Source organism: Molothrus ater, chromosome 12 (genome assembly GCF_012460135.2).
Source record: "Molothrus ater isolate BHLD 08-10-18 breed brown headed cowbird chromosome 12, BPBGC_Mater_1.1, whole genome shotgun sequence".
Taxonomy (NCBI): Eukaryota; Metazoa; Chordata; class Aves; order Passeriformes; family Icteridae; genus Molothrus; species Molothrus ater.
In genome coordinates, this window is record NC_050489.2 from 18,113,467 (window position 1) to 18,174,414 (window position 60,948).

At 45.6% G+C, this 60,948-nt stretch overlaps 1 protein-coding gene across 1 annotated transcript; it reads left to right on the top strand.

Annotated features, from left to right (window-relative positions):
- The first annotated feature begins 34,551 nt into the window (after positions 1 to 34,551).
- Positions 34,552 to 60,147, top strand: LOC118691211 (hepatocyte nuclear factor 4-beta-like). Its single transcript, XM_036390323.1, has 10 exons — positions 34,552 to 34,765; positions 41,333 to 41,537; positions 43,419 to 43,513; positions 51,639 to 51,745; positions 52,738 to 52,893; positions 53,532 to 53,619; positions 54,516 to 54,668; positions 56,434 to 56,670; positions 58,769 to 58,882; positions 59,959 to 60,147. Exons 1-10 carry the CDS (start codon positions 34,651 to 34,653, stop codon positions 60,090 to 60,092), a joined length of 1,404 nt encoding a protein of 467 aa, XP_036246216.1. The 5' UTR covers positions 34,552 to 34,650; the 3' UTR covers positions 60,093 to 60,147.
- The last annotated feature ends 801 nt before the right edge of the window (positions 60,148 to 60,948 follow it).

Genomic DNA, 60,948 nt, shown 5'->3' on the forward strand with positions numbered 1-60,948 from the left:
TTTATTTCTATTTATTTCTGAATAAGCACAAGTGTGTTTATATTTATTTCCAAAACCCTCAGGAGCTGAAAGGCCTGACCAAGGCTGCTAGGACAGGGTTGCCTTGGGTTTCTCCTGGGCATGGGGCAGCAGGAATCTGCAGGAGCAGGAGGAATCTGCCCAGGATGTCACATCTCAGCAGGATGGAACCACAAGGCTGTTGTACCTGACTCACACAGGATGTGGCTTTTTTTTTGCCAGCTTGCCCTGAAATGTGGAAATCCAGGCTGTTAATCCCTAAAGGGGAATAAGATGTGTGGGATAAGGTGTTGCAAGGCTGAGAGCCGTGCCCACGACAGCAGGAAAGGAGAGGCTGAATCACAGGAGGAAGGGATGGTGCTGGGATCACCCAGGCAGGGTGGCCTGGTGGCACAGTGACCCATCTCCTGTCCCTCAGGCAAGGGCAGGCACAGCATTCTGCTGAGATAATGAATCCCTGCTGGCTCCAGCAGCCCTGCAGATGGTGCTTGGAGGGCACTGCATGGATTCCTGCCAGATTTTGCCTCATCAGCGAGACAGGAAGCATTCCAGGCATGGAGAAACACCTGGTTTGTCCTGGGAGCTGTGCTTGTGTTCCAAACTCAGAGGCAGCAGCAGAGGGACACTGGAGATGGGCTGGCAGATGCACCCAGTGCCCAACACACCTGGAGCCAGCATCCCTGGGATGCTCCTGCTCCCACAGGGCAGGGCCAGGAGCAGCTGCTGCTTCAGGAGCAGAGATTTATGTGTTTATGTGCCTGTTTTGAGGCCTCAGGTTTTGGCTTTTCTATTTCTCAGATTCTGTGCTGCTTCAGTGTGTGGGTCTGGGTTCACATCAGGGGATGCTGAGCTCTGTGCACAGAGCAGGGAGACAAAACAATTCCTGCTCCAGCTGGGCACCAAGGACAAATGATCCAAATCTCAGCCCAGGAGCACAAACACCGTGGGCTGAGAGAGAAAAACAAGGATGGGAGTGCAGGGGCTAAAGCTGGAATGGGACAATGAACTGCAAGATGCAAATGGAGCAGAACTGATCCAAGGGAGAGACCCCGGGAGCGCTCGGGCATTTTGGGACCATTTTGGTTCATCTTGGCTTCATTTTGGGACCATTTTGGGTTGTGCTGCCCAAGGTGGATCCATTGGGGCCTCTTAATAAATCCCTCCTGTATTCTTTAGCTCTGTTCTGGCTCAGCCTTCCCCAGGCACCATTTCCAGCAGCTCCTGCTGGCTCTGGGGGTTGCAGGGAGGTGGTTTCTGTGTCTCAGCTGCTTTTCCAGTCCCCCACGTTTGGCTCTGGGGATCAAGGGCTCCACAGCACAGGGAAGAGGCCTCTGCTCAAGGACAGAACATCTTGTTAAAATATTTTCTCTCTATAAAAATGACAGTGACTTCTTTCAGGCCTCTGCCTGAGCAGAAGAAAAGCTAAGAACGAATTCCTCATGTGCAGCGTATTTCTCTTTATGACCTGGAAAGCAGTTTATGGATTTTCTTTAGGCAGAACTGATTTATCTCACACCTCCCTCCACTCCCAGAAGAATTCTGTCTTCTCTTTTTTATTTCTTTAAACCTGGCCTTTCCACATTGCTCCTTCTAGCAGCCCAAACACTGCCTGGGCATCCTCTCCCTGCTTTGCACCCAGTCCCTGCAATTAGGAGCAGTTTTGCTGTCTCCTCTGGTCCTTGTGTTGCTTTGATGGTGACGTTTAAGCAGCAAAGAAAGGCAAAGAAAAGATACCCCCAAACTGGATTTTAGATCTTTTTTCTCCATGTCACAAAGAACCAAGTGCTGGATCAGTCCCTTCCTGCTTTTTACTTTCCTGTGGGATGTTGCCTCTTTCCATGTGTGAGTTCAGCCTGTTGTGGAGCCGCTGGAAAAGTTGCTGTGGGGACACCTCACATATTAGAATTCAAAAAGAGAGGAATTTAGACAATTTCTATACTCCAAAGATAAAAAAAGCTGGGGGGAAAACCCCTAGACTGTGGGTCACAAATATCACTGAGCTCACTCCTCCTGGTGCCACCTGCAGCTCCTCCCTGCTGTCCCCAGCAATGGCTTTGGACCCCAGCACCTCTGCTCTCCTTTGTCCTTTCACCTCTCCTCACGTGGGATTTACCAAAACCTCTTCCACAAAACATTGGCAAAAGCTGGCAAAGTTCTTTGGACACAGCTTGAAAACAAACGTTTCTTTGTTTTAATTTCTGTTTTCCAGCAAAGGTCCAACGTCCTTTTCCACAGCAGGAAGAAATGTTTTCAGTTCATTTCCCTGACAGCTGTTCTACCTTGTGTATTCTCCTTTCCTTCAAATCCTCTCTTAACACCATTAACAAATCTTCCCAATCCAGTTCTCCCCAGGAAGTGTTTGTATTTGTTTGTACATTGATCATTTTCTTGTACTTTTTCCCTCATCTAGTTAAAGCTGTAAATTCCTCAGGGTGAAAGGAAAGAGCTACACTTTGAGTTTCTCTTTGAAATCATTGACTTTATCTGGGTTAGATGACCAAGGAAAAGGGCAGCAGAGGTGCTGTCTGCTCCATGCAAGTCCGCATTTAGAGAAATTCTGTGTTTGAATATTTTGCGTTTTAAAGCAGGGGATGGTTTAAGGACTGGGTTATCTCTGCCACTCAGCTGTCCATCACTCCAGATGTTTTCTTGGCATTATTCCTTTGCAGCAAACAGTGCTGAGACTCCTGTGGTTTGTCCCTCATCCAAGAAGCCTTTCCAAGGCACCTGAGTGAGCTGAAAATTTAATGTTGAGTTGGCAGCAGGCTGCCCTGGGCAGGGATGAGATCTCCATAACAGACTCACCTCTTTTCCTGCTGGTCTCCCTGCGTCTGTCACAGCTTGTTACCCAAAAGTGATGCTCCAGAGAGCTGTTATGGCTGCAGCCTCTGAGATGGGCAGGGAAAATGGTCAAATGTGTCTGCAAAATGTGCGTGAGTGGAAGCCAGCCAAGAGCTATGGAAACAGGCAGGTATTTATAAAATAATGGTCTCTGCAGTGTCTCCTTCCCTGCAGAGATGGGGTTTGGCCATGGCACTGGTGGTTCTGTGCTTGTTTGTCAGGGTCCAGGAGCTCACATCATCCTAAACTTTGGAATTTGTGAAAATATTTTTTACATTTTCACTGTTTTCTGTTAGCTACACTGGCAGAAAATACAGTAAAAAAAAAAAAACAATACAGAAGTCCAGCAGCAATGAAAGCAAAGGTGGTGTTGGTATCTAGTTCAGCTAAGATAAATTTATTTCCTTCCAGTGGTGTTCCAGGACAAGTGGCAGCAATGACAGATATAAAGATAATTTTGCCTATAATTATGTGATGACAATTCTCTTCCTTTCCTAACATATCACTAATATTTCAAGCCTCCTTTTCTACACAGCTCTAGCAAGGTTTGATTATTTCCAACTGGAAGAATAAATAAAATAACAGAGAGCTGCTACACTCAATAGTGCCTCATGGCTGGTGGTCTGGCAGATGATCCGTAGGAATACTTAGAGGAAAAGCATCTTGGAGAGCTTTGAAAGCCTTTCTTAGAAATGGATATATGTGTGATTCCATTCTCTCCTCTGCCCCAGCCATGACAAATAAACGCCACCAGTGGCAGGAAGAGCTTTCCTGGTAAAGGGCAGCAGCAACTCGTTCAAAAAAGGGATTACAGCTGAAATCTGGGTTTAAAACTCTGCCTGCCCTGCCCAGGGAACAGGGCAAATGTTCTCATGGAGAGGGATGGCACAGAAAAAGAAAACCCAAAGTGTCTCCTGCCCTCATGCCAAGTTTTTCTTTCTCTCCTGGGGAAAGGTTGACCCTTTTTCCTTGGGGGATGATGTGCAAGCCCATAAAGAAGCAATAGACCCTGATGCCTCAGCCACGTCAGACCAGACAAAGCCTTTGCTTTGTCTGTGCAGGTTTTGTCCGGGAGCAGAGGAATTAACGAGCACTATAATTAATTTCATGTTTGAATTTTTCGAACCCGCCAACCAAGACTGTAAGTAATAACTGCATGAGTAACTGCAGAAGAAAAGAGATACATTGTGGTGTCTGCTGCAAGCTGTATTTTTCTGGAAACAATGACTAATCCTGCTTTTCCAGCAGAGGATTTGATGTACATCCAGGCTGAGTGCATGAATCAGTGCTGACAACCAACAAAGTGCAGCTCTTGCTCCTGGAACTCTCTGATTTTGCTGCTGGACCGGAAGGGAGTGATTTGCTTCCTCTTGTATTCACTGAATTTCTGCTCCTGCTGGGGAAGGTGACAGCAGAGGGCTTGGCAGGGTGTTCCCCTCGTGTCACCACCCAAAGGTGTGGCAGGTGTCACCTGCCCTCGGTCTGACCTGCTGGGGTGGGGCTGTGGCACATCCTGGGCACCAAACCCAGGGCGGGCACCGTGCTGGGGAGGGTTTTGTTCTTTTCACCGTGCTGGGGAGGGTTTTGTTCTTTTCACCGTGCTGGGGAGGGTTTTTTACTTTTCACCGTGCTGGGGAGGGTTTTGTTCTTTTCACCGTGTTGGGGAGGGTTTTTTACTTTTCACCGTGTTGGGGAGGGTTTTGTTCTTTTCACCGTGTTGGGAAAGGTTTTATTCTTTTCACTGTGTTGGGGAGGTTTTTGCTCTTTTCACCATGTTGGGGAGGGTTTTGTTCTTTTCACCGTGTTGGGGAAGTTTCTTTACTTTTCACCATGTTGGGGAGGTTTTTGTTCTTTTCACCGTGTTGGGAAGGGTTTTTTACTTTTCACCATGTTGGGGAGGGTTTTGTTCTTTTCACCAACAGGACAGGACTGCTGGGAAATGTTCCTTGAGCTTTAATTGCAGAATCAGCCTCAATGCATGGCTGAGACAATGGAAAGGTGGAAACAGCTCACTACAGCCAGCAGTGATTGTTCCAGCTGGTTACTGGGATTGCTCCAGCTGGTTACTGGGATTGCTCCAGCTGGTTACTGGGATTGTTCTGGCTGGTTACTGGGATTGTTCCAGCTGGTTACTGGGATTGTTCTAGCCAGTTACCAGATTGTTCTAGCCGGTTACCAGGATTGTTCTAGCTGGTTACCAGGATTGTTCTAGCTGGTTATGGGATTGTTCTAGCCAGTTGCCAGGATTGTTCTAGCTGGTTACCAGGATTGTTCTAGCCGGTTACCAGAATTGTTCTAGCCGGTTACCAGGATTGTTCTAGCTGGTTACCAGGATTGTTCTAGCTGGTTGCTAGGATTGTTCTAGCTGGTTTCTAGGATTGTTCTAGCTGGTTGCTAGGATTGTTCTAGCCAGTTACCAGGATTGTTCTAGCTGGTTACCAGGATTGTTCTAGCCAGTTACCAGGATTGTTCTAGCTGGTTACTGGGATTGTTCTAGCCAGTTACCAGGATTGTTCTAGCCGGTTGCTAGGATTGTTCTAGCTGGTTGCTAGGATTGTTCTAGCTGGTTACTGGAAGCACACATACACCTGCTTCACACAATGCTTGCTTGTCTTCTTTCTATTAACAATACACAATACTTCATTATCAAGTTTAAAACCTTCTACTGTCTTGCTAAGCATATTTTTCTTCAGTTTTAAGGCCTATCTTAGCCAAGTCTAAAACTCAAGCTGTTGTTTCATGTCCTTGCTTGCTGTACTATTGTAACTTTTTCTACTTTCAAACTTTGCAGCTGCAGCTAGCTCCAATTTCTCTGCTCTTTCTGTTTCTAAAACCTACTTTTCCAACCTTCTAAAAATTTTACCTTTACTATTTCCCAAAAGTGCTGCCCCCATGATGTGCTGCTAGTGCTGATCACACCCCAAAAATCCTCACAGGAATTATGGAATTGCAATTCCAGGGAAATCATCACCCTTTATGCCTGTAATCAGTGGGTTTAGAAGGAAGGTTAAGGCTGTACTTGGAAGCCTGAAGAGTTGCTCATGCAACAGCAATCCCATCCTCTAAACAACCCCAGGAGCAGCTGTGTTTAATAGAATTAACCTTGCTCCAACAGCCTCCCCAGCTGGAAGAGTCTGAGATTACCCAGAAAAACCAGAAATGAGCAGGGAGGAGGTGGGTCAGATCCCATCTCTGCCCTTTCAGCACCACATTTCCACAGGGAGCAAATGGGGGAGACTGCAGGAGCTGCAGGAGGGTGGGCACAACCAGGAGCTGCTTTGGAAAGACACTTGCCCAAAAAAACCCCAGAGATTTTCACCATTATTAATGGCAATTCATGCGCCTTTATGTTTTCCTCAATTCTATTTTTTTCAGCGTGGTGCAAAAAAATCTATCAAGGACTTTATTTTCCAGTGGTTTGTCAGTATAAAAAGTGCCATTCCCACCCAGCCTGTTGTTCCCAGTGTAAATATGTTTTTAGGCACAGAACAGAGCAATAGAATCCTACAGATTCGCAGAGGAGCTGCAAACCCTCCTGGCAGTGCCTGAGGCAGCATAAAGGCTCTGTTTCCATCACCCCTATTTATGGAAAACCAAAGGCCATTTATCTCCTTGATTCCCCTGAGATTTCTCTATAGCTTGGTCAATAACCATGAATTACTGCTTGGTTGAGTTATTTTAGGGAAAATAGGGTAGGATGGGAAGAGGATGTGCCTCAGCAAACAAGCAGTGTCTCTGGCCTGGCTTCCCAGTGGAGCCACAGTGAGGCCCTCTCCCCTTCGCTAGGAACCGATATTTCAGTGCAAAATTCAGACTTTCATCCAAAACTTCTCTGATTGGAAGTGAGTTTGGAGTTTGCCCTGCTGCTCTGTGGCTCCTGAAAGGATTCCATCCCCACAGCCCTAAGCCTGTGGCCCTGGGCAATGCTGCCCCAGGGAGTTTCAGCCAGAGGTGGAGGAATTACCTGGTGAAGGAATTGCACACGGGGATGAGGGCAGGGAGAAGATGCAGGGACCTCCCTCCCAGCCGTGGTGGCTGCTCAGTGTCCCTCGGCCCGGCCAGGGACAGGCAGAACCTTTTTTTTTTTTCCTCCCCATAGACATGCTGTGATTGCAAAGGTTTTATTGAGCAATTCCAGCCATAAAGAAAACAAAGGAACGAACAAAAACCCAACAAAGGAACAAAAACCAAATACAAAACAAAAAAACAAAAAAAACCCAAAAAACCCCAAAACACAAAAAAAAAAAAAAAAAAAAAAACCCAAAACAAGACAAAATTAAAAAAAAAAAAAGGGAATATTTAAATCTTCCTGATTGGACCAAGAGAAATTCCTGGTGGTTTAACTGGTTTACTGGTGGTTTAACTCCAGCTATGTGCTGGCAGAGCACTGGGGCATGCACCCATGGCACTGAGACCTTTTGGGGTGTCCTGGGTGTCCCTCCAAGTGCTCCAGGATCCTCCAGGGAACACCTCGTGGTTGTATCCCTCAGCTGCTGCCGTTGTCACCAGATTTGCCCCTCACCAGAGACGCTTTGGCACCCCCAGAGCTGTTATTTGATGGATGTTTACGCTGCAATTTACACCCTCCTATTTATTTCTTCCCTCAGCACCTCACCTCGGTTTGGAGGGAGCTTTATGTTTCTGAAGTGCTTTGGCAAAAGTGGAGTTATTTCTGGTCTTGTTTTAAAAAGAAACACCCCTGAAAGGCAGATTATTTATTTATTTTATTTTATTTCTAGGAGAAGATGCTGAGGGACATGTAAACCACTGTGCAAGATCATCCCAGGAAAGGAACTAAAGGAGCAAGAAATTAGGTGCAATTCTTCCCTTATTATTTTTTGGTAATAATTTTTTGTAGAAAATCAAGCTTCTAGATAAAATACTCTCGCTTTGGAGAAGATACAATATTTTAAAATTAAAGAAAAAAAAAGAAATTTCCTTAATTGGAAAGGTTCTAAGAATCAGGGAATCAAAAGAAGTTCCTGATCTATTTCTCATGGAATTTTTCCCCCTACTCCATATCTGAGGGGATGTTTTAAATTACATGATGCTTTGGAAGTGCTTTAAATTACATTTAAGTGCTTTAAATTACATTTCTGCTGGGAGTTTGGTAGTTCCTGGGTTTGCTGTCAAGAAGAGCTGTCTACTCTCCCTGCAGCTTCTCTAATTAGGCTGTAAGTTTGCAAGAAAGGACATCAGTCTCAGATTTTTGTGCTCCATTGGATGATTTCCCATTTTATCAGGGCACTGGTGAGCTCTTGGGAGGTTTTTTCCTATTTTTGCTGTCCCCACTGCAAGTTTGGCATCTTAATGAAATCATACTGCCAGATTTATCTTTTTTTTCCATTTGATCTTTTCTCACTCAGCAGCTCAGTGAGTTGTTTCAGCTTTAGGATATGTGAAATCTTTATGGCAATTGTTTTGTTAAACACAGCCTGAGTTAAAAAGAGTGACATGATTTGGGACAATTCTTTGTTTCCACAGCACCAAATTGGATTTGTAGGGGATTCACCAAGAGGAGTTGTGTGCTGGTCAGAGGTGAGGTGATATTTGGTTGGACAGATACTCTTTAATTGCTTTTTTGAAGGTACAAATGTGGATCATTCTCTAGGGAAATCATCTGTAAATAGGATATCTATTGTGCCTTGAAGGTTTTGTCATTTTAGAGATGTTTGTAATTGAAAGCAGATAAACTGAAATCTACCTTTTGTATCTGACACAAAAGAAGTAGAAATCATCTCCCTGAGTACAATTACTGATGTAATTATAATAAATATTAATGTCATTATAATGCCCCTTGCTCAAGCTCTTACACTGGCTCAGAGCCTTTGCCCTCCAGCTCTCCCTTCCACAGAATTTCTCAGATTTATTAAACTATTCCCATGTGTTCCAGGGCAATAACTGAGGCTTTGGAACTTATTTTGGGCAGCTGCTTTCTGCATGGATCTTCCTGGGTGACTCTGTGGCTGCTGGATGTCACTGCTGTCCTTGTGAAGAGCAGAGGGCCAGGGTAATCAGCCCTAACTCTAATGGAAACTAAAACCAGTTTGTTCCTTTTAAAAAGGGGTTTAAATTGCTGGTCTGGTCAGGGAGGAACTGGAAGAGAGTCGTTTGTGCCAATGCTGGCTCCTGGAAGATGCAGCAGACAGAAGGAGATTCATGTTTGTGCCAGGACAGAAACCCAAGACGTGTGTGCAGTGATAAAACCCCACGCAGGTCATAAATGTGCACCAACCCATTTTAACACAGCCTAAAGAGCTCTGAGGGGTTGGTTTTTTTGGTTTTTTTTTTTTTCTGCTGCTCTGAGCAGTGTTAACAATCTGCTGTGGTGCCTCAGCCCCAGAGACAGAAGAAATCCTGGCAATAAAAAACCTTCCTCCAGTAACACCTTCCCTGCTGGCGCTGCTCACGGGGCTGGGAGCTCACATGAAAGCAGCTGCTTCTCACCATTGCAGAGCACACATCTCCCAGGCACTTTTAGCACATGGAAACCGCAAAATAAGAAAAGAAAAAGCAAAAAAAAAAAAGGCACAAATCAGGGCTGAAGCATGACATTTCCACCTCCACATACAGGAAGTCAGAATGGTTCAGTAGTGCTGGCACGAAAGGGGCTGAGCTCAGCTTTATCTTCTTGGGAAGGCAATAAACCCATCTTTGAGCAGAGCTGGAGGTCACCCCCTCCTTCCTGCACACCCACTGGGCTTCTCCTGATCCTGCCTCCTGCCATCCCACGGAGGAGCTGGGATAACAAGGATGTCCTGCAGAGGATGGGAGATTGCTGAGGCACAGGACTGGTTTGGTCCACAGCCCAGCAAAAAGAGCCACTCTGTGCTCCAAGAACCTCCATGAACTTCCAAAAATTCCCGAATAAAGGAATGGAGGTGTTCTGCTAGATGGGCAGACCTCCTTCCTGCACACCCACTGGGCTTCTCCTGATCCTGCCATCCCACGGAGGAGCTGGGATAACAAGGATGTCCTGCAGAGGATGGGAGATTGCTGAGGCACTGGGCTGGTTTGGTCCACAGCCCAGCAAAAAGAGCCACTCTGTGCTCCAAAAAGCCCCTTGAACTTCCAAGGAAAATTCCAGAATAAAGGAATAGAGGTGGTCTGCTAGGTGGGCTCCAAGCACAGTTAGGGCAATGGAAGGGGAAGGTTTTCATGGAGAATTGTGTTTTCCTGCAGCTGGAAGGGGGCAGGCTGCCTGAAGAGCATGCGCAGAATTTTGCTTGCAACTTCGAATTTTCGTAATTCGTAAATCATAGAGTGATTTGGGTTGTAAGGGACATTAAAGGTCATCTAGCTTCAACCTTCATATTGCCCAGATATTTCATGTTTCATATTTCATATATGAATATAAAAAAGAGCAGGTCTAGAGCTGAGTTTTTGTTGTGGCATTCAAGTTACCAGGGTCCCAAGAGCTCAGATTTCAGCCTTAAATTTCATTGCTAAAAGGGAAATATTCAGTGCAAGCAGTGGTAATACTGGCATGGGTTATGTGGACCTTTCAGAAGGGACCTCACATACTAGAAATGCTCCTGCCTTTGCAACTCTCCTTCCTTTGCCACCTCTGGAAGAAACTTGTGAGTAAATCTGGTCTTATGTTTTCATTCCTGGAAGACAGAAATCTTGGAGAAATGTCTTCCCTTGCTCCTCAAAGGGCTGTGGTAGAGAGCATGAATTGTGGTGTGTCCTGTGGCTGGGAATGGCAGAAGGGGGCACCTCTCTGGAGACAGAAATCCCAGAATCCCACGTTTCCTTCTGCTGAATCCAGGGACACTGTGTGGGATGGGATCGTGGGTTTGCTGTTCAACAAGGCTGGTTAACAGCAGTTCAGATTTCAGGAAAGGCAAGGCAAGAAATTCCTTCTCCTTATTGTTTGTTCTCCAGGATGGAATTGAGAGGCTGAGTGTCCTGCCCAACTTCATGGGTAGCTTGTTTCCTGGATGTCTTGAAACAGTTGACCTGGAACAGACAGAACTTGGCTTTTTCCTCCTGCAGCTGTGAGGGACAGGAATACTGATATCCATTGTTATTTACTGGAATTCACACCCTGCCTGAATTAGCTCCTCTAGGCTGATTCCTAATTGTGAACAGGTTTAGCTTGATGCTGCCACTCCCAAGTGCTGCTCAAAACAATCTCTTCCAGAGGTGGAATAGCTTCAGGGGTGCCATTCCATGAGCTATCAAAACCTCTCCATGCACCAGAGACCTGATGGGATCTGTGGAGTATCTTGCCTGATGCTCCTTCAAGAAGAAGAGCCATGGGACTGCCACTCATCTGGTGGTGTCATCTGAGTGTAGTTTAACTCCCTGAGCTTCTGAGCAACACAAATTCCTCATTCAGGTCTTACCCTCAGCATCTCCCTGCCCAGTCCTGTGATGGTGTTCACAGGGGTCTCAGATGAGGGAAGAGACGAGGACTGACTCCATGTTTCAGAAGGTTTGATTTATTATTTTATTATATATATTATATTAAAACTATACTAACGAATAGAAGAAAAGGTTTCCTCAGAAGGCTGGCTAAAAATAGAATCAGAAAGAATGATAACAAAGGTTTGTGTCTTGGACTCTGTCCGAGCCAGCTGGGCTGTGATTGGCCATTAATTAGAAACAACCACATGAGCCCAATCCCAGATGCACCTGTTGCATTCCACAGCAGCAGATAACCATTGTTTGCATTTTGTTCCTGAGGCCTCTCAGCTTCTCAGGAGGAAAATCCTAAGGAAAGGATTTTCCATAAAAGATGTCTGCGACACAGTCCAGCTCCTGATCTTGCTGGAACACCAGTTTGTTCTGCAGGTGTGTGAGGACAGGTTTTACAGCAGGATGCTTCTGTCAGTAGTGACCTTTCAGGAATGCTGCTGGAGGAAAATCCTGACAAACTCCACTGAGTGGAGAGGTGTGGGTGTTAACAACCCTCAGCAGTCACTGGAATGGACTGGAGGAACTGGGAGTGGGTTTTGGCTAAATGATTTATCCTCCCTTTCACCACTTCCTCCATATCTGCCTCTCTTGGACCATACCTGGTGGCAGGCATGTCAGACACAGTCAGTTTGATGTGGGATTATTTTTTGTCTGCCCATCTGAAAACAATTGTCATGAAACATCAAAACCTTAGGATTTCCTGGTGTTTATTTAATATTTTCCTCTTGGCTTCTTGTCCTAATGCAGCAACTGAAAGCAAAAGAAATATCTTGCACTTAGCTTGCACTTTCTCCTCCTGCTGACTCTTCTGTTTTAATTCAAATTTGGAGGCTTTCTCTAGGAAAACAAGTATGAATAAAGTGCTTAATGAAAGCTCACATGGTAGTTTAACTTTTCAGGGTCCTGCACTGCTGTAGTTTATTTACTTGCCAAGTAATTACCAGTTTGAAATTGCAGTTCTACTCCCAAGTTTTAGGGCAGTCAAATTAAACAGGAAAGATCATCCTCAAGGTCAGACAGGTCTGAGAGACTTTAATGTCCTTGTTCCTGATGTGGAGAGGGCACAGACTCATCCAGGTCAGTGGGGAGTTTGTCTTTCCTTGCACCAAAGTCTCCAGCCAAGTGTGGGAGATGCGTGGAGCTCCCTGGTTTTCTGTTTGCTGCCCAGGTGATGTCAGCCAAGCTACTTTTAGCTGGGGCACAACAATTGGTCCTATTTTATCCCTCCTTTAGTGGTTCAATTAAATTTTACAGCTTCAAACCTCACACTCAGCTGACAGGGAAATTTAAATTCCCATCAGTAAATGTTCTTAAACAGCAAAAAAAAAAAAAAACAAAAACAAACCTGTGCCCTTAAATTTACTTAAAATGTGGCAGGTGCTGAGGAGATGGAGGTTTTAAAGACAGTAATAGAATAATAAGAGAAGGCTGTATCACCTGTAGACCATCAGACACCTGAAGAGTGGCCTGGAGGAGGTGGGAATGCAGAGCTGAGGTAATCTGGGAGCAGACCCTACCTGAGTCTTTACTCATGTTTGAAGCCTTTGCTTTGTGTGAAGCATTTATTGAGACAGTCACCAATTCCACACCTCTGCCCTTCCCATGGTGGGTCCAGCATTCCATGATGCTGTGAAACCTGGCTGCTGGGAGACACAGGCTTGTGCAGGCTGCCTTAATTTCCTGAGGTTGTAGAGAAATACCCTTAGTGCTCAGATATGAGAATATCATGGAATCACAGAATGATTTGGGTTGGAAGGGACCTTAAACCTCATCTTGTTCTACCCCCTGCCATGGCCAGGGACCCCTTCCTTGTTGTTTTTTTTTAATTTTTATAGATTTGGGGTAACTGAGAGGTGTTTTAAAAGATTTTATTCCATTATCAGTCTTGATGAATAGTGAGACACACTATTACTCCTAACACCAATCACCTCTATTTTTTCCCCAGGTTCTCCTACTGCAATGCATCTTTCCCACTTCTAATTCTCTAAAATACCTCATCTTTTTGAAAGACCATATTTTGAAACTTATTAAAACTTGTTTCTAGTTCAATCTCTCTCTCAACAATATCATCTCTATTCCATGGCCTGGCTAAATCAGCGCCCCTTATCTCAGTGTTTGCACACAGATGTACAAAACTGTGTGAGCTTTCTGTCAGGTCTGGAGAATTTCTTTACAAATCCATTTTTCTCACTTCCTCTATCCCAGGTAGCTCCAACCCCCATCCAGCCTGGCCTTGGACACTTCCAGGTCTGAGGAAATTTGCAGATAAAGTCATAAAAGGTGTCACGGATCAGGCACGTGAGAGTATCGCAGATTGTTTATGGCTACTGGTGTGACCAGATATGAAATATTGGTTTACAGCTCTTTTATGGCTGCCTGATATCTCTTAGTGGTGCAAATGCACACTCCTCAATCCGTGGATTTCCATTCACCTTTTCTGTGGTGATCTGCCCAAAAAGGCCCAGACTAGGAGGTACTTTTTGAACCAAAAATGTTAAGGACGTACCAAACCTTCACAATAGCCTGGATGTGCTCCCTGTTTCAACCAATCCAGCAAAATCATGGCCTGTTACCTGGTAGATGTGGTGTTTTCTTTCCTCTGTTTTCTTCTCCCTTTTAGGGGCTCCATGCTGTGTTTCCACAGCCTTAGAGGCAGGGAATATTTATGGGGAGAGGATCCTACTTTCCAGGATAAATCCTCCCTGATATAAACCTGTTCCACTGGCATTGCATTTTGTCAGATCAGTGAGGCAGGCAAAGAACAAGAAGTGACAACAAAGCAGGTGAGAGATCCCCACTGGTTGTGTGCCCAAATATTAAAATCAAAATGTTTACGTCAGCCATGTGTTCTTTGTCAGCGAGGAAGAGGACATCAGGAAGCCTCCTAATCCTTGCTGTGTTGCCAAATGATGGAAATGTAAAAGCTGCCAGAAAGAAGAGGGATCAGAAGTGTAAGTATTCAATTTTTTTTTGGGGGGGGGGATAATACTAACTATTCCATGGGGAAAAAAGAAAAAAGCCCTGCAGTTCAGTGTTGTACTGTCTCTGAAAGTCATTTGAGTTGACTTGTTAAAATACTTCTTAAAATACTCTCTCAGTCAGTTTATGGTGGTGGTTTCTGAGTTCTTTCAAGTGTCTCCTTTGAAGTTGTTTTAGGATGTGTGACACAATTCACACCACAGGAGCCCAGGCTGAGAAGCCAGAGAACATGACTCAGGTGGGGCTTTCCTGACCACTCTGAAGATCTTATTTTTTAAAAATAGTTCCATTTCTAATCAATGTGGGAAATGATACAAAAAGTTCACAACAACACATGCTTACAGGTATGTACTTAAAAGAACACCTCGTGCTGAAGTGCTTTATTTTCACTGCAAGCTGCTTTGAAATAGAGCTCTCCTGCAGGGTTATTTGTGCCTGCTGTGAGCTTCAGGAGCTCTGCAGAGGGTCTCAGGTGTCCCTCCTGCCTCACAGGGGCTTGGGCTGATGAGCTGGGTGTCCCAAGCAGGGTTGGATGAGCTGGGTGTCCCGAGCAGAGTTTGGTGAGCTGGGTGTCCCAAGCAGGGTTGGGCGAGCTGGGTGTCCCAAGCAAAGTTGGGCGAGCTGGGTGTCCCAAGCAGAGTTGGGTGAGCTGGGTGTCCCAAGCAGAGTTGGGTGAGCTGGGTGTCCCAAGCAGAGTTTGGAGAGCTGGGTGTCCCAAGCAGAGTTGGGCGAGCTGGGTGTCCCAAGCAGAGTTGGGTGAGCTGGGTGTCCCACGCAGAGTTGGGCGAGCTGGGTGTCCCAAGCAGAGTTGGATGAGCTGGGTATCCCAAGCAGGGTTTGGTGAGCTGGGTGTCCCACGCAGAGTTTAAGCACTTAGGGCTGAAGTTACCAATGGAAAATGTTGCTTGATTGTGGTTTAGCTCAGAGTGTGTCAGTCCAAAATACAGGTCCTTACTCTTCCCCTCTTTGGCTTGCTGCCCAGTTAGAAAGCCCCTCAAAATCCACCTTCATTTCCACCAGGAGGTTCCTGGGGCAGCAGAATGTCCCTTCTGCTGATGGTTCTGGGCAAGCTGACCATCATTGCCCTCAGGAAGGCAGGGCAGGGACACAGGACATCTCTTCATTCCCATCCTGGGACCATCAGTGTTCCTCCATTTGTCTGTCTTCTCCAGAGGCCTCTGGCTTCAAGGAGAGGGTGTTCCCAGAGCATTTCTAGTCCTGTCTTCTCCAGAGGCCTCTGGGTACAAGGGAAGGGTGTTCCCAGAGCTTTTCTAGTCCTGTCTTCTCCAGAGGCCTCTGGGTACAAGGGGAGGGTGTTCCCAGAGCATTTCTAGTCCTGTCTTCTCCAGAGGCCTCTGGGTACAAGGGGAGGGTGTTCCCAGAGCTTTTCTAGTCCTGTCTTCTCCAGAGGCCTCTGGGTACAAGGGGAGGGTGTTCCCAGAGCATTTCTAGTCCTGTCTTCTCCAGAGGCCTCTGGGTACAAGGGGAGGGTGTTCCCAAAGCATTTTTAGTCACGGAGCTCAGTCTGGAGAGTTGGTTGAGAGCTGAGCCAGAGCATGGCCATCCACAGAGGCAAGGGCTGGCACCAGGGCATGGGATACAGGAGGAATTCCAGGCCCAGGGACAAGGGGGATGTCCCACACCTCAAAGGTGACTCCTCCAGCACTGAATGAGCAGGTGAGGGCTGTGCTTCTCCTCAGGACTCTGCCTCAGGGCATTTATCCAGCCGTGGATGGATAACACAGACTGGGAGCCAGCACCCAATTCCTGCATTGCTGTGGCTGCAGGCATGCCTTTTGCCTCAGCATTTTCTCTTGGCCAGCAGCTCCCTGGTTCCCATGTCAGCTATTCTGGAGCCTGGGCCAAGGTATTCTGCTGTCTCCATGGGCTGGAGCCTTGGCAGCACTGCCTGCTCTGCATTTAGGATGTCCCAGCTGCCTGGGCTCCTCAGGGATTTAACCCTGCCTGGTTTGCTTGAAGCAATGGGCAAGCTCCTGTTCTCAGCTGACCACAGCAGCTCAGATCACTATTAACTCATAAATTATCCTTGCCAGCCTTTTCATCATCACAGAAATCCATAAAGACAAGTCTTGCTATTTTTCTCCCCACTCCTTTACCCTACTAAAGTGTGGTAGAAAAGGCTGGTTTAATTACCTTTCTCTTGCTGATGAGCTTCATAAAGCACAATAAACTTAATAAGAAACAAGTCCACCCTGAGTCTGATGTGTTCACAGCATGTCAGAGGTCCACAGACCCAAGCAGCTGTATGGCTAATTTGCCTGGTGTCATTAATCACCTCTTATCTCAGGTGGGGAGAATGGGGCTGGCATTCCTGCAGTGAGCTTTCCTAATTGTTCTTGTTAATTAGGGAGCGATTCTGGCATAAGGAAGTCAAGCAAAGAGCAAGGCCAGCAGCAGAGGAGGCAGAGGGTGTGCCTGGGATCACACTGAGTGGGGCAGTAAATCCCTGGGGTTGTGCAAGGGCCCTGGGGAGCACAGCAATGTTCACCCATCACGCCGTCGGAGCCTGGGGTGCTGCGTGTGTGATAAGGAGGGAAAGCAGGACTTCAGCCACTGGGCAGGTGGATGCATCTCTCCAGAGGCTTTGCCAGGCTGGATGCCCGTGATCTGGCTTCTCTTGAAGGTCTGCATTTGTCCCCAAACTCTTTATTAACCAACTTCTATTGGTTGTGTTGAGCAATGTGCCATCCTGGTGCCAAAGCAGGTGAGGAGGAAAGAAAGGGGATTTAAGCTTTCCCACCTTTCCCACTAGGGAGAGAAAAAGGTCTGGAGATGGTCAGTGCAGAGGGGCTGGATCCTGTCCTCTGAGCCATGGGAAGGCTGTTCTTGGGTTGGTTGGTACTGCTGAAAGCCCTAAAGTCTGTCTTGCAGGGTATGTGACCTAAGTGTTGCTGTGATTTATTGCGTTCACTCTTCATGGGAGAGCTGGGGGAAGTCCCTAAACCACTGACCAGTGGCCTCTGGGCTGGTGTGCTGGGGAAAGACCTTGCCCATCCCACCCTTCCCCACCAGGAGCAGGAGCCTGGGCAGGGAGCGGGGTGAACCCTCTGCTCTGGAGATGGAAGGCAGCTCCCACAAACCACCCAACATCTGTCAGGCGCTTCAGCTGCAGCTCATAATGCTTTTATTTCCCCCTTTGTTCTCTGCCTTTTATCCTTTGATGACTTACCAGGCCACCCAAACCAGACAAGATCCCTGGGTCAGCATCTCACACAGCAGAACAATATCAGGGCAAAGAAATGCTCCCCCAATTTCCAGGGAAAAGGGCAGTAGCACTTCTCAGAAGGTTTATTTAAACATGGCTGTTTATTTTTGCTGGAGATTGAGTTACCTTCCCTTATAGCAGTAATGTTTTTGGAATCCTCCTTGTTTCGCCTGTAATAAATCACAGTTGTCTGAAGGAAACGAGAGGGGCTCTTTGTCATTTTTCTTTGCTTTTCCTCCATTGGCAAGTGAAGGAAGTGCCCCAAAAAGAGTAATTTATTATGAACTTGCTTTTGACATTGCTGGCAAGCCCTTGGCATGCTGGCTTCATAAATTACTGCCCTATCTCTGGGCAGGCAGAGCACAAAGGCACAGCTCTTGTTTCTAATTGTAGGCTGGCAGGACCTCTGCTATGGGGCACCAGAGACAACAGAGAGGACGAGCAGAAAGGCTCCCAGCTGGCTCCCAGCGAGGGTGGCGGGGCTGCAGGGAGGGGAGCCCAGGTCCTGTTGTGACTCCAAGCCGTGTTTTGTCCCAGCAGCTGCCAGGAGAGGCTGGCTGGGCTTGTGGCTCCTCGCGGGTCGCGGGCTCCGCTCCCCAGCAATGCAGAGCTGCACCCAGGGCTCCTCACGCTCTGCCAGGGATGGCATTTGGGCTGAGTGACCTCAGGGAACAGCAGACTAAGACTTCAAAGAAGTTCTGAAGTGGCTCTGACTTTTCTCATCCCCTCTTTCTCTCTTTTTTTCTTCTTTTTTTTTGTTTTTTTGGATCAGTTTTTCGTTGAGATTCGCTGCTCTGGGCTAAATGGTTTGGAAGTGTTTGGCTGATAGAACAGCTGGAACTGGTAATGTCCAGCATCTAACAGGCTCTGTTGTGATGTTGTTTTACTTGTTTTTCCCCCATGAAGTTCTGAGGAGCTTTTAGTTGGAAGAATAACTGGTTTTTGGTGTAACCATGAGCGTGTACCTCTAGAGAAACCGAGGTTGTGTAAGTAGGACAGGAACAGATCATACATCAGTGAGTGAGCACTGAGAAAAGGAAAATATAGGGTGAAAATCACAGAACTTCTCGAATTTTAAATGCCCTTTTCCTTGGGAATTGCAGTCCTTATCTCTCTGTCCCTGATCACTTCTTTATGGCTTGGGACAGAAACGTCCTGGGCAATGAGGACACAAATATCTGTGAGGTGGCAGAAGTGGAGATGGTTTTTGAGGAAAAAAAGGTACCTTTCCAGTGCTGCCCACCACTAATGTGGTAGAAATGCCTTTATTTGGGATCCTGGTAGAGCACTCTTATCCATTTGAGCTAAAAAAATGGTGAGTGTTCAGCTCTTTCTGCTGGGTAGTTTTGTTTCAGTTGCCTCCTTTTGAGCCCTCAATATTATTGGGTTTTTCTGAATATCTTGGCATAAAGGTGGTGTTCTTTGATTGACATTTATCCATCATTTATGAGATTAATATACATTCTGCTTTCTCTGTTGTAACCTTTGAATGCAGCTATACTGCACAGCTGATAATATATACTCAAGAAAATAAAAAAGGTGAAGTTATTTTAGGCTTTGCAAGGCTGGAAACAGGGAAAATTGTTTTGATTTCCAGTCTCCATCTCACTTTAGTGGCATTTGGGATTTACAAGGACTTGGAGGGTGTATGGTTCAACAAAAAAGCGTTCCCCCAGAGTAGGTGATGCTCATTCCTTGGTCTCCTTTAAAAATATTAAAAGAAATTTCCTCAGATCATGGAGCTTGGAAAACCAAATCACAGTCTTACACAAATAATCCAGGTTTTGGGGAGCTTGTCATGCTAAGTGGGTTTTTTGGCACTGACTGGTTTTATTATGGATGGAGCCACAGCAGAACCACATTAGAAAAGGATATTGTTACAACACTTTCAGTATCAACAATGCTACTTGGAGAGGAATAATCTGTTCCAGATGACTGTTAAGAAAGTCTGTCCTTTTTAGAGGAGATTTTTTTTTGTTTAGTTGATTTATTCTGATAAAATTTGGGATCATTTAGTCTCCAAAGAGTCAGTAAACATGAAGATAATGTGATTCACAGAAAGGGCAGTCTGAGAGGCTACTTTCATTTAATTCAATTAGATGGGCTTTTATATTGGATTTATTTGTTTTATCTTGAGTATTGTAGCAAATTTTTCTCTTCGTGAAAGAGGAGGCAGGGTACAATTACTGCAGACATCAAAACTGCTGGGTTAATTCCAGGGCTTTTCCATGCCACTGGCAAGTAATGGGACTGCAGTTACCTGCATAAATAATTGGAGGTAACAGCAGCCACTGATAAAACAGATGGGATTTTGAGAGGCTTGAAGGAAAACCTCTGTTTGTGATGTATATCACACCAACATTTCCCACCACACCCATGTGCAAGGCAGGCATCCAACTGAACAGCTGGAAATTAAAGCAAACAGGTATTTTAAATTTGGCTTTGCTGGACATGACTGAGGGGAGTGTGGTAGATTAAAGTTACTGTAAACCTACAGGTTCCTCCAGTCTCTTTGTGCCCTTCCTTTGTCCTGCTCCTGGGATAACACCCATGGTGTTTATAGCACTGATGGGGGCACATTTGGGATCCCCTTTCCATCACTGATGTCCCTCTGTCCCAGTTCATCCTGCACAGAGAAGCACCAGGCTGGGAGCACCCCTGGACAGAGCTCAGGAGCAACAGGGCAGGAAAATATTCCATGGCCAGTGTGGCAAGGGGCAATGCCTGAATCTCCCTCTGGATTTCTGGTTTGCCAGGGATGTCAGCTCATGGGTTTGTGCCTGTCCCCAGGCACAAGGGTGTGAGCAAAAGCTGTTGTGGTGTGCCTCAGCTTTTTATTGTCTGCTCTTCTCAAAACTTGCTCTATCTGAGCTCCCTCCCAGTTCCTCCCTAGGCCATTGCTCAGGTCCCCCTCATGCCTCAGGTTTTGGCTTTTCTATTTCTCACATTCTGTGCTGCTTTAGTGTGTGGGTCTGGGTTCACATCAGGGGATGCTGAGCTCTGTGCACAGAGCAGGGAGACAAAACAATTCCTTCTTCAGCTGGGCACCAAGGACAAATGATCCAAATCTCAGCCCAGGAGCACAAACACCGTGGGCTGGAGAGAGAAAAACAAGGATGGGACTGCAGGGGCTAAAGCTGGAATGGGACAATGAACTGCAAGATGCAAATGGAGCAGAACTGATCCCAGGGAGAGACCCCGGGAGCGCTCGGGCATTTTGGGACCATTTTGGTTCATCCTGGGTTCATTTTGGGACCATTTGGGTTCATCTTGGGTTCATTTTGGGACCAATTTGGTTCACCTTGGGTACAGCCCTGGCTGGGCTCAAGGTGGATCCATTGAGGAGATCCTTTGAATAAATCCCTGCTTTGTTCTTTAGCTCTGCCCAGTCTCTGTCCTAGGTGAGCCTTCCCAAGCCAATACCCTGGCTCAGGTATTCCCAGGAGCCATGGGGAGAGCTCTGGGGGCTGTCTGGCTGCACCTGGATGCCTCTTCCACTGAGCAAAACCCTTGGTGACCCCTCTGACAAAGCTCAGCGCTCCCTCCTGCTCTCTGCATTCCCAGCACATCCACTCCCATCCACATCCATCTCTCCAGCCATTGGATTTTCCCTCTGAGGATTTCATTTTGCTTTGGAGTGTTACTCCAGCCGGCATTAGTTAAGCCTGAAAGGCTTTTGAAGATGTTCCCTAGAGCTGAGGGCTGCTGAGCATTCAGCAGGGGAAGATTTGGGGAGCTCTGTTAGTCCTGGATGAGCAGATTCCTGTTTTGTATTTGAAATAGATCTGCACCCTCTTGGTTAACAAAATATTATGCTCAGGATAACTACCTGAGCCACCTCGCCAAGCCAAAGAGCCCTATGAGGCTTCCAGAAAAGCCAATATTAAATCCAGAGACATCAACATTAGTGAAGTAGGACTAAATTATCTCCAGCTGGTGCTGGCTCTTGCCCGAGGCTCTGAAATAAGTAGCTCCCTGGAAGAGAAGGAGAGATGAAGGCTGTGCTAACGAGGAGCAGAACCAGGCTTGGAGCTCAGGTCACGTTCTCTTTCCAGCCCTATCAAGTCCAGTCAGTGACAATTTTTCACCTCCCATCACTTGTGCACCATCCACTCCATCAAAGTCAAATTCCTCTGGCAGTGAGAAGGATCCAGTCCCACTCTTGGAGCACTGGGGATTGGGCTGTCCCTGCTTCCAGGGTCTAGGTGAGAAGCAGAGATCCCTTGAAACTTCTGTTTTTCTTCGTTCAATTAACTTTTTGTAACTGTTAATTGCATGTTAGCCATGATCAGAACTCACTACCGAGGTCTTCTCCCCTCACTGAGCAGTACCTTTGAGTGCAAGCCTTGAAATGTTTGGGGAAAATGATGGGTGAACATCAACCATTGCTCTGTGCTGAGCTTGACTCAGAATAGAAATGTGTGAGCAAGTTAAAAATCAGCACAAACATCACCTGGAGATTCAGAAGCCTTCACTGTGTGTTCCTGATCACTTCCTATGACAAAAGGAGTCTTAGAAGAAACAGGGATTTCAGACGTGAATTATTTGCTGCTGTGATTGATTGGGAAGCTCTCCTCTCACACGTACCATACAATTATTTTTGATTAACATCTCCAGATTCTCTGGGAAACCCTGCTTGCCATGTCAACTTCCATATCTAAGCAACATTGAAAATACCTCTACTCACTGAAAATACTCTAGCTCTGTACCTAGAGCTGCAGAATCATAGAATGGTTTGGGCTGGAAGGGACCTTGAGAATCCTCTTGCGTCAATCCACCTTCCACTATCCCAGGTTGCTCCCAGCCCCAATGTCCAACCTGGCCTTGGACACTTCCAGGGATCCAGGGGCAGCCACAGCTGCTCTGGGCAAGCAGGAGATGGGTGTTTGTATGAGTGTGGCACTTGTGCAGCACTTTGGGCCATGTTGTTGGGCAGAGATGGATATAATGAGGCATGGAAAGCGTAAATTCAGCTGGCTGGGAGCACGGGGGTGAGTAATTATCCCCGTGGGAACACAGCAGGTGGATTAGTTACTGGGCTGCCTCTGCAATTAGCAATTAGGGGAAAACATCTGTTTCACATCACCCATTCCTCCTTTTCCAGGATACTCCTCCACTTTGTCTCTCTGATGCTGCAGCCTGGAGACGAGTGATTTCTGCAAGGAGGCTGTGCAAACACCATGTGTGGAAAGCAGGGCAGGAGGTGGCCAGGAGCAACAGGAACATCCAGAATCCATCCTGGCTCCCTGGTTGTGTTTTCTGTTGGGTTCTGCCCTGTTCCATCCCAGGGGGAAGCTGTTTCCAGGCTCTGGGAGCAGCCCCATTGCAGGTACAGAAAATAAACCCGGCAGCCGGCTCTGCTGGGTGAGTCAGCATCTCTGCTGCCATCTGGAGTAAGAGGAAAGCCTGAGCATCTGCTCTACTCCTTCATCAAGGTTTTCAAAGTGGGTTTTGTTCAATCAGCCAAGCCAAGCTGATGTCTGGTGCTCAGAGTTTTGGAAAAGCTCTGTTTGCACCAGGAAAGGTTTCCATGCTCACCAGGGTGTCTGTGGCTGATGCTTATTGCTTGTTGTGCTGCTGAAAACTGAGAACAAATGAAGCAAAAAGGTTTTTGTGTTACCAGCAGGATTTCTTGATGCTCTGGGTGGGTTTAATTGGGAAAGATTCTGTTCAGAATGATGGTAAATCCAGAAAAACCCTGTTTTAGGTGAGCTGGTTTCAGTGCTGCTGCTGTAGCATAGAAGAAAGAGAAGTAATTTTCCCCCTAAATTGTGGGTGTTTCTTACCAGGATAAGTTATCCAGTAGCTAAATCTGGTTGTCTACAGATTATCACAAAGTTAAGGATCTGCCTGCTACGAGAACACAGAAAAATAATTTTTAAAGAATTTTGGTGGATTTTATTATTTATCCATAATAATTTCTCCATTTATTAATAAAAAAATTATCCATAATTTATCCATCTTGCCTAAGCAAGCACTGCTTTCTCTGAAAGCCCTTTATCCTTATTGCTCTTGTCCGGGATTTATTTTTCAGGCAAGGATTAGATTAAATTTCTGCAAAAAATATTTAATGCACTTGATCAGCAGTGTGGGGTTTAGCAGTGCACTGGTGTGACACCTGCTGTGCACACAGCAAATGTTGGTTGTTTTCTTAATATCTGGATATAAACTCATGAATATGCAACTGGAACATACATTTGGGGAAGAAATATATCCACACCCCCTTTAGAATGACATGAAAATCACATGTTTAATTTAAAGTACAATGGAATTGTTTCTTGGCTTGAAGTGCTTAAGCAATATTAGGAACTTTTGCCTAATCTCTGTTTTACAGATTAGAATACAAATATTTCCAGTGCAACCAGAATTTATTAAAGCAGGCGATTGCTTAGGGGAAATATGCCTTTGGATGTGTTTCTATCAACTCTCCTGGAAAAAAAAAAAAGAATGTAATTAGCATTGCATAATATTCTAGAGAGAAAAGTGGGCCAAAACCTAAGTGCATAAAGAGAATATTGCAACTGTGGAGTGTAAATTGCTTGTGGCTGCCAGGCTGATTGTTATTCCTGAGGGCCAATGCCAGTTAGAAAGTCTTGACTGGAAGAAAGCAGCAAGGCTGGAGATGGCCAGGAGAAAGATGAGATGAGCTGTTGTACAAAATTGGGAAAACAGAGTTCCAGAGTGACAGGCAATTTGTTTTATATATGCCTTGTATACCCATCAATGAAATTCAGGCCAAAAAAGAAATTGTTCCAGTCCTTGGTGATGGTGTTTCTGAGTTCATGGAGGCTCCATTGGCTCATGAGATGTTGCTGAATAATTTTCAGTGGTTGTTCCATTCTTTCTCGTTTTCATGGTGAAATCGGTTCTGTGGATCAGCTGCTTGTTAATTAAAACAATGAGCTGGTTAAACTCCACGCAGTGAGGCCAGACTTGGGTGATTCTCACAATGCAGTGACTTTATTTGGTGGGGAAGATGAAATGTGCATGTGGGACTGAGTTGGTCTGGTTTCCCTTTTCCTTCTCCTCCTCGCCTCCTGTCTGCTGCAGTTGTTATCAGCAGGGATGTTTCTTTATTCTGAGCAGCACCTGGGCTGGGAGCTCCCATCCCTTAAGTGCTGATGAAGCATAAATAAGAGCAATAAAAAAAAAAAAGGTTCCTGGTGAAATTGTTCCAGTCCTTGGTGAGTTCATGGAGGCTCCATTGGCTCATGAGATTTACTGGAAATTATTCAGCAACTTGTTCCATTCTTTCTCATTTTCATGGTGAAATCGGTTCTGTGGAGCAGCTAATTTTTAATTAAAGCTGGTTAAACTCCACGCAGTGAGGCCAGATTTGGGTGATTCTCACAACCCCTCTTTATTTAGTGGGGAAGAGGTGCACATGGGACTGAGCTGCTCTGTTTTTCCTTTTCCTTCTCCTCCTCACCTCTTGTCTGCTGCAGTTGTTATCAGCAGGGATGTTTCTTTATTCTGAGCAGCACCTGGGCTGGGATCTCCCATCCCCTAAGTGCTGATGAAGCATAAATAAGAGCAATAAAGAGCCTTTTCTCTCAGCTAGTAATTCACTGGTGTTTTTATGCAGAATTCTGGCCCGGAGCAAAATGTAATTGGCAGGCAGGGGAGGCCACAGTGACCTGTTTCAACAAGGGACCATGGAATAACAACCCCATGTAATGCTCTAAACATCACTGAAATCAGAAATGAAGCCTGGCTTGGAGAGCTCCTCCATGATTTAAGAGCCTTTTCCCTGAAATATCTGGGGCAGGAAACCCCAAACAAGCAGGAGGACAGAGACTGGGTTATTCCATGTGGAATAATAGCTGTTGTAAATAGGTTTATAGTGTAAAAATGCAGGTCTGATCTGTCCCCTCCTTGATCCTGTGACATTTACCATACATTTGGGCTCACCAGATTTGCTAAAAACTCTGCCCTGAGGGAATTTTGACACTGGCAATTCGTGAATGAAAAAAAAAAACAAAAAACAGAGTGTATAATTTGCTGGTTAACTCCAATTTCTAAATGATTCATTTGATGGCACATATTCCTGAAGATATGAAATGGTTCTAATTAAAGGCAGATGTGCAAAATATAGCCTATAGGATGGATATAGGGAAAGCATACTTTTCCATGTGAGTGGCAAAGCCCACAAAGCCACAAATACCCCTCCACTATGGCAGCCTCAAAAATGCATCCACAAATATTATTCATCTCAGTGGTCTGCAGAGATTTATCAGGGGTTACAGCTTCCTGAAAATATCTGTGAGGCTCAGGGGTTTGGAGATGTGTGTTTGTCACTTGGCAAACAGTCACTTGCTTTTGCTACACCCTCTAAGAGGGCAGCAATTATGAGTAAGACAGTCTGGAAGTGTTCAAAAATGGATATTATGGGGAAAATATAGCTGGATGTTTACAGTAATTTCTTCAATTTAAAGTCATGAAAAGCATCTTTCCACATGTCAGTATGTCTGTGCATTGCCTCTTTTTTTGGCTGGGGGGAGAATCTTTTAGAAAGGAAAATCTGTCTGAATTTGCCCCAAATACTTTAAAAATAACTTGTCATTTTGGATTATGAAGGATGGTTTGGGTTGGAAGGGATTTTAAGGATGATCCCATTCCCTCCCCAGCCATGGGCAGGGACACCTTCCACTGTCCCAGGCTGCTCCAAGCCCTGTCCAGCCTGGCCTTGGGCACTGCCAGGGATCCAGGGGCAGCCACAGCTGCTCTGGGCACCCACTCTGGCCCTCCCCACCTTCACAGGGAAGAATTTTTTCTTAATATCCCATCTAAACCTAAATTTTTGCAGTTTAAAGCCATCACTCTTTGTTCTATCACCAAATTCCCTCTCCAACAGATGCACACATAATCCTGAAACTCCAGAGATAAAATGGGGATTGGTCCTGTCCTGTGCCTCAGTTCTTTAGAACAAGTTATTGGACTTGGAGTTGAACTCAATGATTCTTGTCCCTTCCAACTCTATAATTCTGTGATCTTTTCTGTCAGATTTTCTCATTTTTCTTCTTGACTTTTCCCCCTTTGATGCTATTATAACTCATAGATGTTTACTCCAAAGCCCCCTCAATTTCAACACAATAAACATTTCAGATAATCCATCATTTTAAAAAATAAAATCAATATTTATTTAGGTTTGTGCCTGTTTCAGCTTTCCAGTTCCCTGCAGAAATGGAAAGTTTTTCTTCAGCACACTTGAAATGTTGGTTGAGGACTTTTCCCTTTTACCCTGATGTTGAGCTCCAACAAAATCTTTGTGTGTGTGAATGAGCTGCAAGGTCAGATGTGCAAATATATGATGGATTGTTGCAGATAAAAATGGACTTAACCTTTGGGTTTTGTCTTGGCTTTTCTTGAGTGGTCTATCTTCTCTCTGAAATTTTTATATTTGCACTTAGTTTACTTTAGCAGACAACACTGAAAGGAGTATTTTGGAGGAATTCCATCTTTGTCCTGAATTATTAACTTGCCTGAAGAACGGCAAAGATAGAAAATCTGGGGGACAGAAACAGAAATCAAAACTACACCCAGAAATCAAAACTACCCAAGAAATGCTGCCTCATTTCCCTGGAAGGAACGTTGTTCAGTTTACTGTAAATCTGCTGATGATTCTGTGATCACAGTCAAAGGTCAACCCACTCTTGAAGTACAATCAAGTTCTCTGAAATACAATCTGTTGGCTCATCTCATAAAACAAAAATACAGTGTGAAGACACTGAGGAGAATGGTTTACAAAAAATCTTACAACCGGAAAAGGTGAATTTTGGTGACATTTGAATCTTCACTGTGAGCAAACTGGATCCAGATTCCAGCCCAGAAATCTTAAAATGCAAAAGAAAAGCAAGGGACAAGGTAAATGCTTTTAAACCCTGAACTAGGAATTGGTAAGATACAAGTCAAAACTCAAGTCCTGGGTTAATTTATGGGGATGTGGGATATTACAGATCAGAATAAATGAATATAGCTGTGGTAGAAGAACCCCTTAAAAATGGTGCTTGATGTGCTAGGAAAGGGCTTGTAACCTAACAAAGGCATTCCCTAAAATAGAAAGCACAGCACCAACATAAAACACTCATCATGTTTTCAGTGCCAGGCAGGGATTTGCACTCCTAACCTCCCACGTTGGAGCTGGGGCTTGAATAGCATTTCTGTTCTCTCCTCAGCTGAGCTAATGACAGAGCTGAAGAAGTGTCAACACCGCAGCCGAGAACGCTCGGGGTGGCAGGAATGGTGTTCACAGGGGCCATGGGAGACACAGCAAATGCTCTCCTCAAGGCTGCTCACTCCTGACTAAACTGTGTTTTCAGCAGGAAAAGCCAAAACCTTGCCCAGAGGCAGTGCAGTGCTCCAGATGAGTCCCATGCCTACTCCAGCTACAGTGGGTGAGGTAATGCTCTCCCTGGCTCCTCTCTCCTCTCCTGCTGCCAGCCCTGCCTCAGGCTGGGATATTTGCTATTTATTTGTTATTTATTAGTTATTTTTTTTATTTATTAGCTGTTTGCTATTTACTCCTTCTTATTTATTTATTTGAAGTTTGCTATTTTCTTAAATCAGGGGCCGACATCACCCATGGCGGAGGAATCCAACCCAATTCCTGATGGCTCCGTGTGTCGTTTTCATTCTTGGCAGGGAGAGTTTATCTTCTGTGACTTCACCTTCCATAAAGTTTGAGTGGAAGTCACCTAAACTGCCCGTGAGCTCCCTGGAGGGAGGTTGGCAGCGCTGTGCAGTTCCTCTGAGGTCCCTTGGACACCTGAGTTTGGGATGAATCACTCTCTGGAGAGGAAACGGCCTCAAGCTGAGCCAGGGGAGGCTGAGATTGGATAGTAGGAAAATTTTCTTCATGGGAAGGGTTATCAAGTGTTGGGACTGGCTGCGCAGGGAATGGTGAAGTCACCATCCCTGCAGAGATTTAAAAAACGTGTGGATGTGGGACGTGGGGTAGTGGTGGGCTTGGCAGGGCTGGGGGAATGGGTGGTCTTGGAGGTCCTTTCCAATCTTCATAATTCTGTGACATGCCAATTTTTCTTCAGGGCTTGCAGAGACACTGATTTTTTCCAATCCATGTGTGAAATCTTAGCTTGGGATGGTGAAAATCAGGGGGACTGAGTGATGGGGCTCTCTGATGCAACCTTGTGGTTCTCTGACTGACAAAATCCTGATGAACACATGGAAACCACTCATCCCAAGGGCAGTGAGGGGAGAATGAGGGGAAAGAATTGGAAGTTTGATTATTTTATGATTTCTTCCCTGTGTTTTGGTTCTCTGGACAGCATGTTCCAAAGCTGTGTTTTCCAGTTTCTATTCAGTGTTGGATATATCAACAGTCTGGAGGAATTTCGGATGCATTGTTCCAAGAGGGAGCAGAGCTCAGCCCAAACTCTTGCAGTTATTTGAGTTTGGATTTTACTGTGTGAGCCCAGCCTAGGAAAAGCTTGCTACCTTTGTAGGAAATAATTGGAAAAAGGACATTTCCCTGCCTTAGAGTGAAACACTGCTAAAATCTCCCCTGTGGAACACAATATAAATTCATTAAAGTAATGTCTTAATTTTGGTGAGTGAGGTGGAGTTCCACAAACAAGTTGATGTTTTCATGAGTTGATTGAGCCAGATATGATCTCTAGTGAAATTCTTAAATTTCAGACAGAGGGTGATGTTCCTACAAATTTGTCAGTTTTGTTACCTGGGTCAGAACCTTAATTTTAGTTTTAAAATGTTGCCAAGGGTCCCAAACTTGTGCCAGAAACTGGTACCATGCCTATATTTGCAAACAAACATAAGAACCAAAATGTTCTGTTTCTGCCCTTTTAGTGCTTTTAATTTTGTTCATTATTAAATATTTTAATTGCCTTCTCTTCAGTGAACTTCAAAGTTCAATTACAAATGAAACCAACAATTTTTTTTCCACAAGAAAAGTATTAAATGAAACTTGTTCCTGTTTTTCCATAATTATTTCAAGTGTTGATCAACTGATCTCTTTCCAGAAAGGAAAGAGACAAGAAGTCCTCTAAAATATCCACAAGGAATACCCACTGATAGAAGTATTTGTTAATGTGAGGAAAAATATTATTATTTTTTTTCAAAAATATTGCAGGCATTTCTTATTTCTGAGAATTTACTTCTGCTTACGGAAAACAAAGAAGAGAAATTCCAACTGGTGCATGGAGGCATCAGGTGTTGGCTATGAAGCTTTTGCCAGGCAGGGACAGATTTTTAAAAGGTCTTGGACCCCACGTAAGGGAAATGAGATTTTAATCAGATTTCACCCAGGTGTCCAAAAAAGGGGATTTATTTCTAAATCACCAGTGACCTGTGGCTACTTCTTTGCAAATCCAGTTGTTATTCCCAGTGGGAGCTCCTGTTTCTCAACAGGGCTGAAATCCAGGCTCTTCCCATTTGGAAATCAAAGGGAGCCCTTTGTGCTTCTGAAATTCCGGCCCTGGCCAAGTGCTCTGCGGCCAAGAACAAAAGTTAAGTGAACTCAGAAAGAACAAGTCATCAGCCTGACCTTTGGTCATCAGAAAAATGTAAAACATCTTAGAGTCATTCCCCAAATCCAAGTCAGGTTTCATCTGTGCCGAACATTCGGTGCAATAAGTGGGAATTTCACAGATTTCACAAATCAGCCAGCCCGAAGTCACTGCTGGCAGGGGGGGTCTCTGGGTGATTTGTACTTGACAGTGTGTGAAGACCAGAATCCATCATTCCAACCTGGTGGGAAGAGATTTTAAAGGTTTTTAAATTTGGTTTGAGTTTGGTCTTTTGTTGTTGTGGGGTTTTTTGGGGGGGGTGTTGTGGTTTGAGTTTTTGTTTTTTCTGGTTTGTTTTGTTCTTTTTCTTGTTTAAATTGTTGTAAAGGATTTTTTCCAGCATAGTGACTGGAGCTTGCAAAAGTTTCTATTTACTCCAAAGGGTTGTTATGTAAGAGCTAACCTCATTGTTCTAAAGCAAAATGAGTAAATGATAAATGAACGTGTTTGGCAGCAGTAAAGCCAAATAAGTTTGTCTGGAGAGAAAGGAGGTGAAGGTCCTGATATTTTTTTGGTTTTTTTCTCCTCTCCATCCTCCTGTAATGGGTGATGCTCTCCCATGTCCATCAGGTCACTGTCCATCACTGGACTTCAGAAATTTCTTAAATTATTTTTATTTATGAATAATCATTACAGAGACAGAATCTTTTTGGGAGGGAACGACTGGAAGAACAAGGAGACCCTCACAGTGGAGGTCACAACTTGTAGAAATGTAATATTCATTGCAAAAAGAAATACCTGAAAATGGAAAGAAGCTTTTTGCTATTTAGTGCATCACAGATATCAAACTGCACCCAGGAAAGGAGGGAGCTGATTTAATAACAACTGCTCTAGATAACTTTGAAATGTAATTACATGTTAAGGATATGATTTCACACTGCTTATAATGTTAGAAGCACACTGTTTCTAATTATACATTACCCAGAAAAGGGCCTTGCTGCGTTCTGTCTTTAAATTATTGTTTTTATCCCGACACCGGCTGTCCAGGTAGGTAATGTTATGGCTAGTGTTGCTTCTGAGAACCCCCGGATCATTGATGGATTTATGCTCACGGCATAAAAACCCTTCTCCTGAACCCTGCAAGTTGACAAAAATATAATTATTGCTGCATTTCAGACAGAGGAAATTTCACAACAGTGGTAAGGGATTTTCAGTGGCTTTCTATGAATAAAAGAAGAAAACTTCTGTTCCAAAAATCCATTTAGTGGCTTCTGCCTCACCATTTTGCATACCAACAAGTCCTTCATTAAGTTTCAGGCTCTCAGACACCTCTCCCCATATGCAGCACTGAGTTCCTTTCCATTAAAATCAGCCTCCAGAGATGGATGTGCAGCTTCCATGGCTTGCAAACATCTCCCCCCATCACTTACCTCGCCAAAGAAATGTTATTTCTGACGCCCTGCCCACAGTACTTTGTGTTCTCTCTTAATCAATCAGTGTCCTTATCTTTGCTGCACTTCATCTTGTCTAACAAGCGTTCCCAAGAGCACCTGAATTTTATTTCTAGGAATAAATGTGTTGTCTTATTGCTTCCATGTGTTCTTCAGAGCCTGCCCTGTGCCCTCACACAGGAGACTCCACATTGATCCATTCCCAGAGCTCGAACTTTGAACGCTCATATTATTTTTATTAAACCTAACTCTGGCTCTTTCTCCCTTCTCCCCTTTCCCCTGCACCCTCCAGCAATATCCAGCCCCTGAGTCAAAGCAGGAATCAATGGAAGACACGTTGAAAAGAAGATTATGTCCATGTGGAGGAGGATTGGTGCCCATTTCCAAACTGGGAAGATTGAGTTGTACCAGTTTTGCCTTTGATTATCCACCTAAGGTGCCTGTGCAGGTGAGTGAATGCCTGAGCACCCAAGGAAGGCACCCTGGGAAGTGTCTCAGCACAAAGTGTTGGCCAATCTCACAAACCCCTACCCAAATCCATCCTTTCTGTGGCCAGGGGAGGATCTGAGTTCTCTTCCCCCCCTTCCTGGCTGCTCTGTCAGCTTGGATCATGGCAATAAGAAACCAATTGGAGATTCCTGGCTCTTGGCTGGGCCACTGTCCCTTCATCGTCCCTTTGCAGTGAGCTCAGGAGATGTGAGGCCACCTCTGGGTGAGTTTGGTTTCTCTTGATTTTGATAAAACTCAGCCCCAGCCTTGAGCAGGTCCCAGCTGAATTGCAGCTGTGGCTCAGAAAAGGATGTCAGAAAGCAGGGGGAGGAAAAAGACAAAATTGCCCAAACCTCAGCAAAGTTTTGTCCATCTTCAGGGCTGCCTTTGTGCTGGAGTGGTTTGGAGCAGGGTGCTGACATCTGTTTGGAACAAATGCCACGTTCTGTCTCTCCAGCTCCACCCTCCACAAGTCAGTCCTGATTATTGGTGTGGATGTGGTGCTGAAATCTGGTCCTGAGCTACAAAATTTGCTCTATAACCCTTTGTCATTCCCAGAATGAAAATTGTCCAAGCCCATCCTCATCCCACAACTTTGCTTGGAAATCATCCTCAACCCTCACATCATTCTGAGGGACAGAAAACATTGAGAGATCTCTAAAGCCAACAAGATCAGGGCAGGAGCCCAGATTTCTCCTCTCTGAGCCACAGCTGCCCAAAATCTTGATAAATACCAAAATGGCTATTTTAATGGTAAGAAATCCATTTAAAAAAACCAAAAACACCCCCCCCCCAAAAAAAAAAAAAAACCAACAAAAACAAAAACCTAGAATTGTAGAAATGTGAAAAACCTTGCTGTAATAGTAACAGAGTGCTGACAATCAGGCAGGATGGTGCCCACAGCTCAGTTAAAAAAAAAAACCAACCAGATTAATGGGCATAATCAAGCCTGACATTGAGTAAGAGGCAAGAACAAGTAATCAGATCCCAACTTAGCTGATGCTGGCATTACTGGGAGCCTGGGGCACAGTCCAAGGATAAAAACATAATGTCTTATCTAAGCAAGGAGTCATTTGTGCACCACTGGTTACAACACGTCCTTAAAAAGGGAAAGAAGGGAAAGGAAAATATGGCACATGAAATTATTTTATTTCCCAGAAATGATAAGAAAGTAAAGCTAAAAGTTTCTACACCCAATCTTTATAGAGGAAAAGCCTATCTAGAGTTAACCCCTTGCAATGTCCACCGTAAAGCCCCAGGATATGGAAAAGGATATTAAAACAAAAAGTGAAATGGGGGTTAAATAAAATTAGTATAATGAAAACAGTTAAAAATTCAGATTTTTGAATATTTCTTGCAATTTGGAGATTGCTGGGATCCTTGGGGCCAGCCTGCTCCTCGGTTCAGTGAGAGTTCAGGCAGTCTGGCAATCCCATCCTTTTGGCCAAGACTCCTTTTCTGGCAACGCGTCTCCCTGTTTCTCAAGAACTCTTCTTTTCCTCCAGATTCAACAGGATGTTGACCTGGATCTCTCAGAACAGCTCATGGAGAGGAAAGACCCTCTGACACAAAAACCACGTCACTGGAGAGGGAACTGTAGTGTCAGGGAGGGCATCTGGAAGATCAAAGTGGGAATAAACCAATCACTCCAGGCTGTATGGCTTTGCATTGCTGAGTTTTATTTCCAGCCTTTTGAAGCACAGCTCATGAGCCTTAACAAGGAAAGAACTTTTGTGTAAAATTCAGTAAACGAAAAAAGCTGGTTTGAGTAAAATTCAGTAAATTAAAAAAAAAAAAATCCAGACCAAACACCATGGGCCTGTGGGGGAAAAACTGGAATTTAATTTCTGTACTACAGACCTTTCCCAGAAAAGCCAGGCATGGGCCAGCATGAAATGCAACCCCACACATCTGTGGGGGATTCTGCCCGGCCCGCCCAGCCTTTTCCATTTCCATCATTTGCCATCTTTGGAACCTTCCACGATGACAACTCACCAGCAGAGCCCAGCTCTTTCCCAGAGGGAGCTCTGGGACACTGGGGCTGCCTGGAGTCGGGAGGAGACACAGGTGAGAGGGATGGAGGGTGGTGGGTGGAAGTCACCTCCTCCACCTCCTGGTTTTTGGAGGTGTACACGCTTTTCCATGTGTACAGCTGGAATGAAGCCTCATTTTCCCCTTCCAGCAGCAACTCAAGGTGTGAGCACTGTGGTGTCTCACGGAAATGACTCAGGTTCTCAATGCTGACCTGCCTTAATGGTCCTCATTCGGTGGGACGTTGATTTATTGTCCTCACGAGCCTCAAGTGACACCGTTTGCTCTTTCCCTAAGCCTGGTAGGCCAGCAAGGTGACAATTAGTGACTGGATGTGACCACTCTGCCCTGGGAGAGTGACACATGTGTGCGACGGCCTCTCCTCAGCCCTTCTCAAAATGTTTGTGCAGGAGCAGCCATAAATGCTGCTGTATTGACCCGAAGATGCAATCCAAGGCGTTTGAGCCTAGGCCTTATCTGCATCACCTTATCAGGAGCCAGAGAGCGAGATGCACCCCGGGAAGGGAGGGGTCTGTGCCAGAGGGTTTGGCCTCGTCCCTTCTCTTCTGGCACGGGGAGGGACTGCGGGCAGAGCTGGGTAATGATTTGTCACCGCCAGGAGCGGGGTGTCTCTCTCTGCAGAGGAAACCTTGGCCGTGATTGACAGCAGGGCTGTTTCTGCCACTTCCCTCGCTGTTGTCAAGTAATAATGAAGCTTTGTCAGTCCATCATGGACATGGATATGCCAGATTATGTCGACTCCTTGGACTCCTCTTATACCATGCTGGAATTCGACAACCTCCGCGTGCTCCCCAGCAACACCGGTGAGGTTTTTATTCGTTTTCTCTTGAATAATCTCCACTAGTTTTTCTGTAAAGCTGGACACAGAGGAAAGGCTGGTGGCAGGTATGGAGCAAAGGGTAGAAGGGGTAATTTAAGCAGCTGATCTGTCAACCCCTGTTGCATCCGTGGTGATGTTTGGGTTAAAATGCGACCCCTTCACTTGCTGGTCCCGTTTTGGGTTATTCTTTTGGGTTATTCTTTTCGTTGGCGGGCTGAGCGTCATGCCTTGAAGAGCCCACCAGGTTTTGCAGGTGTTGGTAGATGTCTTCATGGCATTCCCTGGGTTTATCCTGCTGTATTGCTTAGGAGGAGAGTTATTACCAATATTTCTCGTTCAAATGTGTGTTTCATTCCCATCTACGACCTCAGCTGATATTTAATCCTCGGGAAAACATGTCGTCCCAAACGGCGTTTGTCCATGACCGTGTGCCTTGTTTAAGTTGGTCCTGGAAACTTGAATTGAGAAACAATATCCAAATCATTGCTAGCTTTGCATTCCTTTTCTGGCTACCAAGTTGGTCCAACAGTTTTTAGGGCACAAAGGACTTGGCTGGGAGGCGGGAGTGTTTATACGCCGAGACTTCCGCTTGGTTCGTAGGAATAAAGCACTTCGTGTGGGATTCAATTTTTCTGCACTCAGAAGTGCTCTGACATCAAATGAACTCCATCCTGTGAAATCAACTGCTCACTGTGTAAAAATAAAGGGCATTTTGGTCATCTTGCATGAAACCAATCATGCAACTGAATGAGATTCTGGCATGTAGCAATCCCTTTGGAGAGTTTTGGCAGGCTTTTAATTTACTAAGAAGCTTAGTGAAATTAAGATGGGATTTTCACATTTGCTCATTAACTGGCTCATCAAAAGAAATCAGAGTTTCAGTAGGGATATCACCTACAATATAAAATGATTAGACATATTATTGTAGGGCCTGGAGGGAGGTCAGGAGACCAGTAAAGTTAAAAGAAGGAACCTGAATTTTAAATTGCCTTCTGTAAAGCTCTGGCTGTCCCCAAATCAAGGTTTTTCAATATATATAATTTTTGTAAGCTCCAGCTAGACTGGATCTTATTTTTGCAGAAAGCTTTCCACCTCCCATCCTACTCCAGAAATGTCATTTAACACAGATGTTTTGCTTTGTCACTTCCCGTTGAACACAGGATATTTCTCACTTTTTGAAGGCGGCACAAATTTCCCCGGAATTAAATATAATTTTGTAAACCAACCACCAAAGTCTGTTTGGGCTCTCTGTTGATTCATGCAGTAGAACTGACAGGTTGAGTTTTTTTCTGAACTTTATCGAACTCGGTGTTGTGTTATTTGTTTAGCTGTTAATGACTAACCAGCTCTCTCGGGAAGTAGCTGCTTTGAAATTAGCTTGTTTGTCTTGGGTAAGTGTCCTTCTCTACCATTTGTAAAAATAACTTCAAAAAATACATGAAATGGCCATGCATGGAAATCTATTGCTGTCCAGCTGAGTTCCGTCCCCTGAGGTAATTCAGAATCACAGTTTCCTTGTGGCTTCAGAAATTTTTTAGAATTTCTTAGAATCAAGAAACAACCTCATTTTAGGTACCTTTTATAACTATACTGGATTTTTTTTAAGATTTCTTATATCTCTCCTAAGGTTCATCTGTATTTTCCCTACTAGATGATGACAGCTTTGCCCTCTATAAACATGAACAGGAAAGGATGAAATATTTATTTTGGTGAACTCAGTGCAGTTTGTTATTGTCTGAACAATTCCAAAAGTGAAAATTGGAATATTTTCAAATAAGGTCATGCTTTCTTGAAACCAACTCTTTCCTTCTTCAGAACATCATTTCATCAAAATTTTGGGTGGAAAAATTTTGTGGAGCACTTCCTGTGCTTAGATGTTCCTTCTTCATGAAGCTGCTATCATTCTGAGATTTGCCCAGATATGTATTTTGGATTTTCCACCTTCAAATAGCTCATAATTTGCCAAATGTTTTAAGATTAATTCAAAATAAAGAATAGAACACTTTATGGGAGTGATATATGAAATAAGTAAGGTTTAAATAGAAAGAATGGCAACAGGAAAGGAGCAAAAATCACTGCTAATTCTGTCTTTCCTACATGAAATATGTGTTGTAGCAGCAGAAATTTTCCCATTCTGTACAAATTAGTTTCCTTCACCTTGGCTGGCAGCACAACCCATATCCTCAGTTTTTATGTGTGGTTACTGGCCATTCCCTCACACTCCTGTCAGAACTGTCTCATTTTGGTGGAGATGTTAATCATTGCTGCAATGCAGCCCCAATTCTTCCCTGGAGAGTTGGGGAGCGCTTTCTGCCAGGGTGGCGCTCGCTGCCCTCAGCCCCACACTCCACACTGATCCTTGGGACCCTGGCACGAGGTTGGTGAAATCTTTCCCAGTTTGACCCAGTTCAGAGCGTGCAAAAGCCACCAGAGATGTTTTGGGCTGTGATTTCCCATCCCTCGAGCTTCCAGTGCCTTGAACAGCACCTTCATCATCGCTCCTCTAGGATTTGGGGTCACTAAATCACAGCTAGGTTTTATATCTCAAAAACTCCTCTATTTGCTGAAAGCTGATGTAGAAAGAGGCTGCCCTGCACGTGGCCAGGGTTTAAACCCCCTCCTGCCCTACATTTGTGTGTACAGGTTTCACAATGCTGGCTTTGGCACCAAGTTTCCCTGTGTGTGTTCAAGCCCCAAACCCACATTTGTCATCTCCTCACATTTTAGTCCAGCACATGTAATTTGGGGATTTGTTAACTGCAAATTATGTGCACCAAAACTTGGATTTCCTGGTAGATAAAGGCCACCCTGGAAAGTATTGCAAGAGAATTCTCTTTTACAATGTGCATCTAGAAGAGCTGTAGCCAGTAAAGGAACTGAAAGGAAAAGCAGTGCAGGAGTCAGGTATGATGAGAACATCCTCAGTGTCATTTCTTATCACTGTAAAACTGGCATTATCATCTCAGCCCTGGAAAGACAATGATTAACATACAGAGGTACCGAAAAACTTGTGTGCATTTCAGTTGTGAGCTTGGCTGATCCCAGATCTGGGGAAGCCACTGGGTGCTCTTCTCAGCCACAGGGAGCTCCCAGTCTGCACACTGATTGTATATAATTCCAAAAAATTGTAATAACATTATATATATATTATATATATATAATTTATTTTTAATATATTTTAATTATAGATAACTCAAAAAAATTATATATAACTCAAAAAACCAGCTTCAGATATTTCTGCCAGTGAAGTTGAGGGCAGCCCCAGTGAGGGGTCTGGCCACAAGCAGAGCCTGGGAGCCACACAAAGTCAGGATGAGTTGTGGTCTCTTCCTGGAGAACAAAATCAAGTGCATCTCTGCAGTGGAGATTTCAAAGGCGCCGTGGCACAGCACAGGAGCTGTTCAGGTCATCTCCCTGTGGCAGGCAGGGATGGAGCACACAAAGCAGATTTCACAGGCAGGCAGGGGACTGCGCTGCCAGGGATCCTGGTCTTTCCTCACAGAGATCAGCCCAGGAAAAACCCAAATATTGGGGAGGTTTGAAAGCTGTGCTGAGAGAGTCTCCCGGTGCCTGTGATATCAGCTGTGCTTTGCTCTTCTCTGAGCTAGTTCTCATTTGGAGCCCATCATTAGCTGGTGGCAGGATTTTGTAATTAAAAATCGTGATCATAATTAACGTGCGTTCTGGATTAGGGCTTTCCTTTTATCTGTTAAAATTTCTGTCCACATTCAGCCGATTCAGCTGAAAAGGACACGTGGCTCCCTCCCAGGGTTTGAACTTTTAGCTGTGGAGCTGCCCTAACCAGCTCACTGGTGATTTGTTTGTGCTTCCATGGATACAAGTGAGGGCAAAATTTGGTTTGCTAATTTCCAAGGGCCCTCACACACACAGTGCTGATGGTCCCTCCTCCAGTAATACCTGGTTTAAGGCCAGATTATTAATTTCTTCCTTATATCAGCAAGCAGATTTTCACATCCTATATAAAAGGAAACAAAGTCTTTTCTGGTGAGTAAATACTTTCCAGCATCAGGAATATTTTGCAGTCTGGTCCTGGATGAAGGGTCTGGTGGAGACCTAAACTGTTTGACCTTGGCTTGATTCCTCTGAAGTCTAGAGAAAGCAGGAGTGGAGTGAAGAGGAAATTGGCTGCCTTATCTTTATTTCGGTTGTGCAAATTTTTAAAATGGAATCCAACACAGTGCATTTGTTTATGGTCATGTGCTCCTTCAAAAGATGGATGGAACAACAGATGCCCAAATGTTCTGCAGTTATCCTCCAAGGAATGTTCTGTACTGTTCATTTAATACTAAGTTATTAAGTAATATAAAATCAAGAATAATTGAAAAAAAAAAAAAAAACAACTAAAAATCAGCCTAAATTGCCATTAAACATCTCTGACATAGACAATGTTCCCAAAGGACCCAAGTGTCACTTCCTGACAAATGTCAGGGCTGGGAGAGTCTGACACAGAATTTGAGAAGAGACAAATCTCAATTCCTGTCATTATGACCTAGGAATGATTTTGGTGCTGTCATTCTTTCTTGTCATGTTGCTCCCATCTTGCTATCACCCACTTATTTACTCATCCACACATCAGAAGGTGAATATGGACCAAAAGGGTTATTTTAGGAGGTGACAGGAAGTCTGAACTTTGCATTAGTGAAATCTTGGCTAAAAATGTCTTAGTCTCAGTCTTAGCTAAGAAACTATCCAGTTTTTGAAAAACTAAAGCTTTGTTTGCTTTGCTATTTTTTTTTGGGGGGGGGGGGCAGGGTTGATTACAATTTTGTTGCACAGCAAAGACCTTCACTATAAGTTTTTTTATGTGTATTCACACACAAAAATAACCTTCTCTCACTCTCTCTCTGTATATATTCTGTGTGTGGATTACCCAGAGCTGTTTTTATGCATTATGGATTAGAAAGCTCTCTCTAGGCAGATCAGGTGGCAATTCCTCCCCTTTGAGTAGTTTTCTTTAAAAAACTGCTAAGCTGAGCTTTCCCTACCTCTGTTGGGAGGATGTCCCATCCCAGAGACACATCAGGGTGTGCCTTGTCCCAGGGACCTCCCTGAGGTCACTGGAGCACGAGATGGGCTCCCCTGGAGCACAGAACATCCCAGAGGTGCGATAAATTCATAAAATCGTCCTGCAGCCGCTGCCAGGCTCTGCAAACAGATGGGGAGACACCAGCACTGCCAGCTGCCCTCCTTGCAGGGGTCTCCTGCCCTTTCCTTCCCCAAGGTGTGCCTCAGATTAGGAGGATTGAGAGGGCAGCAGGTCTGGTGGTTATAGGGCAGAGGGAGAGGTTCCAAGGGGTTTTCAGCAGTGTGTGCACACAGCAGTGTGTTCACACAGCTATTCCTGCCCCAAATGGGTGGGTGCAAACGGAGGACATGACAGAGGGCGTTCATATCACCTAATTTTAGGTGCCTAATTTAGAAATCTGATCTTCCTGCACACCTCTGTTGCTTTCTAGTGGAAAGCAGTGAGCCTCTTCAGAGAGAATTTCAGAGGAGGGACCCGACTTAGAGCTAAAGTGATCCCTGTGGGAGCTGCTGTCTCTGCCTTCCAGCTGCTGAGGAGCTCTCAAGAGCAATCTTTTATCTTCAGCACCTCTGTCATGGGAATGAAGCAGTTCATCCTTTCTGCCTCTGCTGTTTCTTCTCTGCATTCTATTTATTCAAGTTAATGAGATTTTTTTTTCAATTTTCTTCTGTGGACACCAGCTTTGAACCATGTTCTCCAGGCATCTCATTGAGGAGGTGGCTCTCCATGCCTCAAAACCAAAAAAAAAATCACATGCAAGTGAGGTTTCTTTATATCTCTCCAGGAAAGCAGTGATAATTGATAAATTCTCAAGAGCAGTTTGGGCTATGCAGCTTGAAATCTCTCTGATCATTTAAGTGAAGAAAAACACCAATACCAGAAAGGAGCCAATCTTGGGAAGAGCGTGACCATAAATTCAGAGGTTTCTGTGGTGGTGTTTGAGGGTCCCTAGGGTGAAGGAAGAGATGAGAATCTTGACTTTATGTTTCAGAAGGCTGATATATTATATTATATTATATTATATTATATATTATATTAATTACATTATATTATATTGCACCATACAAGATTATATAATATATTATATCGTATCATATATCATATCATATTGTATTATATCACATTGCATTACATTATATTGCATTATATTGCATTAATTGCATTATATTACATTACATTATTATATTATATTATATTATATCATATTATCATATTTATTATATATGCTATAATAAAACTATAGTAAAAGAATAGAAGAAGGAGACATCAGAAAGTTAGAAAGGATTAAATAATAAAATCTCGTGACAGACTCAGTGAATCTGGCACAGCTAGCTGTGATTGGTTATTAATTAAAAACAATTCACATGCTGGGTAAACAATTCTTTAAATCACATTTCAAAGAAGCAAAACATGGAGAAGCTGAAGCTTCCCCAGCTTCTTAGGAGAAAAGATTTTGGCAAAGGGATTTTTCATGAAACATCCCAGTGCAGGTTTCCGTGGCAGGGAGCTCTGACCGTGCCCGTTCTGTGCCCGCAGAGGCCATCGCGGCTGAGTCAGCCAACACCAACCTGCTCCCCAACGGTGTCAGCTCCCTGTGCTCCATCTGTGGGGACAGAGCCACTGGCAAGCACTACGGGGCCTCCAGCTGCGACGGCTGCAAAGGCTTCTTCAGGAGGAGCGTCCGCAAGAACCACGTCTACTCCTGCAGGTACCGAAATTCGGGAATCAAAAACAAACGCGATTTATGTGGGAAATGATTTGGGGTTGGGATCGAGGGATTGTGTCTCAAATGTCAAGTTGCCACGCTGTGAAGGCCAGCAGTAGCACTGCAGTTTGGCTTACAAGGTGAAAACTCAGTCCCATCTCTAAACTCAGTCCTGTCTCATTTGGAGCCTGAGACCTCCTGTGGCACCGAGCGATGCACTGAGTGAATTCGCCATCACTGCTTTCCCTACAGGGTAAATTGAGGGAAAATCATAGACCTGAGAATGGAGGGAAACTCATAGTCCACAGAATGGATTCAGTTGGAAAAGATCTTTGAGATCCTCCAGTCCAACCTAAAACCTGAGGTTTGACTGATGTATAAAATACCTAAACACAGACACTGGGTGTGGAGTGACACCATGACCTCGTCAAAGCCCAGCAAGGGGAGGCCAAGGTGGCAAAGGACCAAAGCTCCAGAGATTTCATCTTTCTTGCTTTTCCTGGTGAAGAACAACAGGCATCCAGGAATCTGTCACCTCCAAAGCCCTCTCACAGCTTCTTCGTTCTTGTTTTGAAATACAATAAATTATGTACACTGACTTATCAGTGATGATTTTATGAATATTCTGAGAAATATGTGTGGACCAGAGATGATTCACATCCACTTTGGCACACAGGTATACATTTGAAAGGGGTTTTTTGCCAGGAGGAGGCTATAAATTATAAAGCTGCTATCTTGATTTGACCTTAGGAAAAGTGATATTTATTTTAGCACAGGAGAAAGTGGAAAGAAATGCCAAACCTCAATACACTTAAGCCCTTCATCTCTAGTTAAAACCTGGAGGTTTTCTTTCTGTTCCAAAGCTTTTCCTCCTCTAAGGGCATTCCAAATTTTTCCAATGCGAGTCACCCTACTTGTTCAAAATGTTCCTGGTGCCCTTATCACTCCAGGACATGGAAGACACCTGAGGTGACAGCAGTGTCCACCTGCACAGTGCCCATCCCCTGAGCTGTGGGGTTCCTGCAGGAGGAGATGAGCTCTGTAATGGTTTATTTGAAATTTCAGCTGTCAGTCTCCTGGGAGCGGGGTTGCTGCCTCTCCCCAGGAATCCATGAATTTCTGTGATATTTGGCAGCTCAGGGAAGATCCACAGCACTGAAGCCAAGCTTGTGTGCAAGCCCTTATTTGGTGAGCTCAGCCCAGCTCAGAGCTCTGCTTATGGCAGACATGAATTCCTCTGAAAGATTTTGGGCTTTTGTGCCCTTGGCATTTTCCCAGTCTGGGAAAGTGCCTCAGCTTTTACAGCCTGATGGTCCCATGTCATCTCATCTCTGCATGGGAGATTCCCCTTCCATTGTTTCACCCTCCATGGGGAGAGCTGCCAAGGCTGTGTGGGCCACCCCTGGAGCAGCACAAGAGTTCCTAAATCCCCATGGAAAGGAGGAGGAATTGGGAGGCCATGGGCCTCAGAACAAGGCTGCAGGCCCAAAGGGCTTGTGGCCCTTAACGCGTTTTTTTCCTACGCAAATCGTAGAATAGTTAACAAGTGAAACCAGACAAACCCCAACGCCAAACACCCAAAAACTGCCTGGACGTGGGAGATGGAGCTCCTACAAAAGCACAACTGGAGTCACAGTCACGTTTTCATGGCCAAACCCATCGCAATCCCTGCAGGGTGGGTGGTCTGCAGCTCCAAGCTGGCAGGAGCAGCGGTGGGGAAGAGGAGGAGCTGGGCCAAGCCAACGTGGATTCAATCCATTTCTGGCAAACCTTTGACTCTTCTCTAGGATCTTGCAGTGAGGAGCTCTGGGGCTGTATTTGGGGCTGCTCAGGGTGAGGGGTCGCAGATGGTTGCTCCATGTTGTATTTCCCATCTCCTCCCAGGTTCAACCGACAGTGTGTGATAGACAAAGACAAGAGGAACCAGTGCAGGTACTGCAGGCTGAAGAAATGCTTCAGAGCTGGCATGAAGAAAGAAGGTGGGTGCAAAGGGACATTTCCAGCCTTCCTGCTGCTGTCTTAGGCCCTGTTCCACTGCAGAGCATGGCGGGGAGCAGCAGCAGCACTGGCTGGAGAGATGATGATTGTGGGTCATAGAGAGATATTTTTTGTAGCAGCTGTTGGCCATTTTATCTCAGTTTCAATGAGAGACCAGTGACATTATTCACCCATCCCGTGAGGCTGGTCTTTTAGTCCTGGGAAAGGGATGGGCTCCCTCAGGGCCAGTTAGGTCTCTAAGTGCTTTACAATAGCAATTTCCTCCCTCCATACCCACTGGTGTGACCCCTAATCCCACCTGTGCCAATCTCAGCGAGGATCTGCCACCTCCAGTCTCATAAATGCCATCAGTTTGCTGCTTCAGGTGGCGTGGTTGGCTCAGCTGATGCTCACGTAGCTGCATGCAAGGGCAAGGTACAGCCTGAAGGAGTGGGAGCCTCTCCTGCATGGCACAGGGCATGGGCAGAGCTCCAGGAGCAGGGTGACTCACGCGTCCCCCACAGCTGACTCATGTACCCCAGCCGGGGACACGACTCAGGGCAAAACCCTTTGGTTGTGCTGCTGGTGACAGGGTGGTGACTGTGGAGCCAGCACCAGCACTGAAGGGCCAATCCCATACTGGCCAACACCTTTTGTTGCATTTCCCATCATCTCTACTGAGGAGGAGCAGAGTTGTAGGCTTGGGCGCCAGTGACCAGCAGGATGTGCCCTTTCTAAAGGAGAAATTGTCTTAGTGCCTAATGCTCTGCAAGAAAAATCCCATTTCTGTCAACCTGTGCCTATATGCAGCTTCCCTGGGGAATTCTGGGATCTACCACAGCACTTGTCCAGTTCTGCACACTGGGAGAGCGTGGGTGATCCTGTTTTATTGTGATTTTCCTTGTCCACTGAGTGCCTGACCAACTGGGGGCCCAACCCACCCAAGGTGCAGGTTCTCGGGTGATGGTTTCACACTCTTTATTCACACTCTTTACCCTTTGTGTCGTTTCACACTCTTCACCCTTCATTTGTGCTGTTTCCCAACCCAGTGGCAGCTAAAAGATGAGGGAGGTAGAAAGGAGCTTGAAAGCTTCTTTCCATGTCACCAAGTTCACCCAAGGGGTGGAATGGTGGCCCCACTGAACCCAAAGGGAAATTTGCTGTCCATTTCTGGTAATTCATAAGATTTTACTGGTGATTGAATGATCTTTCCCATGTTTTGACCATATGTTTTCCTGGAGAAGAAGGGTGTTTTGAAACTTGGCATAAATCATGGATGAAACAAAAATGCCGACTGGTTTAATTTAGGAGAAATGGAGTAAATACAGCAGATGGAAAAACAAATAGTGCTCAAATCAATAAAGACAAAATTGAAGCTGAATTGGTCAGTTCTAGATGGGATCAAGCCAACTGCCAATGCAGCAAACTGCACTGCTTGGAAAGGCTGAAATCTCGTTATCAGATCTATTCTTTGAGCCGAAGCATGATTTTTATTGTTTTTTATGGTAAAAGTTATAAAACCTTGGCTCATGCCTCCATCACTGAGTGCAGCTTGATGGGAGATGACTCATTTCAAGTTCCACATCGTCACATTCCTTGAAACTTTTTTATGAGTGCAGTCAGGTCGTGCGCTCGGAAAACGCTCCTGTGTTTGGCAAGGAAGATTTTAAAGCACCTTGAGCAACTGCTGTGCAGAAATTAGCTTAGCTGACCAGAGCCCTGTCCTGAGCACATGTGCAGGACTGGGAAAGAAAAGTTCTTGCACAATTGTGTGCACAAAAAAGAACACAGCTATTTGCTTTTGGGGGGTTCTAGATTAATATTAAACAGCATTGCGAAGCCTTGGGGAGAAGGAGAAGCCGTGTCTTGGATGGGGCACTATTGGAGTGGCCAAATATTTGTACAAAATCTTTTGGAGCGTGCAGGGGTTGGTCTGGGGAGGTGGCAGCGGTGACATCCACACTCTGTGTCCCAGCACTGGCACAACCCTCTTTCCCTGGCACATTCCTTTGGGGCCAGCCCTAATAACGGCAGTCAGAGTTTCCAGGGTGTGGCAGTAGCATTGTTTATCCACGGCAGAGGGGAAGGAGCTGGAAAGGATCCCTTTCCCAGGCTGGCTGTGACAATACACCTGGGGTGGGGTCACCCTCGCCGTGCCCCACTGACCCACTGCTCAGTGGCTGTGTGCTCAGCCTGGAGAACTTGCTGTTCCCTGGCAGAACTAACTGATAAACAGGAGTTTGGGATCCAGAGGGATTGTTTTTGGGTTGTTTTTTTTTTTTCCCCCCCAATCTTCATGTGTTGTAAGACGTGATGTGATGCATTTGGATATTTCTGTTTCTCTCTTTTTTTTTTTTCTTCTCTTTTGGAAACTTTTCTAGTGGATAAGGAGTTACAAGGAACTGTGTAGCCTGGTAGAAGGCAAATTTCTCCCCTAATATATAATAGAAATACCTGAGCTACATGGTGACCATATCTGCCTGGGGCTGTAGGATTTAAACTGTGTTGGAGAGGTTTAGGTTGAATATTAGGAAAAGGTTCTTCCCTCAGAGAGTGGTGGGGCAGTGAACAGGCTCTCCAGGGAATGGTTGAGAAAATTACCTGTTAATCTTTAGATTGCCTTGTCTGTACAGCCTCAATTTGATCCTATTTTCAGGAAGGACCAAGACTGCCCTCCACAAGAGCCTTGTGACCTGAGATGGGATCCGGGTTCCATCAGCACTAATGAGAGTAGGGAAGGGACAAAACTTGAGTCTTGTGAAATGTCCAGTTCCCAGATTTCCTAGAAAACAGCTCACTCAGAATCCCTCCTATCCCAATTGCATTTTTGGTATCAATAATTCACTTTAATAACAACTATTTAATTTAGGATGAGGGGAGAGGGAAAGCCTTGCCAGAACAAAAACCCCTCCTATGTCCTAAACAGCTCTGTGATCAGGATCTAAGATTTTTACAGGAGATTCACTCCTTTATTCTTGTGTTGGAGTTAAGGCTGGGGCTGTGCCAGAGGGTGCTCTGGATGTTTTGGGGATTTTTTTGGCTGCTCCCCCTGAGTTCCTCTGTTGGCTCAGAAGCTTTGGTCTCTATTGCCTTGCACAATGCCACCAGACAGGATTTGGGTCACTGCAGCATCAGTGGCTGAGCAGAACACCAGGTACTCAAACACCCAAAGAAAACAGCAGGATTCTATTTTTAGCATCTCCCTGGGATCATGTTTAACCTGGAATAAATCAGCAGGGTGTGATTCCTCAGGTGAGCAAGGTCATCTCCCCACATGGAGCTGAATGCCTGAAATCCTGGAAGCCTTTTGAAAGGCCAGCACTGCACTGTCAGGACTCAGCTTGCTGGTGGGGGAAAACAAAATAATGAGGGGTTAATATTTAACCTCTCATCCCCTTCAAAGTAATTTATGAATGTGAATGAACTTCTTCAGTTTTATACAGAAGTGAAAAAAAAAATTGTTATATCACTTATTGATGCAACAGTAAGGAGGGAGAGAGTGTTTGAGGGAGGGTTTGAGGCTGTTCTTTATTATTGTGAAATTGGACAGGTTTATAGGACAGTTTTATTAGTGCTTCACAGGACCTCTATCTTGTTTCATACCTTTTGTTTGCACATTTCTTTTGCCAGCTTTCAGAATGCTGGGACTGCAGTTTATTGCAAAGAAGGATGGAAAAGATAAAGGATCTTCTCTACCTTCAGTAGTCATAAATCAGCCCACAAGCCCGTGAAAGGATTAAATGTACGTGTACCATTGGGATTTATTTGCAAATAAAACACACCACACCTACAAAATCCGAGGTAGCTCAGGAAAAAAAAGATTATTTGTGGATATAAATTAATCAGGCAGCAGGAGGAGTAAATCTGTCGGTGAGGACAGGAACACTGGTGAGTGCACCACTCAGGGACTGCCCTCCTCCTGCTCCCTCTATGCCATTTATCACTACATTTCCAGCCCCACCAGCATTAACCGAGGCTGGTTTTAGTGGAATGATGATGGAAAGAGTAATTCCTGTGTAGGCAAAGCTGGGATCTCCTCATTTGCAGTGGAAAGTTCCTGGTTTGCTGCTCTCCCAGCCAGTGCCTGTGCCCCATTCACTGCAGTCCCTGGAGGCTCCTCATCCCAGGCTCTGGCCCTGCCTGGCAAGGCAGTGAGGACAAACAGTTTGGGAAGCAGGGGCTTGTTGCAATCCCACAGACCCTGTTTGCTCGCCCAGAGCTGGAGGCAGAGTGTCCAGCCTTGCTCTGAGTGACAGAAAACCCTTCCCAGGGCTGCCCTGCGTCACAGGGAGGGTTTGTTTGTTTTCCCATCCTCTTCCCGCTGCCAGGACGTGCTGTAGCCAGGGACAAGTCCCCGGAGGGAGACACCAGCATCATTCTGCCCTCCCTCCCCTCTCCCTGGGGGAAAGCCCAGCCTGGGGCCACGCTGTCCCTGCCCAGCACCGTCCTGGGGACTCCTTGCAGGGCTGGGTGGCTCTTGGTGGTGTTTTCTGCCTTTGGGAATGTGCAGAGCAGGGAGAAAACAAAACAGGGAGCGAAGATTTTGCCAGGCACTTCTGGAAATAGCAGCCCCTGGGAGACAGAAGGATCCAGCACTGGGTTTTTAGTCTTTCCTGCAGGTTTGTTGAGTTTTATTGGCAGCAAAGGCAAGATCCCAGCTGAGCCCAGCACAGCCAGGGCTCTCCCCTCTCCCCGTGGGAAAGCCCAGCTTGGGGCCACGCTGTCCCTGCCCAGCACCGTCCTGGGGACTCCTTGCAGGGCTGGGTGGCTCTTGGTGGTGTTTTCTGCCTTTGGGAATGTGCAGAGAAGGGAAAAAAAAAACCCAAAAAAACAGAGAGCAAAGATTTTGCCAGGCACTTCTGGAAATAGCAGCCCCTGGGAGACAGAAGGATCCAGCACTGGGTTTTTAGTCTTTCCTGCAGGTTTGTTGAGTTTTATTGGCAGCAAAGGCAAGATCCCAGCTGAGCCCAGCACCCCCAGGGCCAGCACGTCCCTCGAGCACTCCCACAGCCTCACCAGGAGTGACCTGTCCCTTCCCTTTCACAAACACAATAAATACAGCAATATAATCACTGCACAGTAATAGATTAATTTTTGTGGCAGGTGAAACATTAACTCTCCTTTGTATCTAATTCCATCACATCTTGGGTGCTTTCAGAGATAACACCCAAATCACCTTGAGAAAGTCACTCTGTACCATCCACTTGCACTGGAAGATTGAGCTTATCAGAGCATGAGGGAAGTACTGAAATATGTGCCATAAAAAGACTGGGGAGAAAAACAGGCTGAGGCTTCTTAAAGGAGTCTGTCATAGGGACCAGGACTGCCTGGCACTGTAGGATTTACAGCAAATCAGATGTGTAGCTCGATTGGAAAGGCAAAACCTGTCTTTTTTCTTGGCAGAGAGGCCCACCCTGAGAGCATGTGGGGGAGCATCTGATACAAATCCAAGTGTTTGGGGATTTTACAAAAGAGCCAGTGATGACACAGATGGGGTCAGGCTTGTTTTTTCTGAGTGCTGGATGCTACCACTGACCTTTCTGGTGGTCCAGTAAAACCCATGAAGTGCCAGGATTGTGGTTCCTATGACCACCTTCACCTTCAGGTTGCCCCCTCATGCACAGAGCAACTCGTGCTGCTGTCTGAGCAGGGTGAGCAGAGCCTCCCAAAAGCAGTTTTTTCTCTAAATTGATGACAAATTGCCTCTCTGTAGTGTCCCCAGCCTGAAAATGCTCCAGGGATGTGTTTGTGTGTGGCGCCCTTCAGAAATGGATGCAGGTACAAAGTCAGATCCCCACAGGCTGATCCTGACTGACAGCAAGGCTGAGCCCCAGATCTTGGAAAATAAACCCTGTTGATAAGGGGAGGCATTGATTTTTGTCACTGGTGCTTGTTTTGTGCCCTTTTGCTTTGCTGGCCCCTCATCAGAGGCTGGTTAGGAAAACAGAGCAGTGGTTGGACATGAGCTGGCAGGAAAAAAACACCTTCCCTCAAACTGTGCAAAGCAATGCCCACGTTTTTTCCTTTGTATGGATTCCCAGGAATGAGTCCTGATGCTCTAAAACAGGACCCAGCAGAGAGGCAAAGACCCAAAAGAACGATGGCAACATAACTCTGCTGATTCTGCAGAAAGGGAAACAAAAATGATGGAAAAATCTCCTCCAGTGGCCACTTTTGAGACAAACCCCCAGCGTTCTGCACCCAAGGGGGTAAAGCACAGAGTGAGTCGTGCTTTGGCAGCTCTGTTTGAGTCATTTTACCCCAAATAGAGTGAAATCTGTCTGGGATTGCTGCATGGAGGAGGAGGGATGTGCTGCCCTGTCACCACATGCTGGATCTGCCTGCTACCTCTGCTTCAGGGAGGTGACAAATGCCTTTCTGAGCTGTTGTAGCCAAGATCTGTGAGCTGCCAGGAGAGCACTGGGTGTGTTCAGGCTCCTTCCCCAGCCCTGAGCTGCTGGACAGAGGCAAGAGGGCTTGGGGGACAAACCAGCACTGAAACCAGCTTGGGTTAAACTGAAATTCTCTTCTTTTTTTTTTATCTTTGCTGCTGTTTCAATTGATGGCTGCAGTGGAGGTGAGTCAGCTCCCAGAGGCTGCTGCAAAAATAAGTGCTGAAGTGCAATCCCTGCCTTCTGTTCCCTGTGCAGGGCTGATGGAGCATGATGGATGTGGCTGGTGCTTCAGGGGGAGGGATGGTTTAAAGGATGGAATGGTCCTCAAAAATCAGGGGTTTTTTTTTTCCAATTCACCATGGCGTGTCCAGCAAAGGGTCTGGGTTGATCTTCATTCCACTGTGGTCCCTGCAGTGTGTCCAGGGTCTGTGGTGTTGCTGTTTGAGGACTCTGAGCTGGTTTCCAGCAGGGATTTGCAGCAGCTGGGCTGGTGACAAACCCTGGCTTGCTGCTGTCTTTATGTGTCACTGCTGCCAGGGTTTCAGGCTGGATGAAATCAGCTGTGTGATGGACAACCCTGAGGAAATGGTTCTGAGGGGGATTTAAATTCCCTTTTCTCTGAGCTTCCTCCATGGTGTGACTCTTTCTGTGCCCCTGGGGTGGGGATGTCCCCTGGGGTCACCACCTCAGGGGCAGGGGACACTCCAAGGCTGCTCTGAGGGGGCATCAGGGGATGCTTTTCCAGCCCTGCCATGAGGTGAGGTGCAGCCCCAGGAGCTCCCTGCTGTATCAGGAGCTCAGCACAGAGCCCTCAGTGCAGCCGTGGCACAAAGGGGCACAAAGGGGCACAAAGGCCAGGGCTCCAGCACTGCCAGGTGGAGGGAGATGACACCAAACCCCCAAATTCCCCCTGAGCTGCATCAAATCCAGTAGGACCAGCAAACCCCCCTTGGGTGTTGCTCTGATCCCCAAATGGCCTCATCCCCCTCTTGTGCTTGGTCTTCTCCCTCTGGAGTGGCATTTTCCCTCCCCAGAGCCTGTTTATTCCAAATCCAGCCACAGTGGAGGGTCTTGAAGGAGCAAAGCCCCATCCACTCCTGTTTAGGGAGCACAAGGAGCAGCAGCCACTGCCTGGGGGGATTTCTCACTGGCACAAGCACTGGGACTGTGCCACTGACACAAGAACTGGGATTTTCTCACACAACCATTGGGATTTTCTCACTGGCACAAGCACTGGGATTTTCTCACTGGCACAACCATTGGGATTTTCCCACTGACACAACCATTGGGATTTCTCACTGGCACAGCCATTGGGATTTTCCCACTGACACAAGCACTGGGACTGTCCCACTGACACAAGAACTGGGATTTTCTCACTGGCACAGCCATTGGGATTTTCTTACACAACCACTGGGATTTTCTCACTACGACAACCACTGGGATTTTCTCACACAACCATTGGGATTTTCTCACTGGCATAACCATTGGGATTTTCTTACACAACCACTGGGATTTTCCTCACTGGCACAACCATTGGGATTTTCTCACTGCCACAAGCACTGGGATTGTCTCACTGACACAATCATTGGGATTTTCTCACTGCCACAAGCACTGGGATTGTCTCACTGACACAATCATTGGGATTTTCTCACTGCCACAAGCACTGGGATTTTCTCACACAACCATTGGGATTTTCTCACTGCCACAAGCACCTCTCTCTCTCTCCTTTCAGCCGTGCAGAATGAGCGTGACAGGATCAGCATCCGCAGGAGCAGCTATGAAGACAATGGCTCTCTCTCCATCAACATCCTCACCCAGGCTGAGGCCATGGCACAGCAGGTAGGACACGTGGGGACAGCCCCTCCAAACGGGTCCATGGCCCTCAGCAATTCCAGCCCACTATACCAGCCAGGGTTTTTCTGCCCTTGGATGGCTCCTGCGCAAACCCACAGGGAAGAAAATGCAAAATATCCAAAAGCAGACAGGAAAAAAATCCATTATCAGGGCCATACATCCCTCAGGGAGCAGATGCACCTTTGGTGGGAGATAGAAAGCTGAAATTCCAAGGGCTGAGGGATGTTGCAGAGCCCAGGTCTCTCGTCTTCCAGCCTAAATTGTTGCTGCACCCCTAAAATCTCACTGCATTCATACAGAATTTTATCCTTCCTCGTTGCACCATGTCCTGCTCTGAACACAATATTCCAGTCATGGTTGATTGTATCTTTGCACATAACTTCTTTATCAGGGCAGAAAAATAACGTGAGTAAACCCACTGGGCTTCAGCTGACGCTGATTGCTTTTTTATTTCATGCCCCACCATTAATTTCACCCTGAGCGTCCTTTAAATTCTTATGCAAATACCCTTTCCCCACGGAAACACAGGGTCCAGATGTTGCACATTACATGCAGCAATGAGCCCGCTTCCTTTTCAAAAATCGTTGGTTTTAACCCTCTCCCTGCCACACAGCCCTGCAGAGATCTTAAAGGCAGTTTTGTGTCCCTGACAGCAACCCGGGGCAGAAAAGCTGGATGCATTTCATGCACTTGGCTGGCAGGAGGGATTGGTGGGAAGCTGAGACACGGTGCTGCTGGAATGGGAGTGTTGATTTTTGTCCTGGACAGCGGGGAAGGAGGCTGAGGAGGGCTGGGTGTGTGTTGGGACTGAGCACCACCTCGTGGAAGCTGCTCCGTGGGCTGTGAGTCGGACACAGCTGAGCACAAAGCGCCCAACCACAACGGGAGCATCTCCCCAGGGATGAGTCCTTGCTGTGGAGGGGGATAAAACAGCGTTGTGCTGGTGCAAACACAGCCAAAGCTGGCTTCTCTTTCAGTATTTATCCCTGAGCCCCGTGCACAGCGCAGACATTGCCATGAAGAAGATCGCCACCATCAACGACGTGTGTGAATCCATGAAACAGCAGCTCCTGGTGCTGGTGGAATGGGCAAAATACATCCCAGCCTTCTGTGAGCTCCCCCTCGACGACCAGGTAAAACCCAATGGCCCTTCCCAGTAATTCCAGTCCCTTTGACAGGAATTCCCAGCTGGGCTTTTCATGGGAGAATCTGGCGTTAACAAACAGATCACCCTGTGCAGAGAACAAACAACAGGAGAGAAAGAGGGACCGGTTAAAAATAACCTCAGTAGCCAAAGTCCCTCAAAATATAGATTTGGGTGGTCCAACCTGCAAAAGATCCAGTCAAAAAATCCTGATTGTGTCAGGCTGCTGCAGTTCTGAATTACAAGGCAGTTCTGATTTTGCCTTTACTGGTACCTTATAACTGAATATAGAATCTGATTATTTCCAAAGAACTCAAATTGCTCAGCAGTTCTGAATTACAAGGCAGTTCTGATTTTGCCTTTACTGGTACCTTATAACTGAATATAGAATCTGATCATTTCCTAAGAACTCAAATTACTCAAAGCCCCTCTTTGCTCCTTTAGTTAAAAACAGCTTCTCATTTAGTTTGTTCTCTTCTCAAAGTGAACATACGCTGGTATTTCCTAGCCCTGAACAGAACTTTATCTGTAGATCTACCAGACCTAAGCAAACACCCAACTAAACAGCAACAGCTCAGCACTCCATCCTCTGCTTTTCCAGTGGGATCTCATTTCTGTCTCCTCCAGGTTGCCTTGCTCAGAGCCCACGCAGGGGAACATCTGCTCCTCGGGGTAGCCAAGAGGTCCATACCATACACTGATTTCCTGCTGTTAGGTAAGGTAGTGAAACACACTCCTGCCTTTATAATTCACCCCTCCCAAGTCATTCCCAAGCATTCTGCATCCCTGAAACCTCCTCTGCACATCTGGGTGGAGACACAGTGCTGCAGTAAAAAAGGAACGAGTAAATTCACTGAGATTTTTGTAACTGTTCCCTCAATGCTTTGAAATTGTGGATGAGAAAGCCCCAGGATTTAAATGGCATCTCAAACTGCGTTGTCTTGGTTTTGTACCTGAAACTGCCAAGGCCCAGGCAATGAGATATTTGGGCATGGATACTTGGAAACTTATCAGAAATGTCTATTAAAAATTACAGTTTGCATCTGAAACTGGGTTGTCTTGGTTGTGTACCTGAAATTGCCAAGGCCCAGGCAATGAGGTATTGGGGATAGATACCTAAAAACTGATCAGAACTGCCTATTAAAAATTACAGTGCAAATAGGTATTTCCTTTTATAGGAAAAGGAAAATTATCTATTTTTCAATTCATTTATTATTGATTATTTTATAGGAAAATAGATGTTTTCCACCACAGGTGGGATTGTTGTCAGAAAAATGAGAATACTGACCCTAAAAGCTTCACATTAAGGAAAAGAGAGAGGGATAACTTTGTGTGAGAAGAGAAAACCAAAAATAAAGATGCAGCACTGCTTACAAACAGATGCTCGATGTAACACAGGGCAGAGCAGAGCACAGAGCAGGCTGTGAGCACAGTGTGGGTGAGATAAATGAGCACCAGGGGATGAGACCTGGGCCTTGCTTCTCTCTCAGACCAGATTATAAAGCTGCAGGCTGGAAACTGCCGCAAACAGCACTGGGACCATCAGGGAACTGCTGGATGAGAGCAGAGCTAGAGCCAAAACCTGATGGGGAATTCCTCTTGTCTTCCCAGGGAACGATTTCATCATCCCAATGCACTGCCCAGAGCTGGAAATCGCTCGTGTGGCCACCAGGATCTTGGACGAGTTGGTGAAGCCCCTGCGGGACATCCAGATCGACGACAACGAGTACGCCTGCCTGAAAGCCATCATCTTCTTTGACCCAGGTGAGATTGCCTCTGGCTGCCAGGCACGGGGCTTGCACAGCAGCTGGGGGCTCTCCAAAATCCTGGAAAACCCCTTGGAAGCAGCTCAACATCTCAGCTTGCCCGTGCTGCAATGAGCAATACTCAGTAGTGCAGGTTTAAGGCAGAAGTGGCCAATTCCTGAGTGGGATTCCAGCCAGGCTGATGTGCAAGGCTCTGCAAGCCCTGGAGGAGTTTGGCTGCTGCAGGAGCTTGGCTTTGGGAAAGCCCATCAGCCTGAAATGCAGGAGATGATCATTAAGGGCACACATGTCTGTATTAATTATGTATAAGCAGAGGGAGCCAAAGAAGCAGCATTGTGGAGCATCCATAGGAGTCCAGAGAGCACCATCAGAAACCACAGAGAGCTGGGCAGCTCAGAGTGCCCAGAAATATCAGGGATCTGCTAATGGATCTTGCTGGAAGCCACAGCAACCCAGGGCAGGGCTGATCTGCAGGATGGAGAACAGGGAAATACAGAGAAAAACCAGTTTGTTTTGAAGCTTTGCTGTGTTTATTCCAGAAGCACAGGGGGTTCTTCCTTGGCCCAGGTTCCAGCGGGTTTCTGCCTGGAGCTCAGGGAGGAGATGGGAGAACAATCCCAAGTCCAGACAATGCCCTTTTGTCTTTTAGCCATGAAGAAATCAGAGCATCATCCATTAATTATTGGGTTTTTTTGGTTTTTTTTTTTTTTTCTGTATTCACTGATTCAAAATCAAGATCCAGGAGTTTCAGGAACATCGCGAACTTTGGCTCACCAAAGCCTGCCGTGAACAGAGGAGGGGTGCTTTCATCAAATTGATTTTGACAAATTACCTTCTCAGCTGATCAGTGTGCAGCTTTAGATCAATGTGACAACGAGGTGCTGAGGTTTCAGCTGGAAGGAGGGAGTGTGAAGTGAAGTTCATCCGTGCTAACGAGCAGGAATGTCCTCAGAGCTTGGTGCTGACACACAATCATTTGTTAACCACTTTATCTTAATCTCTTGGCACTGCATTCCCCAAAATGTGGTGCCTGTGGATTCCTTGCAGACAGTGAAGGAAATGGTGCAGTGATCCAGAAATCTCAGGTTTAGATAGCAGCAGAGGCAGGAGTGGGAGGCTGTAAATGCCAGCACTTCACCCGACCCAGGGACAAATTTATTTGCTTAAGCAAAGCTGGACCAGTGGTCCTTGAAAAAAAGGATTGACCACAGGTCAAAGACAGGAGAGCAAGACAAGAACCTGATGGTGCAGCGAGTGTAATCACAACATACAGGCACTAAAACTCCTTGCATTTAGTGGTGGCAGTTGTGACTCAAAGTTTTCAGGGGAAAATTCCAGGCTGTTTCCTTGGAAGGATAAATATTTAACTTCTAAATTTTTCCCCTTCACTAATGGCTGTAGGCAGACACATCCATGTGAAGCAAGTCTCTATTTTCTTAGTTTCCCTTCAAAGTCTCCTCAAATTACTGCTTCTCCTCCAATTACTGTTTTCCCTCCAATTCCCCTCACTATTTCCCTGTTCCATGTGAGATGTGAAGCAATGGCAGCCCAACCTGATCTTGGACACCCTCTCAGAGCATCACTGCCTTCTCATCCTTTTCCCTGCACACATCCTGCCTGTGAGAAGCTATACTCACTTCCAAAAATTTAGCAAGGTTTATTAAAACCTCATCAAAAATACAACAGAGACAGATAGATTTTTCTCTATTCAGTTGAATAGGACAACAGGCCAGCAATTCTAACTGCAATTCCCCCTGTCCCAGACTGCAGAGGGCTGAGCGAGCCGGGCAAGGTGAAGAACATGCGCTTCCAGGTGCAGGTGAACCTGGAGGATTACATCAACGACCGCCAGTACGACTCGCGGGGCCGCTTCAGCGACATCCTGCTGCTGCTGCCGCCCCTGCAGAGCATCACCTGGCAGATGATCGAGCAGGTGCAGTTTGTGAAGCTCTTCGGAGTGGCCAGGATCGACAGCTTGCTGCAGGAGATGCTGCTGGGAGGTAGGGATGGTATTTTCTGGTATTTTCTGGGGCCGTTGGAAGGAAATGATTGAAGCTGATTGCATGTTCTTAGAAGGCTAAATTATTATGATATGTTGTATATTATATTATATTATATTATATAATATCATATCATATCATATCACACCATCCAATATTATATTATATGATACTGTATCGTATCATATCATATTGTATTATATCACATTGCATTATATTATATTGCATTATATTGCATTAATTGCATTATATTATATTATATTATATTATATTATATTATATTATATTATATTATATTATATTATATTATATTATATATATTATATCATATCGTATTATATTATATCATATTATATTGCACCATACAAGATTATATAATATATAATATAATATAATATAATATAATATAATATAATATAATATAATATAATATAATATAATATAATATAATATCATATCATATCATATTGTATTATATTACATTGCATTGCATTATATTGCATTATATTGCATTAATTGCATATTATATTATATTATATCATATCATATCATATTATATCACACCATACAATATTATATCATATGATATTGTATTGTATCATATCATATCATATTGTATTATATCACATTGCATTATGTTGCATTAATTGCAATATAATATAATATAATATAATATAATATATTTATTATGCTATACTAAAACTATACTAAAGAATAGGGAAAGGATACAGAAGGCTACAAAGAATGATGATGAAAACTCTTGACTCTCTCCAAAGTCTCGACACAGCCTGACCGTGATTGGTCATTAAGTCAAAACAATTCACATGTTGGATAAACAATCTCCAACCACATTCCAAAGCAGCAAAACACAGGAGAAGCAAACAGATAATTATTGTGTTCATTTTTCTCTGAGGCTTCTCAGCTTCCCAGGAGAAGAAATCCTGGCGAAGGGATTTTTCAGAAAATGTGACAGTGACAGATGAAGCCCTCCTGAGGGCTGGGTTGTGTCACAGCTGTTGTAGGGGTTTGTGTCTGCTGGGGGGTGTGTGTTGGGGACGATGCAGGGAAGGGGTTGGGGGTGCTCAGCCTGGAGAAAAGGAGACTGAGGGGTGACCTTCTCACTCTCTACAGCTCCTGAGAGGTGCCTGTGCTCAGCTGGGGTTGGGCTCTCTGGGAAATATAGGCTGGATATTAGGGAAAAGTTTTACAGAAATGGTGATAAAGTTCTGGAATGGCTGCCTGGGGAGGTGGTGGAGTCCCCATCCCTGGGTGTGTTTAACAAAGCCTGGATGTGGCACTGGATGCCAGGGTTTAGTTGAGGTGTTTGGGCTGGGTTGGACTCTTGAGGTCTCTTCCAACCTGGTCATTCTGTGAATTCTCTGAGGACACAGGGAAAGGGTTTTAAGCTGAAAGAGACAAGGTTTCAGTGGGATGTTGGGAAAAAATTCTTCCCTATGAGGGTGGGCAGGCCCTGGCACAGGGTGCCCAGAGCAGCTGTGGCTGCCCCTGGATCCCTGGAAGTGTCCAAGGCCAGGCTGGAGGGGGTTTGGAGCAACCTGGGACAGTGGGTGGCATCCCTACCCATGGCATGGGGCTGAAATGAGAGGAGCCTTGAGATCCCTTCCAACCAAAACCATTTGATGAATTGTAGCTTGAAGGGTCCTTCTCACTCCAGTCCAATCCCAGAGCCAATTCTTTCCAGCCTAGCTCTGGAAATCTTGTGAGATTCACAGCAAAGGATCCCCTCTGTGGTGTGGGACTCCACTTAGGCCTCCAAGCCGAGGCAGTTTAAGGAAGACAACACATTTTTTGTTGGAAACATGTAAAATTTCTAACTTTGTGGGAAATGCAGATAAGAGCAGCACTTGGGACACACCCCAGGCAGAGCAGTGCAGCTGGAGAGCAGCTGAAAGCCCAGACATCCCAGGGGGCTGCTCCTACACAGCCAGAGGCTGAGAGCAGGGGAAGGAAGCAAGGATGAGCCATTAACCTTCACCCACAGAGGTCTTCCACATCCTCTGCATGAAAAAGATTGAGCCCAGAGCATCTTGTGGGGAACTATGCAAGGAATGATGTCTCTTCCCAACCCCACCTGCAGGAACCTCTGCTGATCTCCAGTACCAGTCAGCACCTCCCAACCTCAACCTGGAACCACTGCCAGGACACGTCCTGCAGAGCAACATGACCTCTGTGATCCACACTGCTCCAGACCGTATGTCCCCCTTTTTATGTTATTTACAGCCCATTTTTACATTATTTACGTCATTAGTGTCAGCATAGCCAAGGAACTGGGCAACAGACACAGCTCAGAAAAAAAAAAGAGTTTATTTATTTATTTATTTAAATTTTATTTTTTTAAGTTTATTTATTTAAAAAGTTTATTTGTTTATTTAAAATAAATTTAATTTAAGTTCTTTAAGTTTATTGAAGGAAATGCAAGTTTAGTTAAGTTCTTTAAGTTTATTTATATGTGTTTAAATCTTACACTGGAATCAAAGCTCACAGCCCCCCTGGCTGACTTCTTTCCATGATTCCAAAGAGAAGTTAGGGCTTTTAATGGTAGCATGACCAGGGGGGTTTTGAGATGCTACTAAAACAACACAAGGCTGAAAAAAAAAGGTCTAGAAATCAAGATTGAGTGTTTCTATGGATTTGGCAGCACTGGGAGATGGCACAATAGAGGACAGATGGTTCTTTATGGCAGAAGTTCCCTGTGGCTGCTGCCAAACAACAGGACCTGAATACAAGCCCATCTTCAATCACCCTGGGCACTGCTGGGGTGGGGGTTAAGGCATTTATCCCCTGTAGGACCAGGCTGTGGAAAAAGGAAAGTAGAACAGGAGGTGGAATTTAGCAACCACAATGTCCTGTACTCACAGCCTCCCTCCCTCTGCCAGTTACAATCATTTACCTCCCGTAGTGTGTTTGTGTAGTTGGTGTATTTTGCTGTTTCTCAGCTATGCAAATGTTGGCATCATGTATTTTAAGTGGCTTTTATTTAGCTTTTAAGCCCCTTTCCAGCAAAGGAGATTAGACGAGGTGCAGTGGGGCTGCAGGCTCCTCTCTGACAAGGAGATGAAGGATTGAAAAGCACTGGGGGGCATTCCCAAGTGCAAAACCCTGCGGAGAACTGGTCCGTGCCTGCCAGTCCACCCTGTGCCCCCTCACAAACCAGGAAAGAAGGACGTGCCAGGATCCCCCAAGCTCCTGCTCTGGGGACTGTAGGATGGTTTGCTGCTTTCCATTGAACAGCATCCACGTTAATCCTGTTTGTTTTCTCTCCCACAGCCTCTCCTGAGACATCCCTTCCATCTCCTTCTGCCAGCACAGGCAGTGAAGACTATAAACTAAGTTCTAGTGCAGGGCCCAGCGCCGTGGTGCAGCTGCTGCCTCACACAGCGATGCCCAAGCAGGAGATTTGATGGGGAGAGGAGGAAGGAGGAGCTGGGAGCTCGGTGGGATCCGTGCTGACAGTGAACCGGGCCCTTTCTCTTTGCAGAGGCCGCGCACAGCTCGCCCCTGCCCGCAGCCGCCGCTCCCGCCCTTCCCCGCCCGTGAGCCGGGCCCAGACACAGCCTGCAGAGGAGCCCCAGCACGGAATTCCCACCAGGAACACCCCCACGGCACAAGGATTGGGGTGGTGCCCTCCTCAGCAGGGCCAGGACTGGCAGCATTTTGGGTTTTCAGGGGTTGTGACCGTGGCTCGTGACCCTTCGCTGTCTCCATCAGTCCCAGTGCCTTGCACAGCTCCTGTGTGCACACAGCAGGGCCTCAATTGGGATTAAAAGGTCTATTCCCAGCATAAATTTAATTATTTGCACTCCCATCTCTCCTGTTAAGCTGTAGGAAAAATATCATCACCATCCTCAGAAGGTCAAGGCCTTATTCCACCCAGAGGGGTCAACAAAATGTGTCCCAGTAGGGCAGCCAACACTTAATGCTGTCCAGTTCTTTTTTATGATCAGGAATGCCAACATTTTGCTATTTTCCACAATTTCCAGTATATCCAGAGTCCATTTGTGAGCCAGAGTGGATGGGCTCTACCTTGTGAGCACCTCTAACACCAGGCAGCAGCAAGGATCTCTGCCTCTTACCATGGCTGCTGCTCTGGTAAACCCCAAATCAAGGCTGACTTATCCCAAACCCTGCTTGTTATCTCCTGCAAACATTTTTGGAAGAAGGAAGTGCCCCAGAATACCTTTTCCCAGTACACAGGTGTGATTTTTCTGTAGTTTTGTATTTCTTTGTAATGTCTGCAATGTGGCTCTAAATGAGCCA

Bases quoted from the DNA above. Each gene is read 5' to 3' on its own strand.
- LOC118691211 (XM_036390323.1), top strand. From the start codon at position 34,651: ATGAAGCTTTGTCAGTCCATCATGGACATGGATATGCCAGATTATGTC. The intron at 51,746-52,737 runs GTAGGACACGTG...CTTCTCTTTCAG, and splicing joins CTGAGGCCATGGCACAGCAG to TATTTATCCCTGAGCCCCGT. The intron at 53,620-54,515 runs GTAAGGTAGTGA...TTGTCTTCCCAG, and splicing joins CACTGATTTCCTGCTGTTAG to GGAACGATTTCATCATCCCA.